We start from the raw sequence: 69,939 nt of genomic DNA on the forward strand, positions 1-69,939 counted from the left end.
CTGCAACATTTGACAAAATGGCCCACGGTTTGAGGTATCAACAGCCCTAAATTCAGATAAAGCATTTAATCAGAGCAAAACGTCAAGGGAGAATGAAGAACTAGATGATTTGTAGTGGGAATCTAGAGATGTCTGCTGTGGATTTATCCATCTTCAAGTCTAAGTTCAGCAAACAAGGTTCAGACTCCAAGGAACCAGTTTATGTGACCTTCAGAAGCGCAGTCTGATGTGATTAATCATAATAATCCTTGCGTTTGATACAGCGCCTTATCATGTTGTTAAGACATCTCAAAGCACTTCACAGAATACACTGTAAAGTGAATTGACTGTATATTTTGTAGGTAAAACGCGGCAGCCAATTGCGCACAGCAGTGTCCCACAAATAGTCGTGGACACCGTGACCAAATTGTTTTTTATATAGGAATTATTACCCCCGGAAAGCGATCTGCCAATCGACAAACGTGTTCCGTAGGTAAACAGAGGTGTGTGGAGTAAGGAAACTTGCCTAAGGTTTTCACCTTGCCTGGAAATCGAACCTGGGTCCTCTTGCTTGCGAAGCAAGTGCTCTAACCACTATGCAACAGGACATCACTATCCGGTGTAAGAACACGTGGGAGGAATAATGGGAGAAAATCATGTATTCTACACCAGTAGCTTCTTTAAAAATAACAATCCTTGCCCTTGATTATATCAAGTTTATAAGCAGCACCTTTTACAGTGCCACATGACACTTCACAGTGCTTCACAGGGTTTAATGCAGTATCTGTGTATTTCGCAATGCGGTCTAGGAATGCACTTGGGACCGTGTGTGTGTGTGTGTGTGTGTGTGTGTGTAACTTTGCAATGAAACTTTCCCAAGATTTATATCCTGCAAAAATTACTACATGTAATTGTTTGTGAGCCAACATTGACTGCAGTTTATATAGAGCGACTGAGCACTGATGTGACAGTAGCTCGTGACTCTGGACACGCTCAAGTGATTCATGGTTCTAAGGCAAACGTGTGCAGCACACTTTAAATTACTGGATCTCATTGTTTAAGGGCATCCATTGGTTTCAAGTTCAAGTTGTTCTGAAAGTTCGTTACAATTAAATTAAAAACTGAGTGGACAGCTTTCCAGTCTGCCTTCAAGTGAAATGTTCTGGTGTTGTACCGTCGCTTCTGAATCGGGCAAGATGTATAGGAAATGAGGGAACAGGAGGAGGCCATTCAGCCCCTCGAGCCTGTTCCACCATTCTATTAAATCAAGGCTGATCTGTACCTGAACTCCAATTATTACCCGCCCTTGATACCCTGAGCTAACAAACATCTATCCACCTCAGTCTTAAAAATTTGAATGGATTCAGCCATAATCCATAGCCTTTTGGGAGAGTATGCACTGCAATGCATACTAAAATAGTGTTAGATAATCTGCCAGTGAATATCTTGTTTCAATGATGCATGAATATTGCCTTCTGATCATATTTTAAAAATGTTGAAACGAAATGACAGTAGTTTAAGGAACAGATTATTGATAAGAGGCAGTGACTGCTGGCTACTGAGATACAGGAATCTCAGCTCTGCTGCTCAGCCGCACTGCCTTCAGGATTCTGAATTACTGTACATTGAAGACTGCGGTTCGATCTGCCTTTCGATACTGCGCTGGTCACAGTGCTGCGTTGGTAAAGTGAAGGGCTACATGATTTTAACAATCATTTTAGTCTCTGAAATATGTCATTAAGACAACCTTGCAACTTTTGCATTTCATGAAACGTTTCTAAAATGCTGTCCAAATGATTGCGAATTTTATGTTTTGGGGTGTCTGACACATACGGAAACCTATCACCGTTGCTTAAGAGTATCCAAACCCAACTGAGAATTCCATTCATCCCACCTACACATGGAAATCACAGCGAAAGATTGTAGGAATGGAATGTGCGTTCTCTCCGTGGGGGGACGCCCCGTGTTTACCTAATTCCGGAAAGAGCCAAGGCTTGGGGGAGCCCAGAGTGTGCGTTGGTGTAACTGCTGGAGTCCAACCAACTCAAACCCGCACATTTTGCCATCGATATTGCTATCTGGCAAACTTTCTCACTGCTTGTCCATCTCGGATCACCCCAGAAATTATTGCGACAATTTCTTCACTTCCAAATGCAGAAGTCCAACCTGAGAGGCATTGCCAGGTATTATTTTTATATCAAATGAGGATATTGAAATCCTAATGGTTTCAGCATTCCTAATAAAATGGTATTTTAACCTACATACTGTATGAAACAAGGCTATTTACTCCCTTTGGTGTGCTGCTGGTTAAGACAGCTGACATCTGTCTAACGTGGATGGCGTTTCACCATGTACTTTACTCCTTCCCGCATTCCCATGCCTCATTTATACTATTCCGCTGCCCACGTCAATCGGAGCAATTGTGGTTTTGTCCCAGGTCTAACATCATCCATCTCATATAAGAGAAACTCCACTGTAGTCTGCGAGCAGTCTGCAATTGTTTATACTGCCAGCGGAACGCAAAACCACCCTGGGACACAAATACTTTGGAGTTGAAATAAACTGTGCTTCATCACCACTCGTTTTCAACCTAATCTATGATTTTAATCTAACACTGAAAGGCCTGCCTGCTGCCCGGAAGGTCACCACAATACATGACGTTAAACTTCAAACGTTAGATCAACTCTAAAATCTGGCCTGGTAACTACGCACAGCGTAGATTGTTTCCTGCTTTGTGATCTTTATAGTAGCTGCAGTATTGCGAGTGTATTCAATGCTCTGACTTTAAGCGCTCTGAGACGCCGTCCGGCGTGTAGGGAGCGATATAAATCCAAGTTGTTGTTGTTGTTGTTGTTGACTGCACCAACCTCAGCTCCAATGGCAGATCAGTGAATCACACTGCCCCGCCCTTTCACCATACCCCTTTATACCTCTACCTCCAAAGTATCTATCTGTCTGCTGTGCGCAATTGGCTGCCGCATTTCGCCCACAAAATACAGTCACTACACTTTATAGTATATTCTGTGAAGCGTTGAAATGTCTCAATGACCTGATAAGGCGCTATATCAAATGCAAGGATTATTATTATTAGAATTCTTCATTCAACTCTCAGAGAAAGGAATAAAGCGCTATTAAACCTGTAAGACTGAGCTGCTTTTAGCCTTAGGATCCTACCGCAGTAGCCAGAATTTAGTAATTTCTATTACCACATTTATTTCACTTTCTGCCTGTAATCCAATTTACTATTCGCATAAACTGCCAGTTTTTCTGGGGTGCAGCGAGCACAACAAATAGTTATGTTAATTTCCTCTAAATGTTTGATGAGCCTTTTCTAAGTATTGTTTCCTTATGTTTATTCCTCTGAATAAATTTTCAAAATTGTTTTAATAAAATGTATCGTGTCTTCAAGGTGCCAACTGCTCCCATCAAACAGTGCATGGAAACATTAACCTGAGAGCGTGAATAATCCACTTGCATATGGAGACCTCTGAGCAGCACTAGAGCAGTCCTGAAGGATATCACAAATAAAATAGCGATCACTGGAGTCAGCGGGGTGGCAAATGAGCCTGGCCTTTTGAAAATGTTGGCTGCTGAGAAAACACCTCACTAACAATTACCTTTACTTGTGCATAGGGTTCAATCAGGGCAACCTGGATGGGAATGGCGCTTCATTGGTTTTGCACGTGCATTTGACCAATATTCAGATATGAACCCAAGTCGATGGGTTTTCAGGTTCGGCATGGCAGTTGGTGTATGATGGTCGCACTATCCTGTGGGCCTTCGAGGCAGACAGTGACATGGTTTCAGCAGTTTCCTAGACCTGCGAGGGTCAGGGGGTGGTAAAAGTTCAGTGACTGCAGTTATAAACATTCCCCCTCCCTCCCAATTATTCCAAGAGAGGGCTACTGCAATCCTACATAACTTTAAAGTTAGAGCTGAGCAGCAGTGAGTTGATCCCTGGCGATTTCAGTCAGCTAGTTAAATATTAGTAACATTCAAAAGGTCTCCGCCCTAGCCTGAATTGGTGGCTTTCCAAGCTTAACTGCGGCTCTAATCATTCAGTCCTCGGGTTGTGAATGATTTTATGTCACTGGGTCTCCACCTGCCCCAGAAGGCGCATTGGTCTGCCGTGTTGTTTCATGAGGAATGGTCGTTAGCGCCTGTAGTGCTTCGAACAGTTTAATCAGGCAACTTTATTCCTGCGGATTCAGACCAGCGCTGCTGAAGACGATTCTCAGTAATTAAGCCCATTAATGCATTTAATGATTCCATGTCTGTAAACCTGCATTGAAAGTCATAGTAAAAGGTAGATTTATGTCAATTGGAGGAGGAGGTGAGTTACAGCTCTAAAGCTGCTGGACAGGTGGTCATTATGGCTGTTTGTCCTTATTTAAAGTCATGTAGTGTAGCAGTTAGCAGACTCGCCTCACAAGTGAAGGGACCTAGGTGCTCATGCTGGGTAAATCTTAGGCAAGTTTCCTTTCTCTACATGCTTCTATTTACCTAAGAGTAAGTAGGAACCCGTTTTTAGTTAATTGGCGGATCGCGTTTCCAGGGGTAATAATTCCTTCAAAAAACAAGTCATAATTTCTAAACACAAATGCAAAGTAATTTTGCTTGAGGACGCAGGGTGATTGGTTAGGGTTGACACGAAAGGTTATGAGACGTGGAAAGCAGTAAAGCAACTAGCTAGCACCTGGAAGAGGAAAGGATTAATTTTATCAATCGGTCAATAAATTCATCAGGATTGACACATTTTGCATAATATAATGCATCAGTATTAATGCAGACCAGGGATAAAACCAATTCATTACCAAGGGTATTGTGGGAGCAAGCAAATTCCTAACCGGGACTCAAGTGAAACGTGAATAAAATAACAAAAGGGGAAGCCGAGAGAAGTTTAAGAGTTGTGTATTTGAGCCATTAGTACTGTAGGAAGCTTTGCTGAAAGTGTGATTAATCTTTATTACTAAGCTATAGGTGACAAGGTAAATATTTTATTGCAAGTGGCCTTCCATCTTCGCTGCACTTGGAAGTTAGGGGTAAACTGCAGTTATGGAGTGGTTACTCAATCCAAACAGTCGTGGATTGAATGACCACATTTTTTTTTATATCTTGGAATGTGGATCAAAACGTCCTTTTACCTCACAGCTAAAGACCAAAGGTTCTATTTAATCTCTCAAATGGATAAACCCAGCACCTTCATTTATTACCTGTAACTCTGGGAGTGCAGAAGGGCAATTTGGAAAGACAGTCGCTATAAATAAATAGGAGCTTATCAGCACTTTGCTTATTGGCAGAATATTCTTAACTATCTCGTAACTGCGATGGCAGTTCGTATTTAATCACTGAACAGCGCGGTCAGCGTTTTCCAACAATAGCATACCCGATTTGATTAAAACCTACACCCAAACCTTTCAGAGCGCCCAACAGCAGCACACAACCTCCAGATCTATCAGCTGGCTGCTCGCTTCCCCCTCCCTCACCCCAGACCTATGATGCCTACCAACTAAGAACACAGAACACTACAACACAGAAACAGGCTATTCAGCCCAAATTGCCCAGTTTTTGACACATTTGCCCACACTCCTAACCCAACTGGCCTCCTATGATCTCCAGCATTCTGATTGCCACACTTTGTGAGGACAGTCACAAAGCGTCCTCGCAAATCACAAATTTAAAGTTATATCGATAGAGTCCTTTCATTTCGAGAGGGTATTCCAAGGCACAAATCACGGAATCGCTGCTCTACTCTGGTCACTGAAACAAACATGGAGAAACTTATACTAAATTTTGAATATTTATGGATTGCATTCGAAGCATTTCAGTTATTTTAAACTGGTTTGCTGACATTTTTAAGAGTTAAAGCCCCAGTCTTACAGTATGATCAGTAGGTTTTTTNAGGCATCTAACATATGCGGAAATCCATCAACTTACTTAAGAGTATCCAAACCACATATGCATGCCACCTACACATGGAAATTTCCTTGCATCTGGAATGGAAATTTCAACGTGTGGGTGGCATACGTATATGGTTAAGTAGATCAAGACTAACATTGTGGTGAAAATCTGGAGCGGATTGAAAGAATTCTGTAGGTGGCACTTGGTTGTGCCCAATAAAATGTGAAACTAGAGAAAAAAAGACTTGTGTGTGTCCCGTTCAACGGGCCTGAAGTTGACAACAGAACTTTGAGGTACTCATTACCTAACCTATAGTTCCACATTACAATACACCCATATATAAAGACTACTAGTTTCAGAAAGAACATTGAGACATATAGTTACATGCAAACGGTTAAATATCTGAAACTGCAAATGGGAAGGTTGTTTACATTGAACAAAAGCCTTCACTAGTTGAGCTTTGAATTTATACGCCTTCTCACAACTTGCATTTATATAGTGCCCCTCACGCAGGGTAGTGTCCCCAGAGCGCTTATAGGTGGGCTGTGGAAGGGGGTGGTGGGGGGGAAGGAAATCAGACTTCTACATGTCTTCCAGTCACTCATTTTCATTTGAAACAAAAAAACATTAAAGTCATGTATTTTTTTTATTGAGCCGTTTGCCTAAATTCTATTCAACTCAGCTGTTTGCTGTTATACTAATGAGTTTGTGTTTGTTTTTGTTGACGAGTGCAAATATATCATTGGTCTAAGAATCTAGGATCAATAAGAGAGTGTATTGCACTGCTCAGCCTACCTGAGAATGTTCGGACGAGATTTGTGAGCCTACCTGTTTCTGGGAGAGCTGCACTGACACTGACTCCACACTAATTCTAATCTTTGCCTCCAAACGAATTGAAGACAGACGATCAACTGCGATGTCACCATGTCCCTAGTCTACATCTGATGTTGACTGGCCTGCAAATTCTCATCAGTACTGCCGGGTTCAATTAGGTCTGTGGGATTAGGTCTGCATACAGGACTTGAGATTTTACACTCTTCTGCACTTCTCAAATACGGTTTAAGATGTATTTTGCTGCCATAGCGATGACGGGGACTCCGCTGGGTACCCCAGGGAATGGGCCAGCTGAACCCGCTATGTCAATATGGCAGAAAGGCAAAGGTTTCTCTGAATCAATTCCGTGCTGAAAAAGAATCAGAAAAAGGTGTTAATCAGACATTCACTTCATACCAATCACCTCCTCTTAAAGCCATTATCAGTAAACACAGATAAAGTGGACAACATAAGCAAGGGCATTTTATTTCTATGTCAGCCACAACGTTAATAACAATCCTTGCACTTGATACAGCGCCTTATCAAGTCCTCTAGATGTCTCACAGTACTTCACAGAATAGACTAAAGTGAATTGACTGTATATTTTGTGGGCAAAACGCAGCAGCCAATGAAGGGGATTCAGGGATCAAGTTCCACAGAGTGGGGGCACTCTTATTATTATTAATAATGACATTTTACAATTTTGCACACTGTAAAATTGGCTCCGCCACTGTTAAGTGTCTGAGACGCTACCCTGCGTAGAGGGTGCTATATAAGTGCAAGTTGTTGTTATTGTTTTGTTGCTGTAAGTTACAGGATTCCACGTTCCTTCAAGAAAAAACAACTGAAGCGCTCTTTCAATAAAAATAAAAAATAAACCCCACCTTGTCCAGGCCTGAAGCCATGATGAGGAATGCAGAGGCTGATTGATGGCCTCGTGATACAGAAATGGATGGCTGGTTGTTGGCCTGCAGGATATCTTCATACTCAGACTTCCCTTTGTGCAACTCGTAATCCTCACGTCGAATGGTAGAGATTTCAATAAAATCACCCATTTTATCGCCAGCTAAGTGGAAAACCAATACAATGCTTTAGCTAAAATATAATCCCTGCCATTGATTTATCGCCCTTTATGTCAGGAGGGCATCTCAAAGCACTTCATAGCACATACTGTAGTTTAGTGACTGTATTTTGTAGGTGCACGTGGCAGCCAATTTGCACACAGATAGAAAATGCTCAATTTTACACGGGGGTTTGTTGGACAGGACAACAGAAGAGATCCCATTCTTTTCGAAAATTGCCTTGTAATCTTTAGCGTTCACCCGAACAGACAGACAGGACCTCGGTTTAACATCTCATCCAAAGGACAGCATCCCCAGCAATGCATTGGGAGTGCTAGCCTAGACTATAAACTCAAAGTCCCGACATGGGAATTGAATGCAAAAGATTCTGACTCGGATGTGGACGGTAGAATTAGCAAATATAACAAGAAGCTGGATAGAATTCTTATAACCATCATGGCCTCCACCCCAGCATAATCACCAGTCACCCAACATACTGAACAGTCAAAGAGAGGGTGAGATATTGCCCTTACCTGCTTGAAGTTCTTGTGTAAGCTTGGCCTGGTGGGCAGGACCATTCCCCATAACAATCTGTGTTAAATGTAAGCATAAAAAAAAATGGTTTAACAAAAGAGAATTGGAAATTTCAATTCATGGCAGTTACCTATTTTCCCTTCTATTCAGCCACTTTTCAGGTTAACTCTCAATTGAAGTTCCTCCTTATAGCATTTACTTAGCTCTCCGAAGACTAGTTCCGCAGGTTAATACCTACCACCCTGCACAGGGAATGTCTGAGTAAACTCTATCTACAATTAGCAAACTCAATTAAAATCTATCCATTTTTCCAGAATGTTTCTGTTGGTGTTAAATCACATGATAAAAGACTCCTCTCCTGCTGATCCTGTTTTGGGTTTGTATGTCATTATTCGTGTCATTTTCTATGGGGAACATACATGAGGGCTGAGTTTATGAGAGATGCTCAATAACAAAATTCAGCTTAGGAGATGAATTAAAAACTTACCGAGTAGTTGGAACCAACGGTTCGGACAGCGTGGCCAGTCAGCGTGGCAATCGTGAACAGTTCGGCAGAATTCTCTTTGATGGCCTGTAATTTGGGACATCAAACTCATTATACAAACTGATATCCTGCCACAGAATAATCTCAGCACTGAATTGCATTCTAATAATAATTCTTTGCATTTGATATCTCAAAGTGCTTCACAGGACACACTGTAAAACGCAGCGACTTTGTATTTTGTGGGCAAAACGCGGCAGCGAATTGAGTTTCTTTTCTGAATTTGTGGACCAGTTACTTGGATCGTCATCTAAGGCGCAAACGGACACATGTTAACTTGGCATCGCTCACCTTTTCCTTCATATGGCACAACAAGTCAGCCATTACCATTCTTCCCTCAGCATCAGTGTTTCCAATCCGGATTCTCCTGTTAGCACGACTGGTAATCAGCTCATCTGCCACGTAGCAATCTACACAAAACAAGGTACAGAAGATGGCAAACTAGTTCAGTTTAGCAGTGGTAAAAATAAGCGAACAGCCTTTCTGTCCCCACTCTGTGGAACTCGAACTCGATTTGCCTCGCCTCTTCAAGGTCCGTCTCAAGAGATCTCTTTGACCGTGCCTTCGGTCATCTTCCCACCCCTCTTGAATCCAACCCCCATCTCAGCCGCAAACCAGCACCTTGGGATGTCCTCCCGACATGAAAGGTGCTGTATAAATACAATTTGTTGTTGTTAAATTAATAGCAAGGATGGTATCGATATCCCCAACCAGTATCAACCCCAAACAGAGCAGAGCATAAACTTGAATGATGCTTGTAAATCTGCAAGGTACATCACCTGAGCCAACACTGTTCCTGACCATAGTCATCACACCAACCACCTTGATTCCTTTCGGTTTCAGCATGGAAAGCACCTGAACCAGGAGAAAGATAAGCAAACTTACACCGTTGAAACTTTGATACTAATAACTTTTGCATTCGATATCCTGTAATGCCTTATCACATTGGCAAATGTTTCAAAGCACTTCACAGGAATATTGCGACTGACTATATTCTTGGTGGCAGCCAATTTGCCCGCCACGATGTATATAGCTGGCCATGAAATGAATGACCAATTTCTTGCGGGGGGGGGGTTGGGGATTGTTGACCTCCCTTCTCTCTATGAATTTGTGTCTTTGGATCTTTAACGTCCAACCTGAACAAGCGTACGGGACCTCAGTTTTAATGTCTCATCCAAATAACAGCACCTCTGACGATGCTGCACTTCCCCCAGCATTGTGTCAGCCTAGACAAGCAGCTCAAAGTCAAGAAACTGAGCCAAGCCGACACACAATTCACTTCGGACCGAGCTGAAGCATTTGCCCTTCACTGACGGCAGTGCTCCACCTAGTGGTCTCGCGACATCTGATAACGATTAACCCTGGCATTTGATACAGCGCCTTATGAAGTCGAGACGTCTCAAAGCGCTTCCCAGAATATACCGTAAAGTGAATTGACTGTATATTCTGTGGGTGAAACGGTACAAATCGTACCTGGAAGAATCCTGCAACTGCCGCAGCTCCACACTTATCTCTGTGCATTCCCGCCATGCTACCCCCGGTTTTAATGTCCGCACCACCGGTGTCGTACGTTATCCCCTAAGAAAAACAGAGTAATGTTGAGCTCACTGCAAAGAGGCACATATGTGTTAGCTGAAACAAACCTTACATCGATTGTCCTTACCTTGCCAACAAGGAACAGTGTTTTGTTAATATCGCCCTCGCCAGTGTACTGCAGTTCAATGACTCGGGCCTGGTGACGTTCCACATCTAAAGGGATCAAAAGGATGGAAAATTGAAATTTCATTCAAACGTTTGGTGGGAAACTGTGGTTTCTCTCTCCCGGGGCATTGTCCAACAAATCTCCCAAATAAAATTGGTCACTCACTCCACGGCTGTTTGTGGGACATTGCTAAGTGCAACGGGCTGCTGCGTTTCGTCCACAAAATACACAGTCACAATTTTACAGTATGACCTGTGAATAGGAATTACTTTCAGATGATAAAGCTGCATGAAATGCAATAATTATTATTATTATGAGTTTAAATGATAACGCAAGGAAAAGATTTGCGTTAAAACAGGACTCAAGCTATGGTCAAGGTCCATGTGAAGTGGATCTGGATAAAAAAATAAACAAAATACGCACTTTTCAGATAGTGGTTAACATGATGACAGGAACTAGTCAAACTCGGTTAGGTCTCTGCATTGGTTCAAACAAACATTAGTAAAAGCTAAAGGCTCTCACAGCCACTTCAAGTTAATTACTGAGCAGAGGTGGTGTGTGAGATTCTAAATGATCAGAAGTAGAGGTTAACAACGTTCCATTTGCTGTTGAATAAAAATCAGGTCTTTTAGGATGAGTCACATACTCAAGTCCACTTCACACTTTACAAATAGGACGGCTGAAGTTGTGAATTCCTATTATGCACAGATACAGCGTGTGGAGAATAACCCATTCTGAACTGGGATCCTTCCAAGTGTCACATGAGCACTCGCCCACTCACCACAACGTGGTTAGATGAAGGGTGGTTAGCAATTCAACTTCCCTTTGGAAGCTTCCCTAATTGGAGGTCCATATTAACATAGAATCCAGATGTGCAGCATCTGATTTATCATGTGGATTCCACTGCAGTGGCAATGGGTTAAGTGGTGTTACAGCTCACTGTCATTTGAATTGTTTGACAGTTAGTAATAATAATCCTTGCATTTGATACAGCGCCTTATCACGTCTTCCAGATGTCTCAAAGCGCTTCATAGGATATACTACAAAGTGTAGTGACTATTTTGTGGGCAAAAGTCAATTGCGTGGATTGAGTGACCAATTTTTTATTATTTTTTTCTTCTTATAAATGTGGGTTTACCTTTAGCACAGCGATTGACTGCTGCCAAGCATGGGTATTCCTGCTCCAGAATCTTTAGGTCACTCGTCACTGAAACCTGAAACAGAAGACATCGCCGCTATTGAACAGTATGTACGAGGTGCGATTATAAACATTACCATTAGATTCACTTGGATAATAATAGTAATAGTCCTTGCATTTGATACAGCGCCTTATCGCCTCTTCAAGACATCTCAAAGTGCTTCACAGAATATACTGTAAAGTGAATCGACTACTTTGTGTGAGCAAAACGCGGCAGCTAATTGTGCACAGCACTGTCGCACAAACAGTTGTGGATTGAGTGACCAAATTAATATTATTTTATTTTGAAGGGATGATTACCCCAGGAAAAGCAATCCGCCAATCAACTAACAACGGGGTTCTTACTTACTGCTAGGTAAACAGAGGCACGCGTGTGGAGTAAGGAAACTTGCCTAATGTTTCGTCCTGACCCGGGAATCGAACCCAGGTCCTCTTGTTGCGAGGCGAGTGCTCTAACCACTACGCTACAAAACTCCACGATTCCATATTGAAGAAAACTAGAGCTAGTTTTTTTTTTAAAAAAAGTACTGGCAGACAAGAATAAGCAATGATGTACTTACAGAGACAACTGAATTCGCAAAAACACTTTGCACATAGTCGGCCACCTTTGGAGGTGCCATTCGCTCTGGATCAGATCCACCAATATCTCGGCAAACAGCCCTAACAAGACAACACATGACTTCACACCCCAAGGAAATGCATTCAGCAGAAGCTTTGACAGTATCGGAGCATGCAGTGAGCAAATCAATTGAATGCATTAAAAGCTGAATTAAATTATCAAGCTTTAAAGATCAACTGTCCTTTGCATTAATCCCTATCCTTTCCAAACTTGGCCTATTCCGTTGATGAGATTAGTTACTTCTATTTAACGTGACACTTCACTTGACCTACAGTAAGCGAGGTGCAACTTTTGGCTGCTGAGGGCCGAATGCCCTATTTAAGAAATGTCCACGGGCTGCATAAGCAATATGTTTACGTTTCCCTTCCAGAAACATAACATGCCTTTTACGAGTTATGGAGGGAGCGGGTGGGCCAGATGAAATGGAGTTGGGGGGGCAGATGAAATCAGCCCGTGGCCAGTCAGTTGGACTACCCTGACCTAGAGAAACAGTAATCTACAGTTTCTCTCTCCTGGTAGACAACAACAATTAGCCTGACAGGAACCCTACAGCTCTTACCTGCCACTCTCCAATGCCATTGCCAGCTGTACCAACTTCTTTCCTTCTGCCTCGGATGATGCCCATACTCCCAGTTGGTCTACTTTAGTGGACTTCTCTGGGAATGCCTCACGAACCTCCAAAGGCTACGGAAGAAAATCACCTCAGAATTAGTTAAACAAACAAGCAAGATTTCTCTCTAATAAATCTTTGTGGCCTTCAGTTTTGTCAGCTCAGTTGGGTAGATGAAATGCTCCATTTCACGATAGCATTTTACCTCAACTGTTATTGTTTCAGCAAGTGCAGCACTCCAACACTCCAGGGCTCCACTAGCACTGTCTTGGACAGTCAGCCTAGACTGTGGGTCAAGATGGGGCTTGAATCTAAAATTTTCTGACTCAGGGGCAAGAGTACCACCAACTGAGCCAAGCTGATACCTTCAGGATCAGTTGAAGCTTTTGGAGAGAGGAGCGGGAGGCCAGCGAGGGGAGTGCCAGATGATGCATCCTTCATGATATAAATGCACAGATAAGGCTTTGAGCGGCAGTGGGGATGAACTGGGGGCAGAAGGTGATGATCTGGGTGACAGACTGTTTGCAGTTTTGCATAGTTCGATTGTCATGTCGGTCAGTGCAGAACCAGTCCTGGATATGACAGCAGTGGTAGCAACAACAGTGAAATGTAAGCCCACGTTTATTGTCATTGCTGACAAGAAGCACCATTTAAATGAGAGAATAGAAAACGTACCGTATACGTTGCATGTAGAGCTCCAAGCAAGGTTACCAAAGCAGCTTCCTTAAAAGCTGGATCAGGACAACAGACCAGAAGGGGCTTCACCATACCGGCCTTCAGAGCACTAGGGAACACAAACACACAAAGAGAAGTAAGGCTTGGATACGGTTTAACAAACGCTGAGATCAAAATTTGACCAAATTCCACATACCGTTTGATGCCACTGACAGCTGCATCACCGTATCTCCGCACATCATCGTAGTCTCTGTTCAAAGGGCCCGTTGGAGCAAAGATCTGCAGGAAGAAAATGTTAGGTAAATAACTAACAAAAGCAGATGGTGCAACTAACAAGGGTATTTCACCCCTAGTCTATCCAGCAGTTAACAGCAGTTGTTGCGGAATACAAGCTGAGTTTAATGTCACCTACAAAAATAATAATAATCCTTGCATTTGATATAGCGCTTTCTCACTAGTAACTACAAACCTGCTGTCAGGATGAAATTCCTTTAATACAAGACAGAAACCTCACTCACCAGTCTGGCTCCTGGAAAAACAGCAGCATGGATCAAGACCACTTCCTTTTCCGCCGCTAAATCAATCTGAAAGACCAGAATTCCATCATCATCACAGCTACTACTTACACTCAGCACGTTGAGCCGAGAGCTCTCTGAATATCTCTGAAACGGATACTTAGATTAAAAGGAAAGTAGCAAAAAACAGCCCTCTAAGCATTCACAAATAATCAGCAATTGTCAGAATACCGGGCTTCTTGCCAGCAAATGCCTGAAGTGAAGTGGCCTTAAAAATAGATGTGACAAAATCCCAGCCAAACAGAAAATCTCAAGACTACCATACAGAGATTCCTGTACGTTTACCCACAAGCACAATCTAGCGTTTGGTTATGATAACAAAAATAATAATGATAATTGCATTTGCCTTTCATGACAAGAGGACATCCCAAAGTGCTTTATAGAAAGTGAAGGGATTGTGTATTTGTGGGCAAACACAGCAGCCAATTTGCACACAGCACCCAGAACCCACAACCTTCTGACTCAAGAGGCGAGAGCGCTACCATTGACCCGGACTGACACAACCTGTGTTATATTTCCACATCTTAAGGATTCCATAGAGAAGTGAATAGGACTGTACAATTCTGTCTTAAGCCAGCTCAGCATATCAACCACTTTAACCTACTTTAGCAAATGCCTTCTTTTCTCACCATGATGAGGTTTGAATCACGAGGGTACTTTGTAGGGGAAAAAAGTTGTCTCAAAATGGTTCCAGAATAATTCTTACAAAACAATGGAAATGGAAATTTGGCACTGTTACAGGTTTTAATACCAGCACTTAGAAGGCGCGGGCATGTGTGATAGCACTGGCTACAATAGAAACAAATGCTGTAGTGCTCCCACTCAACCCACTGAAACGTTGGGTTTCTGTAACTATTTTGGAGTCATGGTACAGTATTAAACCCTCATCCTTTCAAAGAACAGGAGCCATATTGCTCACGTTCTTTGAAAAGTTTCCACAACCACTTTACCTCACTACCTTCCTCTCTGCCTTCAACTAAAATCTCAGACTCCCTGGCTTTGGTGAACATCTTTAACATCTTGAGTGCCATCGGCGGGTGGGCCTTCAGCCTCTCTGCTCCCCCCTCTGGAATGCCATCCCACAGTCTCTTCACCTCGCCCCCTCCCTTGCCTCCTTCAAGGCACGGCTCAAGACCATTCTCTTTGACCGCGCCTTCGGTCACTCTCCTACCCCACCCTCCCTGCTCTCCACCTCTCCTGATCCCAACCCCCAGCTCGGGTCCAAATCCCTGGATGTCCAACGCCCTGGAATATTCTCCCGACGTGAAAGGCATTATAAAAATTTGTAATTTGTTTGTTGTTTAAATGTAAAATTTTAGACAAATATGATAGAAACGAGTTCTGCAAGTTAGAAAAAGCACAAAATAAATAATTTGTCCATATTACTTACAGATTTATACTGACTGAGAGGAGCTTTCAAACTTTCCAAATCTCTAGGCAGCTTTTCAACAGAGTCGGTTACTAAGACAACGCCATCAAAACTCCTGAAAGAAGACAAAGCATGGTTTAAAATTGTACTTACCTTGTCTCAGAGGGGAAGACAGGGAGAGCAAGAGGGCCTATATGATTTGCTCAGTATTTATTGGATATCAAATAGGATATGCGTCAGGTCAGTTCAAGACAACTTATGATGGTTTAACTTGTTCATTGTCTTGGGGTGTTTCAAACAGAATTCAGAGTGTAAAATAAAATCTACCCATACTACTCCCATATATGTTCCAGTTACATTATTAAACTTCAACAATATAGTACTTGGGACAAAGTTTCATCAGGATATCTTACAGACATACAGGCTGTTCTTCCAACTAAACTGGCAAGTTTCCCCTCCAAATTTCATTGATTCTCACAAAGGCTTGCTTATCTATGTCTTTGGATAAAAGTAGAACTCCTTTTTTGGGTGGGGTCAGCCGGGTGTCTGAAACCCAACACCATTGCTTAAGGGTATTCAAACCAAATTTGCTTGCATCCCACTTACAGATGCAAATCCCAGAGATAGATTGTTGGAATGGAATGCGCTCTCTCTTCCTGCTTACCTAATTCCGGAAAGTATTAGGCGCAGGTTGACAAGAGCCAAGGCTTGAGGTGCCCAGAGTGTGCGTTGGGGTACTGTTGGAATCTAACCAGTTAAAACCGCAGAGCTTGCCGTCTGCCATTAAGAACGTCATACTCACAGTTTGCTTTGTAATTGTGTTGTGAATACAACTTCCGGGATTCTGAAAGGAAACATTTTTTAAAAAGTTTTAAAATGGTGAACACACAGAGCATCGGCTTTCAAGATTCCCACTCTCTTTGCTTAAGATTGTGAGATGGGCATTTGTCACCGCCCGTATTATATACCTAATGGAATCCTTTACCTAAAGCAAACAATATGGAAAGATCAATGCAGCCAATCCACTTGATAATATATTCTGTGAAGCACTTTGAAACATCCAATGACGTGATAATAATAATACTTAGTTTGTGTGCGAGCAGAATTAAAAATGATAATAATAATCCTTGCATTTGATATAGCGTCTTATCACGTTGTCGAGACGTCTCAAAGCACTTCACAGAATACACTGCAAAGCGAGTTGACTGTATACTTTGTGGGCAAAAGGATAAAGAGCTATATCAAATGCAAGGATTATTATTATTATTAATTATAGCAAAAGCAAACAATTTCTCCTTGTTTTGTAATTATTTGAGGGCTTGTGATTCTTATTCTTATTCCTAGTCTAAAGTTTATTCCTACTACAATAGCAGAAACAGTCACAAAAATTTTATTGTTGGGCCAAACCCGTAGAGGAACTCTGTGACCAGCAATTAGTAAAGGATCTAATATTGTACAATGACTATACATCAAGACCAAGTTTCGCTATTAGTAGCTGCACGATAGCTGCTACTCAGCTGTTATTGAAGATAGAACAGAAAGTGCCAGATTTGCAATTCGAGTTAATTACTTTATGATCCCACTTCTCAAAGGACATCTGATAAGAAAATTGAATTTTGTTAAAAAAAAATCAGATAAAATAAGCGCATGACTGAACTCTGAGCCCCGGGAGATTCGATCGTCTATGTATTATTATGAAATCGCCACAAAAATGTAAACGTAATACAGTGCACATTTGGCCACCCATGGATCTAGCATTGCAAAGTGAGCAAACTAAACTAAACCACACCGCAGTCCGATCTCATCAGTGCAGGATCGCCTGGTTGACAAATGAAGTGAGATTTAATAACTAACTTGTGGCTGCCCTGTGTAAGGAGGGTAAGAGGAGGGGTCCTGCAGCTCAGTGGTTAGAGCGCAGTGCAGTTTAGTTTCGCTAACTTTGCAATTCTAGATCCACGTGCGCTGCTCACACACATATATATACTAATAATAATAATAATCCTCGCATTTGATATAGCGCTTTTCACGTCGGGAGGACGTCCCAAAGCGCTTCACAGAACACACTGTAAAGTGAATTGACTGTATATTTGTGGGCGAACGCGGCAGCCAATTGCGCACAGCAATGTCCCACAAACAGTCGTGGATTGAAAATGACCAATTTATTATTGTTTTTGGTTTATACATATTATATATATTATATATTACGTTTGACCTCTGACTCGCGCGAAGTGTGCGCTAACCGCGGGCTCTGTCGCAAGAGTCGCTCGACTGGAAGCGAAGCCGGGCTTCTAACCCCACGTGTCGTCGCGTGCACGAACACGTGGAGAGCCCTGCGGTTTCCACCCGACCGGGAGGAACCGGCTCCTTCCTCCAATTCACCGCCGCGGTGCAGCCCGCGCAGCGCCTCGGGACGCCTCGACAACAACAACAACAACAAGATTCCATTTATAAAGCGCCTTTCACGTCAGGAGGACGTCCCAAGGCGCTGACTGGCGTGACGGGCCGCAGCGTCAGACCCAATCATCATCATCATCATTATTATTATTATTATTTTTATTATCACAGGAGGGATCAGTGGTTAGAGCACTCGCTTTGCAAGTGAGAGACCTGAGTTCAATTCCAGGCAGAGGGCGAAACCTCGGGCAAGTTTCCTTACTCCACACAGAGCCTAATAATAATCCCTCCAAAACCAAAAACAATAATAAATTGGTCATTTTCAATCTACGACTGTTTGTGGGACATTGCTGTGCGCAATTGGCTGCCGCGTTCGCCCACAAATATACAGTCAATTCACTTTACAGTGTGTTCTGTGAAGCGCTTTGGGACGTCCTCCCGACGTGAAAAGCGCTATATCAAATGCAAGGATTATTATTATTATTATTATTATTATTATTATTATTTATTATTATCAGACCTGCTTCTGGTCAAAAAAAAGCAGCATTTAGACTAAATAAAAATCCCACTGCAATAATAATAATAACTGTCAAGTACCTTAATCATCATCATCATCATCGTAATAGTAATAATAATAATAATAATAATCACTGCATCTAACACCAGCGGCCTGTCACGTCGTCGAAGGCGCCTCCAGGCGCTTCGCGGGAACATACGGGACAGTGTAGTGACTGTGCATTTCTTTTCGCGGTCGCCACGAAAACGAGTTTGCCTCATAGTCAGCGACGGTGAACCCCCCCCCACACCGACACCTCGGCTCCGGGGCTCTCCGGTCCGTCACGATCCCCCCCACACCCCCCGAGGACCTGACCCTCACCCTCACCCACCTGTGAACACCGGGCGGCACCATCGCGCCTCCTCACCTCCGACCGCCCTCACGCCGCGCGCCGTCACCAACTGTCACCGCTCGAGCGAACCCACCTGAACTGCCCGTAGGTCCCGCCCACACCGACCACCCGCCCCCCCACTACGCCGCTCAGGATTGGCAGTTCGCACCGTCAGTCCCGGTCCAGCGCTGCTCACGATTGGCTGTTCGCAGCGCAGAGCCCGCCCCTCCCCCCTCCTGATTGGCTCGAGTGAGCGGCCTCCGCTGCGATTGGCCGGCCGCCGGTGCCGGAAGCTTGCTGCGATTGGATGGGGCTGGCTGTCAATCGCGGGTTGGAGGCGGGAGGGAGGGAGGGAGGGGGGGAGGAGCGCGCGAGCGAGCGGCCGTTGCCGGGCAGTGGCGGTTGGAAAGCGGCGGTTGACCGGGGCCTCGAGGTGACCGACCGTTAACCGTTTCAAAATGGTGGGGGACGGGGACAGCGTTGGGTCGTCGAAGGCCCCCTCCCCCCTGCCCACCCCCCCTCCCCCTCCCCCCCCTCAGCAAGGTCACCGGGGCCGGGCCATGGGAACAGGAGGAGGCCATTCAGCCCCTCCAGCCCGTTCCGCCCCTTTTAGGGCTGAACCTGTAAGTCGACCCCAACTAAGCCCCGGTTCCCCCCCCCCCCCCTTTGCCCCCCACCCCCACCCCCCCCAATCCGTGTACCCGGCAGTGAGCGCGTGTAATTATTATTATTATTTATTATTATTATTATTTATTATTATTATTGTGAGCGCCGGCCGCGCGCTCTCGCAAGAGGGCGCGTGTCAGACGCCGCCGCTGCGAAGCTCTCCCGGACGCTCCCCCTCACCCCCTCCCCCCCCTCAAGCCCACCCCCCCCACCCCCCCCCCCGGGGTGAAGGGCGCTTCATAAACGCAAGTTGTCGTCGTCGTCGTAGAGCAAGCGCGAGGGTCACTTGCCGCTGCACTACAAGTCCAAGTTGTCTTGCCGTGACTTTTTTTTCTCTCTCTCTCCCCCTTCGCCGTTCAGCGGCGGCGTTCGCTCACATGCAGGTCCGGGTGGGCGCAGCGCCGCTTCTCCTCCGCCTGCTCCGCGCTGGGCGGTCGGGGGGCGCTGGGCCGAAGCCCGCGGGCCATTTCCAAGCGCGGCCCCTGTCGCCGTCCGGGGAGAGAGGGATGAGGCTCGTCCAGTTCCGCACCGCGAGGGAGCAGGACGGGGTGAGAGTGGGAGTGGAGGAGAAGGACGGAGGGAACGTCGTCGACCTAAATTGGTTGGACAGCTCGCTGCCCAGGACCATGAGGGAGTTTCTGGAGAAGGGAGAGGCTGCCATGGCATCAGCCAGAAGGTGAAATTCGTCACTGAGAAGTGCTGTGGATGTCCATTCGTTGTTTTCGGGATTGGTGGGTGTGTGTGAAAGTAACAGCAACACAGGGCTTGAGCTCTCGCTGCACTGTCTTGCTTCGTTGCCCTGATCATTGTGTCTTGCACTAACAGCCGCTTCTTTTATGGGCTGATTGTAATGGCAGTATGAGTGGCAATGGTGCAGTGTACAAGATATGAGCAATTATTCCAGCATGTTTTAAACGGACGCTGTGATATGCTTACCTTCTCCCAAAACTGAAGAGCTTGTCCAATCAGACCAGTAGAACCGGAGGACACGGCCTACGATTGAAGTGGGGTGAATTCAGGACAAACTTGCGAAAACACTACTTCAGTGAGCGAGAAGTAAACGTATGGGACAGACTCCCTCGGCAAATGTTCGGAGTAAAAATTGCCAATTCTTTCAAGAACAAAATAGATAGATTTCTGTTCGGAAATAATATTTTGGGATACAGTATATAGTTTTGGACATGACATGTGAGGATGGTGGAAGGCAAACTGGATGGACCTTGGTTTTCTTTCGCCTGGTAATTCTTACGTACTGAATCATTGCTCAGTATTTTGTGAACTTGCAGTGGCTCAAAGCCATTTGAGCCACGTGGAGTCCTGTAGCTCAGTGGTTAGAGCACTCGCCTTGCAAGCGAGACACCTGAGTTCAATTCCAGTCAGGGCGAAACCTTGGGCAAGTTTCCTTACTCCACACAGAGCCTAATAATAATCCTCCAAAACCAACAACAATAATAAATTGGTCATTTTCAATCCGCTACTGTTTGTGGGACATTGCTGTACGCAATTGGCTGCCGCGTTTCGCCCATAAATATGCATACAGTCAATTCACTTTACAGCATATTCTGTGAAGCGCTTTGAGACGTCGAGAAGACATGAAAAGCGCTATATCAAATGCAAGGATTATTATTATTATTTCTTCCCAGGAATCTTGGACTCTGCCAAGAACCAGTGTCTGTTTTTTTCTCTCAACAGAGCAGTGAATTGTAGAACGGTCACTCTGAGCCGGTCAGAGGTAACGTTCTTGTCACCGGTAACGAACCCGGACAAGGTGGTCTGTGTGGGCATGAACTACCTGGATCACTGCCAGGAGCAGAATGTGCCTCTGCCGAAGGAACCAGTTATTTTCAGTAAATTTGGCAGCTCCATTGTGGGGCCCTACAGTGACATCATCCATCCAGCGGAGAGCAACGTAATTATTTTGTGACCTTAATGTGTATTGCAGTCAAAGGAACCCGATATAACAAGTGTATCTTTCTATAAAGAGAGACTCATGTGGAGTGTAAACGCCGGCAAGGACCAATTGGGCCGAATGCTCTCTTTCCATGCTGTACAGTATATGTATTATAGATAGACAAACACTCGCAAGCGAGAAGACCTGGGTTTGACTCCTGCAGCAGGTCTGGGCTAAACATTAGGCAAGTTTTGTTACCTCACACATACGCCTCTATTTACTAAGCAGTAAGCAGGAACCCGGATGTCACTTAATTGGCAGATTGCTTTCCGGGGGTAATCCCTTCAAAAAAAATTAAAATCAAGGCTGTATGTGGGACATTGCTGTGCACAATTAGCTGCCATGTTTCGTGCACAAAATACATAGTCACTCCACTTTATAGTATATTCTGTGAAGTACTTTGAGACGTCTCAACAACCTGATAAAGCTCTATATCAAATGCAGGGTTTATTATTATAATAAATTAATCATTCAGTTCATGGCTGTTTGTAGGACATTGCTGTGTACAAATTAGCCACTGTATTTGTTTAAAAAAAATGCACAGCAACTACACTATAGTTAAAAACTCTGAAATATTGAGATTGTATTATCAAATGCAAGGATTGTATTCTATGTGTGGAAAAAATCTGTAACTTATGTCTGACTCTGCTCCGACAGGAAGTGGACTGGGAGGTGGAGTTGGCGTTTGTGATTGGCAAGAAGGGGAAACACATTAAGGTCTGAACTTATTACCAGATGGAATATTCATTCCCTTTTATGTGGGTAATGCTGGAGATTTACGTTGAGAGAATGAGGAGACCAGATGTGTGGGACACAATTCTTATGTTCAGCATTTACCTCCTCTGCAAGATTTGGCACAGCATTTTTTGTGGGATCTTTAACGCTCAAACTGGCTGCCTACATAACTCACTGGAACATTGCTGTATTCTATACCTTGTTTAACGACAAGTCTCATAAACTCCATTTACGCTTGATTGATATGGAGATGTACAAATCCCAGAACAACAACAATTTGCAATTATACAGCACCCCTCACTCAGGGCAGCGGCCCAGAGCGCTAGACAGTAGCGGAGCTCGACCCAGAGGCGTGGGAGATGACTGTAGGCACGGTCGAAGAGGAAGGTCTTCAGTCGTGACCTGAAGATGGGAAAGGAGGGGAGCAAGGCAGAGGGATAGAGAAAGAATTCCAGAGTCACGGGGCGAAGTGGCTGAAAGCATAGCCTACGGTGGTGGAACGGAGGGCACGAGGGACAAGCAGGAGGCCGGAGCCAGTCAAGAGGAGGCAGCGGGTAGTGGAGTAAATAGTTTGGATTAAAGGCCCTGCTAGAGTATGGGCACTGAGTGAGGCACTGGAGAATGAGAAACAGCCAGCAAGTGTCAGCAGGGAGTGTGGGGGGGATTCTAAAATAAAAAACAGAAACAAAGATCTATTTCTACAATTATTCTTATTTGGTAAATATCCTTGGATTCTTGGGTGTGAGATCTTCATGTAGTATTTTCCCTTTGCTGGTCAGTGGAGGTGGGTGGGGGAATCTGGTGTTGCAGTGTCAGTGGTAAGCGATCAGCAGTAAACATCCTTTTCTAATTCAGAGAGAAGAGGCCATGGATCACGTGGCTGGCTACACAGTTGCTCATGACGTCAGTGCCCGAGACTGGCAGCTGAAGAGGAACGGCAAGCAGTGGCTACTGGGCAAAACCTTCGACACGTTCTGTCCACTGGGACCTGCCCTGGTCACAAAAGATGCCATCTCAGGTACTGAGATCACAGTGTGCAGTCAGGAGAGGCACATTCCTCTTGGAGGGAAACATATAAAGTATAAAGATGCTGTATCAATGTAAATCTGTTGTATTATATTCCTGCTAGAAGCAATTAGCCTCAGGGAATTACACCATTCTAGGAATAATATTAATTCCATATTCCTGATAAATTTAATTTAGTGCTGCATTCTACCTTCCAAGTTTCGCCCACAAAATATTACAGTCAATTCACTTTACAGTATATTCTGTGAAGCGCTTTGAGACGTCTCAATGACGTGATAAGGCGTGATATCAAATGCAAGGATTATTATTATTACTACAGTTTTCAAAGGACTTGACCAGTGTTTATCTGATTTCCAGGCAGGTCAGAAGTATTGTCAAGCTATTTGCTATGACTGACAAGCCCATTCCTGATCTGACCAAATACTCAAAATACCTCATTATTTTAATACTTACGATATGAAATATTTGGAGGTAGGTTTCAACTGCACAAAACAGGCCCCCAAATTAAACCTGCAGTTTAGGAATTTGCTGTCTTTAAAAAATTAAGATTCCACAGAATTGTGAAAAAAATCTCAAATTCCTGTTCCTATGCCATAGTTCTCATATCTATGCTCTTCACTACCATCACACAGACTTTACTACAATCAGCAAGCATAACCGGTTAATTATTATTTATTGCTTTGCAATCAGTAAGATAATGTGTATAATTAAACCTTCAGGCTTAGGCTTGGCGTCAACCTGCCCTCTGCAAGTCTGACTCTGGGTTTTGATAACTTCACTCCTTTGTTCTCATGATTCGTGTCATTAAATCTCTGTGTAAAGTACACAGATGCATTCTCTGTAACAGGTCCCTGTTACTCAGTGTCTAAGTCAATGTTTTCTTGGATGCCTTGAGGGGCCAATTCATCATAATAATAATCCTTGCATTTGATGCAGCGCCTTATCACGTTGTTGAGATGCCTCAAAGGGGTTCACAGAATATACTAAAAAGTGAATTGACTGGTGAAACGCAGCAGTGAATTGCGCACAGCAGCGTCCCACAAACAGTCGTGGATTGAGTGAACGAATTATTATTATCATTTCAAGGGATTAGTCTTCGGGTTTGTCTTAAGGACTGAAGGACCAGAGGTAAACAAACTCCGTCTGTGTTTCAGACCCTCACAATCTGGGTATCCGCTGTCGGGTCAATGGGAAAGTCATGCAGGACAGCAACACCAACCAGCTGATCTTTAATACCGAGGCTCTGGTCGTCTGGATCTCACAGTGAGTCTTAATACTTCGATTGACTTGATCTTGTGCTACTTTGGGCCCAAACCCTAGGCAGGTTGGGTGCAATTGCAGAGAATGGAGATTGGCTTTAATCTAACCGGACAGATGTTATATATTGTCGCTGCTCCTCCTTTGCTGTGGGGAGGAATCGTTGTCTGTCTGGCATCTAAATGTCCTTTCCTTTCCCCGCCACCCACTTCACTCCCCCATGAGAATTCTAGGTCTTAACCCGTGTTACAACGTGACTTGGCAATAACTGTGAGAACGTAAATATACAATCCCCCAAATCCACTCATCTGAAGCCAGGCTGCAATTACACTGGTGTGTTTCTGTTATTGCCGTCTCTGAATAATCCTCCGGTCGTGGATTGAGTGACCAAATTAGTATTTTTTTGAACAGATTATTTCCCCCAGAAAAGTGATCCGCCTATCAACTGACAATCAGGTTCCTACTTACTGCTAGGTAAACAGAGGTGTGTGGGGTAAAGAAGCTTGTCTAAGGTCTGCCCAGCCCGGGAATCGAACCCAGGTCCTCGCTTGCGAGGCGAGTGCTCTAACTAATATGCTACAGGACTCCATGATCCACGAGGAACCATCTATTCCTGTCAGTGAAACCACAATATAAACAGTTTGTGCTCACTCTGAGGTTCACACGATCACCCACAGTTTATTTTGTTTTCTGTCACTAATGACAGCGTTTTATTCCAATCCCACCAGGTTTGTGACCCTGTATCCCGGAGATGTGGTTTTAACTGGAACTCCATCTGGAGTCGGAGTATTTAGGAAACCGCCTGTGTTTTTGCGGGTAAGTGGTCTAAACCTTTGCCCTCAAATGCTCTCAATTCAACTTATTTTATCAATGTTTGTTCCAAAAAACTCACTACCTCTGAAAATGCTGTTTAATTCAGCGCTCAGAGACGCTGCCTCGTGTGAAGTTGTTGTTGTTGATTTCTGCAGCGCGGCGACACAGTGGAATGTGAGATCGATGAGATTGGGACCCTGCGGAACACTGTCGTTTAGGCTGAGCTGTGATTCTGAACCTTTCACACAAGGTAGATTTTTTTTGATAATCAGAATTAATAATTTGGTCACTCAATCCACGACTGTTTGTGGGGACGCTGCTGTGCGTGTGTGAAGGCTGCTGTGTTTCGTCCACAGAGTACAGTCACTTCACTTTATAATACATTCTGTGAAGTGCTTCGAGATGTCTCAATGAAGTGCTATATCAAAAGCAAGGATTACTTTTATATTAGTTTGCCTTTCTTGTGAAAATACTTTGAGACAACACCTACCTCTCCGACCTGCTCACTCCTCAACCCACTACCCACTCCCTCCACTCAACCAGCTCCAGCCTCCTGCTTGTCCCTTGTGCCCTCCGTTCCACCATCAGTGGCTGCACTTTCAGCCACTATGGGCCGAAACTCTGTAACATGCCTCTATCCCTCTGCGTTGCCCCCTTCCCCATCTTCAGGTCGTGCCTGAAGACCTTCCTCTTTGACTGTGCCTATGGTCACCTCTTCCTGGCTCTGTGTCGTGCTCCACCACTGACCAAGCGTTCTGGGACACTACCCTGTGTGAGGGGTGCTGTGTAAATGCAAGTTGTTGTTGTTGCAATCTTCCAGTTCAGGCAGCAACAGAGGCCAACTTGTCAGCATTGAGCTGCACGGACCTTGATCAGTCTGAAGATCCAACTTTGATTAATAATTAAAACCTTTAATGGTCAGAACAAACTAAAGCATTCAGGCGTATACTGGAACTGTGCAGTGATTTATCACCATAAACTCTGTTTGTGGAGAAATAAATGTCTCTCTGTCATTGTGCCAGAGCTCACTGCAGATCGTTCCTCATCGATCGAGGTAATCCATCCTTCTCTTAAAATACGGTTGATATTAATACCACGACAGACTTTTGCTGTCAATGGTGATGTTGCCCGGCTGTTTATTACCCTTTCCAATAAAAGGTGACAATGTAATTTTAGTCATTAAAAGTAAACTGAGGCAAGCGAGGCATCATCTCCGGCAGACTGTGTCCTGAGATCCTGAGGTCTCCTTACATAAGCTGCTCGCAAACTACCTGTAGGCGAATGTATCTAACACCACAGATCTGTAAACCGGCACAAACTGGGACTCTGTAGCTATACTGTAAATATCGCCATGAAGGAATGAGATATGAGTTGATGTGGTCACTGATTTTGCTTTATTCAAGTGCTGAGACATTTCAAAAGATACAAAAAGCAAAGTTTAAACTTAAACATTAATGTGCAATATCAGAGTAAATTGGCTGCTGATGTTTCCGCCCAACACTCCCTTCTTTTTGTCCAAGTCACATAATCTAATGCAAAAAAGCCTCCTCACCACAACAGGGCTGGTTTGTGTTCCTGCCAGCCAGCCAAGCTGCGGTAGGTGCAAAACAGTCACTTGAACACAACAGGAGAAAGGGGATTGTGGCTCACGTCCTGCCCCAACATGAGAATACAATACACATAGAGTTTGGGACACGACTGCAGGATGGTGGAAGACAAACTGGATGGACCTTGGTCTTTTGCCAGCAAATTCTTATGTTCTTATGACAAAGTCCATTCATGAGAGATCGAGGGTTCAAAGCCTCCTGACTGCGTGACGAGACCAAGAACCCAAAAACATACCTGCTCTGAACCGATTCAAACACGAGAGAGAAAGAAGGCAGCGCATTTTGTTTGGGATTAACAAGAAAACTGTTGAATGTAGTCTTGGAGTGTCTGTCTGTTCTCTGGCTGTAGGAAGATGTCACTGAACGCCAGCACTGGCCCAGTCACACCCGGCTCCTCTCGAAGTACCTGCAATGGAAAGAAAAGTGCTTCATTGGCATCTCCGGCAGGTTATAATTATCTGTAGGAGAATCTCCAGAGCAGATTAGAGCAACGAGAAAACATAAAAAAAACAATAGAAAATACTAAAGCCCATAGGGAGATGGCAGTGACTATTGATTTGACATCATTGATCCCTCGGTTGTGATGAGTTAGCTGATTTTTTCAATAAGCCTCAGTGCCTTGGCCAAGGATAAAACACAGCCACACCTATCATTAATATCAGAAATCCTTCACTGTCACTCCATTTGCAGCTAAACTGAAACAACAAGCTGTTCTTAGCTAATCCATAACAAATCTGTGAGACTAAACCCTCAGAATCCTGATGTCAGGACATTTTGAGGCTGGCATCTACTCCACTCGACTCCATAGAAGGTTTCTGTTTACTCCAGCTCTTGGATTAAGTCTAAAGTCTTCTCTTCATCAAGTCTAAAGAGGGTTTCTGCTGCACTCAGCCTAGAAGCTGTGATTAACACTAAAAGTTTGTTCTTAAATTCAAATGTAAATTCATTCACAAAATATAGTCACTCTACAGTATATTCTGTGAAGTACTTTGAGATGTCTCAACGACCTGATAATGCGCTGAATCAAAAGGATTATTGTTTTGTACAAAAGATATACAAAAGTTCTTTCTATTATGTGCAAGAGATCCATGGAATGTAATTTATAATATGAAAGAAATTTTAACTGAGCATTAAATATATTTTTCAGCTTCTTGGCGATACGTTTTTAAAAAGTTAATTCTCCCAGCAACACAAAGCCCTGAATCACATCAACGAATGGATAAGGGTTAAAAATATAATAAAGGATAAAGTTTATGAAATATTCATCACTTTTAATCTGCGAGTTCTGAATTTATTCAGCTGCTTTTAAATATATGTTTCAACTTCCACTTTTCTCAAAGGTAAAAACACATGATCTTTTATCAAATGTAAAACAGATGATGTGCTGACGGGGAACCTGAGATTAAACAGCACAACAATGTACATCAATAAAACAATCAATAAAAAAAAATTTAGTTGGTGAGGGATTTGTTTTTTCTGCATTGAAAGTACAACGTACAACGTGTATCAAATTTAACATCTGTAAAGAAACAACGCCATCTACAGTGGAACATTCGCCAATTCATACTTCATTTATTAATCTAGTTAGTTAAAAAATAATCAACAATTTGTATTTACACAGCGCCCGTCACACAGGGCAGCGTCTCAGGGCACCTGTCAGTGGCGGAGCACAGAGCTGAACCGGGGGAGGGGGGAGGTTGACTGTAGGCGTAGTCAAAGAGAAAGGTCTTCAGGCAAGAATAATTCAATGGTAATAGACTTTCAGCCTCTGAAATCAGAACGATCACATCCTCGATAATAACCCTGAGATTATTCCATCTTCCTTTTTCCCACAAAGAACAGTTTGTTACTTTCTACACAAGGACAGAACACTCACCCCCACCTCCTTGAAGGTTCGGACAGCGCTGTGAGCCAGGTCAAGCGTGGCACTTTCTGTACGACAAAGCAGAAAGTGGGTGATTTCACTGATCAACATACTCAACGCTTTTAAACAACAACAACCTGGAAGTGGTAGAAATCTGCAGCTTTCCAGAGTAACACTGGATGTCTGGAATAAAGGAATTATATCCCACTGTGATCTCTTGAGTATTTCACAGCTCAGAGCAGTGTCACTGAGGGCTCAATGCTCTGCCAACTATAGCCTTTACTAGTAGAGTAAAATGTTGTCTGTGGAACAGTTTCACTAACTCACTCACCATATGCACCCCGTTCCTCTGCCTGTGTCTCCAAATACTGTTGCAGTTCCAGCACAAACTCCGACTCTGGAAGAGAAACCGCAAACCAAGCCACGTGAAGTTCATTCAACCTGTGAACTTTCTCCATCTAACAGACAACTGCACAAATGGATTCACGATTCATTTCAAATCAGAACTGGAGAAGGTTAAGGGGAGTCAGTATGGACATGGGTTCAGGACCCCCTTCAGTGGGGTGATCATGTTCAAAACCATAGCGGCTGCTTCCCCCCCTTCCCCTCAAGGCTTTGGAGGGTTAATCAGTACCTAACACACATACACTGAAAGGATCCCAGCTCGACATGTTTGTGAGGTGTGGATGAAGAGGGACGTTCAACCCATTTAACATCACCTTTCCAGAACTCTCACCTCACCATCTTCCCATTAAAGCTGTGAATCCTGGCTTTTCCATCTCTTATAAAGACTTACTTACAGATTTTTGGCCTAAACTTGCCTGTCATGATGGACTCCCCATCCCTGGAGCATTACAATGGGTAATCCGAGAATAGACTCAGGGAACTAACTCCCAATCAGTGTAGGAGAGCTTTCCTTGCTTTAATCTAATTTATAGGCACCCGCTGTCTATCTCCTGTTGTGTACTTGAGACTGTAACTGGTATTGAGGCAGAGCTCAGACAGCACAGGGATGGTAGGTACCTACCTGGTTTGGGGCTGTCCAGCCGCTGTAGGAAGCACATTGCTCTCCCGTAAGCTTTAATCACTGGCTCCAGCAATGCGCACAGGAAGAGGAAACACTCGTGGCTCTCGCTGGACTGGCCGAGCTGTGATCAAAAGGACAAGTCAAGCACCATCCTGACAGTCTGGGTGTGAAGAGTAATAACAGATAGGACCCAGGTGGTAGTGATGAACCCATTATCCCGGGATACGTTATAACTTGCATTTATATAGCGCTCTTCTCATGAACGCAAGTTGTTGTCTAAGCAGATTAGGACATGTTTGAGATGACTCAAAGATGTGATAAGGCACTATATCAAATGCAAGGATTATTATTAGCTTCTTGTTGCTCTGAAAATGTGCGCTCAACCAACCTCTTCCACCAGGGGAAGCCCAAACTATTCCTGAGTATTATACTGGGGCGCTTCAACCTCAGTTGCTCTTAATAGTGAACAGGGGCGGGGGGGAGGGAGAGAGTGAGCAGTGAATAAACACAATAAAACAATGAGAGAGAACAAACAGCGAAGATGCAGACAGAGAGTTGCTGAAAGATTTATAACCGCTGTGAATTTACAGAGAAAAGCAGCAATGTAATCTAATGTAAAATGCATTGTAAGCAGCCGATAAATGAGATTGGATTCAGGGAGAGATGTAGACAGTGACCTAAGAGTGATGATAGTCTCATCATTTGCAAGTTAAGCACAACGTGGCAACACTGCAAACAGAGAGCTGGGATATGTAAGGAGAGTACGGTCCGTGGAGGTTTCCCTGGAGTTCTTCTGGTAAATACCTTCGAGACTACACTCGGTGTGTTCAGCTTTAGCTGTAGTATCATGAAAGCATTAACAAGCCTTGGCAATGGTACAGAAAGGAGCGGTGAGACTGATTCTTGGGAGCGTTTGGGAGATTGGTGATAGTCACGTGCCTTAGCATAGAGGTTAGCGCACTCGCCTCACAGGCGAGGGTTCGATTCCCGGGTGGTGGCGAAAGTTTAGGCAAGTTTCCACGCACATGCAGTCAGTTAAATTGTTAGATCATTTTTGGGGGTAATAACCCCTTCAAAAATAAATTTAAATAATGATTTGGTCACTCAATCCACGACTGTGTGTAGGACAATGCTGTGCACAATTGGCTGCCGCGTTTTGCCCATAAAATAGTCAATTCATTTTACAGTATAATCTGTGAAGCGCTCTGAGATGTCTCAAAGGCGTGATAAGGCGCTGTATCAAATAATATCAAGGATTATTATTATTATTATTATATCTTTCTGTCTGCACCTTGAAGTACCGTTGAGAGAACTCGGCCTCACAGTCGCTGTCACTGTCATCAGAATCTTCTGTGACCTTCCAGCTCAGCTCCTTTGAAAAGCGTCTGTTCCACATGTCACAGGCCGGCCGTTTGTTTTCATTCTGTCACAAGAGACACGGAGAAGAGGCTGAAAGCCGCTGTGTGAGGAGGAATTGAGGGAGGAACATAGATTTTTTCCCCCTCCCTTTGCCTCCTTCAAGGCCCTCTCCACCATCGATAGTTGGGCCTTCAGCCTTTCTGCCCGTCCTCTGGAACTCCATCCCACAGCCCCTTCACCTCACCTCCCTCACCTTCTTCAAGATCTATCTCAAGACCCTCCTCAACCGTACCTTCGGTTACCCCCCCACCCTCCCTGCCCTCCACCCCTCCTGATCCCAATCCCCAGCTCGGATCCAAATCCCCAACTGTCCAGCGCCTTGGGACATCCTCCCAACGTGAAAGGCACCGTGTTAATGTCATTTGTCGTTGTTGTCTCTGACCTATTTACTCACCTCCTCCATGACGAGGATCTCACAGTATGCAAGCTTGTCCACAGCCTCCTGGGCAAACTGGTACGTGGACCTGCAAGGCTGAGGAGATAAAAAACAGCGTCCGTGTCACTCAACACAGCCCAACAACCGCAGCAATAACATGGGGGCAATTACCGGTGTCACAAATTAGCCAGTGCACTGCCCAGTGAGAGAACCCAAGCCAAATTCCACAGACCAAATAATCCAACTGTGTTATTATAATAAAAATCGTTGCATTTGATATAGCTCCTTATCATTGAGATGTCTCTTAAGTACTTCACAGGATATATTGCAAAGTGTAGTGATTGTGTATCTTGTGGGCAAAACGTGGCAGTCAGTTGCGCACAGTGGTGTCCCACAAACAGTTGTGGAGTGAATATTGGTAAGAGCAGTGACTTTGATCTTCAGGTCACATACACACAGAGCCTGTCCTTACCGGGAGCAGCAGTATCTCACTGGGCAGTAAGTGACACAGCTGAATGCTCTTAAAGGTGATCTCCTCCTGACTAATCGCCACCTCTATGTTGGACTCCCAGTCAGTCACACAGTTAGCCACTTGTCTGAGAAGGGAGTTCAGAGCACAGGCTGAAACAACATGAGAAGCCAATGTTAATGAGCAAGCGCCATGGAGATCACAGCAAGTTTAATACACCTTGGATTACAGTAAGAATAACAAATTACATTTACACAGCGCCTTTCACGTCAGGAAGACGTCCCAAGGTGCTGGACAGTGAAGGGTTTGCACCCGTGCTGGGGGTTGGAGTCAAGAGGAGTGGAGGAGGGAAGATGACTGAAGGCACGGTCAAAGAGGAAGGTGTTAAGACAGGCCTTGAAGGAAGCGAGAAGTAACTGGTTACTTATATGAGGAGCAGCAGCAACCACTCACCAGCAACAGCCTCGTATATAAAGACGGGCAGGATTCCCCGGCTGTACACACTGAGCTCCCGCACAGCCCTGCGCGTGGGCTTCGGTGTCACTAGCAGGTCGTTCAGTGGGAAGTTCCTGAGAGTCACGCAGTCTCTCAGCAGATAGAGAGCGTGCAGCACCACATCCCGCAGCTGCCCTGAAAACCCCACATCAAAGTGTCTGGCCAGCACCTCCTCCGTCAGCCACTGGAAATCCCTGGCCAGAACACTGAGCAGAGTGCCCTGCGGGGAAACACGGCCAAATTAACACAGGTTTACACAACACACTGAAACTCATCTAAATAAATATATATATTTGTATATAAACTCTTCCCAGAAGATTCAGTTCTGACAGCCTCTCTAATCCAATAAGGCGACTATCATTATAACATCATTCTTACCCCTCCGCACCCCTATTGTATAATTTTTACCCCCCCGGCCCCCCCCCCATATGAGGCTGGTGTCACCATCTCCCTCAGGTAAGCCTGAGCTCATTTCCTCTCTCTACCAATGTAGTGGTGGTGTGATCACCACAGTGAACTCAGCAACTACCGCTAACCACTAGCTGTGGAGTCCTGTAGTGTAATGGTTAGAGTGCTCACCTTGCACGAGGACCTGGGTTCGGGTCCTCTCGTGCAGAGTTGGGGCAAGACCTTAGGCAAGTTTCATTACCCCACGTATGCGTTTACCGAGCAGTAAGTAGGAACCTGGCTGTTAGTTGATCGGCGGATCGCTTTGCCGGGGTTGGCTGGATCACGCTGTGGTGCGCAGCGGGAGTAAGTTCCTACCTGTCGGTGTTTTTGTAGGAGGAGACTTGCCATGATGGTTGTGGACATGATGGCTGAACAGGAAGTAGCGGCTGTGGGTGACAAGACATGGCAAACTGGTTTCAGCAAATTAGTCAGAGAAACACGATGTAAACGGAGCTTTATGTTTTAAGTCGCTGTGTGGGGACAATTACAAAAGTGGCTTCTACTGCACTAGTTCACCTATGCTCACCTCCGCGCTTTCCCTGGCTCGGTCTCAGGCTCCACCACTGTTTAAGTGCTCTGAGATGCTGCCCTGCGTGAAGGGCGCTGTGTAAATACAAGACCCAGGAATCAAACCCGGGTCCTGTCACTTACAAGGCGAGCGCACTAACCACTGCACCACAGGCCAGTTGCCTCTCTCTAGATCGCAGCTTGAGAGGTACCCGACATACACGATGCTGCACTGAACCAGATGGACAAACTACTCTGTGCTGGTTGTATTGGGTCAGACACGTGCTGCAAGATCTCATAACCTGCTCAGTACAGCCTCTCTGTGAGGTGTGCGAGAGTGACGTCCTGATGTGAAAGGCGCTATACAAATGTAATTTGTTGTTGTTTTGTGATTGCTGCTCACTGTAAAGCAGGTGTCTCCCCAGGCCCGTCACCAGCTGCTGCTGACGCCTGTCGAGCTGAGGCAGTCCTTCCCCGGTCAGAATCCAGTCCTGAGATCTCTCGTAGTACACAGCGTCCGAGCTAAAAGACAGACAGACGGTCAGACAGCCACACAGTCAGTCAGACACACACACAGGGCTCTGCTTATTAAAGAGCAGAGGTTGAGTTAGGCAGAGAAAGAGCAACCTTTACAATTGGCCTAAACAGCTGAATTCTAAACACAAGAATCTAACCGACGTTACAGCCACACATTGCAATTTACATTTATACACCTTTCACGATGGGAGGACATCTCAAAGCACTTTTGAGATCCCCGGGAATCGAACCCAGGAGACATCTGACTCCCTCAGTCACACCCACAGCAACCATTCCGCCATCTCTCACCTGGAGCCAAACATGCACGGCAATAACAACTCTCGCAGCGGCAGTGTAGAACTGCGCAAGCGGATCCCTTCGTTCTCAATGTAATCCTGGACCAGAGAGAGAGAATAACACTAATGAGAGCTCTAGACCTTTGCTGCCCCTCTGCCCCCACACACAAACACACAGACACCAAACAAGCCTTTTTGTAGCTCGGCTGAGCATCAATCACATGCTCGTTTGTTGTAGATTTAATTGTGATACACACTACACCTCACTGCAGAACCTTGGTGTTTTGTTCAACTCTCAACTTTAAACCCTACACCCATGCCTTAACCTGTTCAGCTGCCCTCCCCTTCCTAACCCACCCCCCACCCTTGGCCTCCAGCCGTCTCGACTCCAACCCCCAGCTCGGGTGCAAACCCTCAACTGCCCAGCACCTTGGGACGTTCTCCTGACATGAAAGGCACCGTGTAAATGCCATTTGTTGTTGTTGTTATGTACAGGGTTACTCTGAGCCTCGCTGTAATGACAGCCAAACTCAACTCAACACCAATAAGGAGAAACATCTGAGGAAAAGCCAGTTAAACCTATTTTCATTAAAGCCACAGCCTCGCCCACAACATACAACAACCGTGCTGAGCTACAGACAGGCACAGTGCGGTGCAAACCTTCAGTGAAAAGGGCTGTCCAAAGTCCACCCGCACACAGCCGTATCTCCTCCGCACAAATCCTAACATCCAACACAAAGCTGCCCAGAGGCTGATGCTGTCAGGATCCTGCAACAACAAGGCATTTAGTAACACTGTGGAGTCCCGCAGTGTAGTGGTTAGAGCACTCGCCTCACAAGTGAGAGGACCCGGGTTCGATTCCTGGGCAGAGCAAAACCTTAGGCAGGTTTCATTGCTCCACGCGCCCGTTTACCTCGCAGTAAGTTTTTCAATTGGTGGATCACTTTACAAGGGTAATAATCCCTCCCCAAAAATGTGGTCGCTCAATCCACGACTGTTTGTGGGACACCCGTGCGCAACTGGCTTTGCCCACAAAATACAGTATATTTACAGCATACTGTACAGTATATTCCATGAAGAGCTTTGGGACATCTTGACGACAATGATAAGGCGGTATATCAAATGCAAGGATTATTATCATCATTGTTAATTCTGTTCGCACACAAACAAAATTTCTCACCGTCTGCTCCAAACATCCTCCCTCGATGATACGATCGTATGAGATGCCCACAGGCACCAGAGCGGCATCTGGTATAACCTTGGACTGAAAGGCTTTAAATACACAGGTGAGCCAGACCATGCCTGTGAGAGAGGGACGCACAGACCTGGGCACAGCCTCTTCCAGGTAGAGCTGCAGGTTCTCCTGTCCTCTCAGCAGCTCCTCAATGTACTGGGATAGAGACAGAAAGGCAACACAGAGAGCAGAGAGGTCAGTGACAGAACCGTTTGCTGGATAGCGTTCTGCACCAGGGTGCTTTTGTGGGTTTGATGCGCACAAATATACAGATACACACACGCGCCCGCACAGAGTTTTTCACAGAATTGTTCATGGAATAAGGGAGGAGGTGAGGGAGAGATGGTCTGAGGCAGTCAGAGAGGTGGGTTTTTAGAAGTGATTTGAAAATGAAGAGGGAGGGTGCAAAGCGGAGGGAGCAAAGTGTGCCCGGCAGCGATATCAATGGGCCAGCTTTGTGGCTTTAGTTGGTTAAACTTCAGCAGTTACCCCAACAAACAGTCTGGGCTCCCCCAAGCCTTGGCTCTTGCCAACTTGCACCCAATACTTTCCGGAATTAGGAACGCTGGATGCGTCCCTCAAGGGAGAGAGTACGTATTCCATTCCAACAATCTGTCTCTGGTATTTCCATGTGTAGGTGGGATGGCTGGAAATCTCAGCTCGGCTTGGAGACCGTTAAGCATGGTGATGGGCGTCTGCGTGTTTCAGACACCCGGGTGGGCAGAAAAAAAAGCAGATCTCGCTTGGCTCAGTGGTGTATGACATCAGCCACAGCGAGAGCCAGGAGGCAGAGGAGCCAGCAAGCTCAGGCCAAGGCTAGCACCATACACACGCACACACACACTTGCTGCTGGACTCAAGCTGACACTGCTGGCTATGATGGTTTTCTGATTCACACACACACACACACAAAAACTAACCGAGGTTAGGACAGCCTGGTTAAGGTCCTCTGTGTAGCTGCTCTTGGCTCCCTTTGCCATCTGTGGAATGAAGATTCCTCCCAGCCTTCGAAGCAAAGATCTGGCGTAGAAACAAAAAAAGAGGGAGAGAGAGACCAACGCACAGTGTCAGACACAGCGATAGATGGCTGTGGCATCACTAACTATGTTGCATACCAAAGTGCTGCCAAATGTGAGCTACAAGTTCCAACAAAGAGCAGCCAAAGATCACATCACACTGAACAGTTACTGATATCAGATCCAGGCACTGGCCACAGGAGAGATCTACCCCAACTCAATAGACCTAAGAGGGGAGCAGGTCTGGAAGAAGAGGGGTGGGGGTGGGGACTGATGTCATTTGAGAGAGAGAGAGAATGAGGTGAGTTTCTGTACCCACTTTTAATAATCTGTTCTCTGTGTCCATTTCCTCACCTTCCTGCTAACAGTCCTGGTGCACAATCCTTTCGCCCACAAAATATTCAATCAATTCACTTTACAGTATATTCACTATACAGTACATGGGTTTCACCCTCAAAATAGTCAATTCACTTTACAGTATATTCTGTGAAGCGCTTTGAGACGTTTCGACGACCTGAAAGGTACTGTATCAAATGCAACGATTATTATCATCATTTAATTCTGCTATATAAATGCAAGTTATTGTTTCCTTACAAATTACATACCCCATTGCTGGCTGAGCGGTGACAGGGACAGGGAAGAGGCATCGTGTCATCTCACTTACAGAAATTCCTGAAACTGGGCTCCCCAGTGTCTGTGACTAGTCGGTGTCCCGAGCACTAGGTCACATCTGTTAAAAGCAAGCTTCCTGTGAAGGTTTCCTGCTGAATGTTTCTCGAGCTGCAGAGATGTCAGGAGCTCGGTGATTACAGAAACATATCTGGGACCCACGTCAAACAACCCACCAGTTTATCTGGACAGGCCGCTGAGCAAGATCTTCAGCACTTCTTATTCACTCCACACTGCTCCCAGGGCAGACCAGTCACTGGGGGCAGGGAGTCATCCCACTCAGCTACCGTTAACCCTGCAAGCCAAAGCCCCAATGGGTAGGGTGGTCCTAGCTGGACAAGCTGGAAATCTTGCCAGACAATGATAACAACGGCAAGCTATGTGGTCTTAGCTGGTTAGACTCCAGCAGTTACCCCAACACACACTCTGGCTTCCCACAAGCCTTGGCTCTCGCCAACCTGCGCCTAATACTTTCCAGAATTAGGTAAACAGATTGCGACCCTCCAGGGAGAGACTGCGCATTCCATTCCAACAATCTATCGCTGGACCCCCACACAATACGCCGTCCCGATGCATGTCCAGCTGGGACTACCCTACACAAATCAGTTAAGAAATGCCACAAATTAGACCCAACAGTTGAATCTCTTAAAGAGCCTTACGTCAAAACATCTCTCGGCACGACACACGCGGGTATCCCTTTCTGTGTAGTGACTGTTAATGCCGCAAAAAACAGCAGTTAATGTGTTTGCTGAGAGCCACTGCTTTACCTGAGCAGTGGGAGCCGGATGTCTTCCCCGCCAGTGAGGTACGGACCCTCACACTGTGACAGAACAAGATGAAGATAACCAGGAGGCGGTCCAGCCGGGATTTGTGAACTGGAACAAATATGAACGGGCCGCCATACTGCCAACAACAACCACACGTTACATTTACACGGCGCCTTTCACATCGTGAGGACGTCCCAAGGCGCTGGACAGTCAAGAATTTCAACCCAAGCTGGGGGTTGAGATCAGAAGGGGGGAAGGGGGGAAGGATAGGGAGGGTGGAGGGAGAGCAGGGAGGGTGGGAGTAGGAGGGTGACCAAAAGCGCGGTCAAAGAGGGGGGGGGGTCTTGAGTCTGAGTTTGCTGGTTTCAATTTAGTACATGATTTTATTTCTCACCTCTGTAATGACCTTCCATTTTACTGTTACAGTATTAATGGCACCCATTGAATTAAACACCCATCAAATATTTCTCAGGACTCAGTCACCGGTATCAAACACACAAGCAAACTAGAGCACTTTGTCTCTCCCAGGTGTGGTGACGTCTATAGCACCAGTTCCCCCACACAAAGACGCTCTGCCTTACCTGTGCTCTCGCTTTCCGCAACATCTCCAGCTGCCCTCTGTGCACTTGCAGATTCACAAAGATCCAGTTAAACACCTTCAGCAGCACCCAGCCAGTCAGCCTAGAGCGACAACGACACACTAATATAATAATCCTTGCATTTGATACAGCTCCTTATCACGTTGTTGAGACGGCTCAAAGAGCTTCACAGAATATATTGTAAAGTGTAGTGACTGTGTGTTTTGCGGGCGAAACGTGGCAGCCAATTGCCCACAGCAGTGTCCCACAAACACAAAAGGGGTGGGGGAGGAGAGGTATTATTAGCAGTGGTGAAGGGTTTGAACCCGAGCTGGAATTCGCCCACAAAATATACAGTCAATCACCTTACAGTATATTCTGTGAAGCGCTTTGGGACACCTTGAAGACATGATAGGAATACAAGCTGCTGAAACCAGTCAGATGCTCATCTGCCCTTCCCCACATGGCCAACCACCCACCCAATCCACCAAGATCCTTCAGTGTAAAACCCAGCCCTTACCGGAGTAGGAGAGGTGAGATCACAGCTCTGATCTGGTCCATAATTCTCTGCACCTTCTTTTTCACCTCCTGAATCGACTTGTGGTCGGGTGAAGGTCGGTTCGACAAACTCCCCTGAATGGCTTTTTGCACTCTGGGTAAACAGAATCAGTTACAGTGGATTGAAAAGGTTATTAATAATAATTATATTAATAATATTAATAATCCTTCTATTTGATATAGCGCCTTATCGCGATGCTGAGACGTCTCAAAGCGTTTCACAGGATACACCGTAAAGTGGTGTGACTGTGTGTTTTGGGGTGAAACCCGGCAGCCAATTGCGCACGGCAGTGGCCCACATCAGTGGTGGATTGAGTGACCCAATTATATTTATTGACAAGGAAGAGACCACAATGTGACACTTCTCACCTGGTGCTGTTGATGATTTTCTCCTCCAGATCACAGATATCGCCCGGGTAAACCGTGCGCCCACGGATAAACAGAAAGTAAGAGAGACGTCGAGCCAACCATCCTCTGTACCTGCAGAGGCAGATATTGTCATAGCACATACATCGCTACTCATTCAACCCAAGCCCTGACATCTCTAGTTCAAGGTCTGTTACAACAACAAATTACATTTATACTGTGCCTTTCACGTCGGGAGGACGTCCCAAGGCGCTGAACTTGCTCCCGAACTGCAGGTTGGGATCAGGATGGGTGGAGGGCAGGGAGGATAGGGGTAAGAGGGTGACCGAAGGCGTGGTCGAAGAGGAGGGTCTTGAAGGGGGCAAGGGAGGGGAGCGAGGTGGAGGAACTGTGGATCAGGAAAACAGAATAAAACCTCTCTAAATCAGTGAAAAATAATTCCACCTCCTGTAATCGTCAAGCAGCATCTTTCAACGTACCGCGTGTGGGTCTCAGTGACGAGGATCGCGTTTCGAAATCCCAGTAAAGTTAAGTAGTTGTGGAAGAGCAAACCCTGAAACACAAAGAACGCACCACAGGGGGAAGGACAATGCAAGGAAACCGAGAACCAACAGCATAGCATCTAACGTGGGCACACAACACAGCGACAGAACGGCTGCTGTTTGTGGGACTCTGCTGCGCGCAATTGGCCCCCTCTACCTGTCTCTTTGACCGAGCCTTCAGCTCCCCTCTCGACTCTCTTCCCCCTCCTCGCTCCCTCCCTTCCCTCCCCTCACCCTGACCATTTCCCCCCTCCTCGCCCCCTCCCCTCCCCTGACCATTTCCCCGCTGCTCGGGTCATGACCCAACTGTGCAGCGCCTTGGGACGTCCTCCTGACGTGAAAGGCGCTTTATAAATGGAATCTTGTTGTTGTTGTCTCAGTGGTTCTGCTGTTTTGGTACAGAACGCAGTCGGGAGGACGTCTCAAAGCGCCCCGCGCGGCTGCCCCGGACGGACACAGACGCTTACCCAGCTCTGGGGCGTGCAGATGTAGCAGCAACGTCCAACAAACGGCCGCGTGTTCCCCAGGAACAGGCTCGCCTCTCGAGGCGGCGCCGTTAACGTCACAGAGGATGACGCCCCGGCGCGACGAGCCTGGTAACAAAAGAAAGAAAGAAATAAACAAACCCCGGCCCCGGTCACTGCGACTCAGTCGCATCAGAGCGACACGTGGGAGCGAGCGAGACTGCCTTCTACTTCGCTCTACCTCAAGAGCATAACAGCGCGGACTCACCCCCCGGCGGCCCATTGAAACTTTACCAACGTATATACATACACATATATATATATATATATGTGTATATACTGACGGCCGCCTTCAAGACGTCCCGAAGCGCTTCACGGGATATTTACGGCAAAGCGAATCGACCGTCCACACGCCACACCCCCCCCTCCGCCCTGACCGCCCGCCCCCCCGCCCCCGCCCCACCTTCGGAGGTCCGGCCCCATCCACCCTCTGGAACCCCACCCAGAGACCCCCCTCCCACCCCCCCCCCCACTGGCTTCATTCCAGCCCAGTCTCAACACCTACCCTTCGGACCGCGCCTCCTTCGGTCACATTCCTACCCCCACCCCCACCATCGCCCCCATCCCCACCCCCATTGCCCCATCCCCTCCCCCACCACCCCCCCCCTTCTCCCCCACTTGCCCTCCGACCCTCTTGGGATGAGAATTCACCGCATTTTCCCCCCACAAAAAAAAACACACAAAACAAACGACTGACGGTACGAGTGGTGTCGGTGTCGGTGTCGGCGCGGGGCCCGGGCCCGGGTCGGGCCGAGGTCAGGTCATCGGGTCCACCCCCTCGGTCCAGCCCGGCGGCCATGGCGGCCACAGGCCTCGCGCGGCGGCCGCGGAGTATGGCGGGCGCCAACCGCCATCTCCCTCTCCCGACGAAATGGGATTCAGGTTAAACCAAAGGCCCAAATCTTCTTCGCCGTCCCCGACGAGGCGCCCCCTCCCCCCTCCCGCGCGCCCTGAGCTGAGCGGCGGCTGCGCCCATTGGCTGCGCCCAACCGTCCCATTGGCGCCGCCCGTCTCCCAGGCTCGCTCCTCTCATTGGCTGCTGCCGTCCCCAGCTCGCTCCTCCCATTGGTCGCTGCCAACCCCCAACCCTCCCCGCCCATTGGCTGCTGTCATCCACAGTCCTTCCCTCCCCATTGGCTACTGCCATCCACAACCCTCCCCTCCCATTGGCTGCTGCCAACCGCCGGCTCCCATTGGCTGCTCTGGAGCATCCAGAGGTCCACAAGATGGTCAGAAGATGGAGCCATCAATGCGACAGTGCAGTTCCTGGGCCGGTGGGGGGTGAGGAGGGGGTCCGGGAGGTGAGGAGGGGGTCCGGGGGTGAGGAGGGGGTCCGGGGGTGAGGAGGGGGTCCGGGGGTGAGGAGGGGGTCCGGGGGGTGAGGAGGGGGTCCGGGGGGTGAGGAGGGGGTCCGGGAGGTGAGGAGGGGGTCCGGGGGGTGAGGAGGGGGTCCGGGGGTGAGGAGGGGGCGGTTTGGTGGTGTTTTCTTGGCTCAGGATGTAAGTGTGTGCTGTGGGGGTTAGTGATGAAGAACGAGGCGCGACATCACCGGCACCGCTGTCCTTTTGGTGCATTAAACACTATAAATCTGACCCCGTCTGATAACTGCAATTAATGCTTTTATTTTAAAAACGTAAATTTCAATGGCTGCAAAAATAAAGGGTGTTTTAGTGCATTTTCACGTTACCATAACATCACAGTGTTTATTTTTTTTTAACAGTGACATCCCGAATACAGAGAACCAAATTCAACGCTTAAGAGTTCAGCCGAGGAGAACATGCAAAGGAAAACGACAGGAAAACAAAGTCAGGAAAAGGAAATCGTTGCCACGTCGCCCTCAATCAAACTGGACTGAAAACCAAAGGATGGCTTAATAATAATAATCCTTGCATTTGATATAGCGCCTTACAACGTCTTTGAGATGTCTCAAAGCTCTTCACAGAATATACTGTTAAGTGAATTGACTGTATATTTTGTGGGTGAAACGCAGCAGCCAATTGTGCACAGCAGCGTTCCCCACAAACAGTCGTGGATTTTTTTTGAAGGGATTGTTACCCCTGGAAAGCGATCCGCCAATCGATGGGCAGCAATGACCTGAATTCCTTCTCCAGCTGCTGTTGGCTTGAACGTTGTGGCTGTGTCGCAGACGAGGCGAGGCCTCTTAGGGTTCCATCTGCTTCATAAACATCAATTGGGTTATATCGCTGCTGGGCTTAAACAAAACAAGCTCCAATTTAAACTGTTCTGCTCCAACCGCAGTGCAAACAGCGCTCAGCACGTACTGAAAGGTCTGCCACATGTGTCCAGTGATTTCAGGATTGGGCGCTTAGTAGCCCAAGCCCTTCCTGTGTGTGTTGTCCCACCGCAGTAAGTCATAGCTTAGCCAAAACACTTTCTGTGCTGTGTGATGGAAACCGCCATTTGCCTTGGAAATAAAGCTCAGAACTCTTTGCGCCTACAATTTCCATGAAGCATATTCAATGTTCATAAATGTTAATCAACCCCCAACTATACATCTCTTACTCATTCTCCCTATTGCTGTGTTTTTTTTTGGTTAGTTGGATGTGACACATGCAGAAACCCATCACTGTTGCTTAAGAGTATCCAAACCCAACTGACAATTCCATGCATCCCACCTACAGATAGAAATCCCAGAGATAGATTGTTGGAATGGGATGCGCTCTCTCTCTCCCCCTCTCTCTCTCTCTCCCCCTGGCGGGATGTATCCTGCGTACTTAATTCCGCAAAGTATTAGGCAGCAGGTTGGCAAGAGCCAAGCCTTTGGGGGAGCCCACAGAGTGCGCGTTGGGATAACTGCTGGAGTCTAACCAGCTCAAAGCACATAGCTTGCCATTGATTTTGCTGTCTCTCAAACTTCCCCCCTACTTGTCCAGCTAAGACCACACTACCTGTTAGGCCTTTGACGTGCAGGGTTAACAGCAGCTGAGTAGGATGACTCCCACTGTGTGTGGAGCGTTCAGATACAGTGCACAGTCACAGGAGAGAATGAGTGAGTGAGAGTCTAAACACACGCACGCACACAAGGAAGTAAAATTTTCAGATCGCACGCTTTCAAATAATCTCTAAATCTTTTTTAAAAGGAACATAAATCAGACGAACATAGAAGGGGGAGATAGATTCTCCAAATAGATAAAGTCGTTACCAAGAATACAACCAGGAGACAGTCACCAACAATAGAGACAACCTGAATGGGCAATAGCAGACAGAGGACAGTGCAAATAGTTCTCTGGTGAGACAACTTAAACTCGGTTCAGAAATAATGGAAACACAAGCTAAATTGGTTGCACATTAAAGTATTTGATGGTCACAGCACAGTGAAAGCTTCTAAACACTCCTCATCTGTATAGCCTTGAACTGAGAGGCTGACAGAGTAACCTGGAGAGGGTACCGGGAGGTGACGAGAGATTTTGCTGTGCCGTGCTTGCACTGACTAATAAGAGGACTGAATGGCCACAACAACATTGAGACGTTTGCAAGCCTCTGCTAACTGAGGGAAAGAAAGCTGAAGTTGTTTCTACTGCATCGATGCCGTGTAGGGTTTGCACCAACAATAATAATAACGCTCGCATTTGATACAGCGCCTTATTACGTCTTCGCGATGTCTCAAAATGCTTTACAGAATATACTGTAAAGTGCACTGACTATATATTTTGTGGCCGAAATGCGGCAGCCAATTGCGCACATCAGCGTCCCACGAACATTCGTGGATTGAATGACCAAATTATTATGATTATTATTATTTATTTGAAGGCATTATTACCCCCGGAAAGCGATCCACTATTTCCTGCTAGGTAAACAGAGGCGTGTGCACGGAGTAAACTTGCCCAAGGTTTCGCCCTGACCGGGAATTGAACCCGGGACCTCTCGCTTGCGAGACGAGTGCTCTGACCACTACGCTACAGGACTCCACATAAAACAATGGGATTCACGTCCAGTCAGTTCGGGCTCCCTGTGCAGTGCAGTAAGAAAACAGTCTAGGTGTCAGCGATGTCTGTGTGCTCTCTCTCTCTCTCTATATATATATATATATTGCTCAGCTTTCAGATAAGCTGCAGCTCACCAACCGACTCCGGTTCCAGCTCACACACGCCCAGAAAGTTCATGTCTTTGGTGTGGCCGGAGGATGTCCTGTTTGGTGTTGTCTGGTTGTCCTCGTCCCTTCCTGTCATCCCTCCTCCATTCTGCCGCTCCATCAAATGCAAATCTAGCCTCTTGAGCAGTTGTTTTGGGTTCTTTTTGGCAAACACTGACACCTCTGGGAGGGGAAGCAGAGAATACGATTGAAGCAGACATATACGAAAGAGAACATTATCAGTATGTTCTGTTCTGATCGTAAACCACACGCTTGCAAGTCGCGCCCACAAAGTGACGGTCAATCCACTTTACAGTATACCCTGTGAAGCGCTTTGAGACGCCTCGAAGACTCCATCCCAGACCCTTTGTCTTGCAAAGGTGTTGTGTAAATGTCGTGTGTTGTTGTGTTACAAGGATCTTAACGAGAGGTCCAACAAGGAAGCAATGAAATGCTTGACTAACCTTCCCTCACGACACACACAGTTTCCACAGAACCACCTCCCCTCGTCCTTACCTTTCAGGACGAAGCCAGAATCGCAGATTGTCTTGCGTTGCGTTTTCCAGATCTGGTAAAGATGAAGGAAGGCGGCCACATAGAAATCGTTCAGCACTGCCACCACCTGCTGCCGTCGGTTACACTCTCTGCACCAGCACAAACCACACCGACTTAGCAACACAGGAACAGGAGAAGGCTATTCAGTCCCTCCAGCCTGTTCTATTAGATCATGGCTGATCTGTAACTCAACTCCAAATCGTTTATCTGAGAAATGTTGACTTAATGTGAAGCATTGCCTCTCACCTCAACTGTCGCTCTATCCCCACCCACACCCCACCCTCCTGTGTCACTGACACTGGAGCCTGTTTTCCCAGGACCATTACTCTCCTGGGGGAGGGAGACAGAGGGAAAGGGCAGTGAGCGGGGTCTCCTTGGAGCTAAACTGGGATCAGAATGTCGGGAGTCAAGTCACTTTACAATAGATCCTGTGAAGCGCTTTGAGACGTCTCGAAGACTTGATGAGACGCTGTATCAAATGCAAGGATTATTATTATTATTATAACTCCGCGTTTGACCAGTGCTCGTGAGGAGCAGCCAACAGAAACAGACCAAGAAGGAAACAAGTAAAAAAACAAAGAGATTAAAAGGGAAAACGGGGATAAAAAATAATGTTTAGCAGATGGTTCAATTAAAATAAAGACGTAGGAAAATTACATAACGGCTGAAGCCAGGAATAGTTTCCGTATAGAATTCCGTGGATTCTGAACTATGTTCTGTATGGAATGATACCCAACGTGTGTGACCTTGACACTTACTTTGTGAGGCATTCCTCCCTCAGAGCCTGGATAGCCAGCCTGGTTATATTGATGGACATCACGCAGAAAGGGAAATTCTGCAGTGAAAGATAAGAGACAGTCAGCCAACAGTGGGAAGAAATGTGGCCACTCAATCCACGACTGTTTGTGAGGGACGCTGCTGTGCGCAATTGGCTGCCGCGTTCGCCCACAAAATATACAGTCACTCCACTTTATAATATATTCTGGGAAGCGCTTTAGAACGTCTCGATGACATGATAAGGCGCTATGTCAAATGCAAGGATTATTATTGTTAGTATTATGGAGAGAGTGACCAATTTTATTTGAGGGTTTGTCAGCCAGTACACCCGGAGAGAGAAACTCCCTTCTCTTTTCAAATAGCGCCGCTGAAGATATTTAACATCCACCTGAACAGAGCCCAGGTTTAACATCTCATCCAAAGGACGGCATCTCTGGCAATACACCCCCACCACCCTACCCCAGCGTCAGCTTAGACTGTGTGATTCCAAGTCCTGACGTGGGGGCTCGAACCCACAACCTTCCGATTCAGAGGCGAGAGAGAGAGAAATTCTCGGAAAGCAGATGGGTTTAGCTGGGGGTGTTCTCAGTCGCAAAACCTAAAGCCCTCACGAGCTCGACCACAGATACACCAAAGCACGCGGCAACAGGGACGTGTGTGCACTAACTTGCGTCTCGTGTTGCGAGAGTTTATAAATATCCCGAGCCAAAGGCAGAGTCTGCAAATCCATCACCATGTACAGAGGATGCATCAGGCCCAGGAATCCTGTCCCACGCAGATCAGTGCTGGGATCCAGGCCTGGAAACAGCACAAAAACAACAGGCTTCAGTCATCAACTGTGGTGACACGAGGAGCGAGAGAGAGAGAGACGTGGGGGGGAACTAGCTTCATTCCTTTTTAATCTGTTCACCAGGAGCCAAGTTTTACAATCAAAATAAACGGAATTGGAATCGATGGACACACTCCAATATCTCTGTGCAGCACAGCCCAGCCCGGCACAGCCTGACACTGCACCTCAGGAACATGGGAACAGGAGGAGGTCATTCAGCCCCTCGAGCCTGTTCTGCCATTCTATTTGATCATGGCCAATCTGTACGTCAACTCCAAGAGCACAGAGCAAACGGCTCCCAAGTTTACCTTGAAATCCCAGTTGTTCCCAGTGAGATCCGTATCGTGCACAGTCCAGCTTTGCCCCCATCAGCTTCTTGTATATTGTCTGTAGCACCCGCATGTGAACTTTCTGTGCATTATCCAGGCAGCCTGCACCCAGAAAACACAGCCATTTACACCTCCTTATGTGTGGACTCCTGTAGCTTAGTGGTTAGAGCACTCGCCTTGTAAGTGAGGGACCCAGGTTTGATTCCTGGGCAGGGTAGGACAGGACGAAACTTTAGGCAAGTTTCCTTACTGCACACACACGCCTCTGTTTACCAGCAGTCAGTAGGAACCCACCCGGCTGTTAGTTGATTGGTGGATCTCTTTCCGTAATAATTCCTCCAAAAGAAAAAATAACAATTCAGGTGCTCAGGCCTGGGTGACGACCAAAAGCCTCTCTGCCTTTCCCTGAGTGTAGAGAACCAACCCCCACTCTCCCCACCCAGTGTTGAGCTTCAGTAAGGGAGCTCTCGAGGGCCCGGTACTCACACTGTGCGATTGCGAACACCAGGTATCGCTCCTCCTGCAGCTCCTTGTGTAATCGGGGCGGCCCGAAGAGAAAGTGAGTGATGGCAGAGAGGCCGGTCCTTCTCACTGTTGGCTGGATCCTCTTCTGAAAATACACACAAAATAGCAGACTCCGTCACACCCAGAGCAGGTCTCAACTCCGCAAACCCAGACCCCGTCACCTTCTGCTTCTCTGCTCACTTGACGTGTCCTTTGGTTACACTTTGTAAGAGTCAGTGAGCGTGTTAACAACAACAATAATAATCCTTGCATCTTGATATAATGCCTTATCATGTCTGCGGCAGCCAACTGCTCACAGCAGTGTCCCACAAAGATTCGTGGATTGAGTGACCAATTTTTAAAAAAAACTTCACTACCCTGGAAAGCGATCAGCCAATCGACTAACCACCTGGGTTCCTATTACTGCTGGGTAAACAGAGGTATGTGGGTTAAGGAAATCAAACCCGGGTCCTCTCGCTTGCGAGGAGAGGACTCTGTTCCACTATCAATTGGTTGGTGGCAGGTCTTCTAATCCCATTTCCTCATAACCTCTTTTAGTTTATTTCCCCTTAAAACACCCCAATCGTCTCTGCTACTACTTACTCTGTACTCAGAAAGATCTGCGGTCTGAAAATGCTGAAGAGCCTCGTTGAAGGAGATGAGGGGTGTACATCCCGTTGTGTCGTCCAGACCTAAACACACAACAGTACAGTTGGGATGGTTGGACGGCTCGAGTTTGTGGAGCTCTTTTCAGTGATCCTCCAAGAAGATATTTCAGTGCCAAAATCATATAATCCTTTGTAACTGCACAAAGCAACTCTTACCTTCTCGGTCGTCCAACTGAAACCCTGAAAGGAAAGAACAACCAGACAGTGACATTACAAGCTGTGCGCACAAGCTGCTCCCTTTCAATTCTGTAGCAACATTCATTACTGGCCTCCCATTTCAGTTCAGTGTCATATTCCTTCCTCTTGTAGACAAGTGGCTGAAAATTGAGAGCGGCGGAGGGGAGGGAAGGGGTGACCATAGACACGGTCAACGAGGAAGGTCTTCAGGCGCGACCTGAAGAGGGGGAAGGAGGGGGTAAGGTGGAAGGTTTGGGGGGGGGAGAGTTCCAAAGCTTCAGGGTGTAGTGACTGAAGGCGCAGGTACGTTTGTCCTTTGTCTAGATTTCACAACACGTCTTCACCCCAGTCAGTGGTGTGAGCCTGTCCCTCGCACCAGTAAGTCAACTAACCTGAAGATCCATCTCTCACCTGTTTGTGCTGCCTCCAAAGCATCCCACTCAGCCTCTGCTTGTAACACCTCCAAACTCACCTCTGCTGAGCAAGAGAAGCAAACAAAAACAAATGGGTCGTCAGCAGGTTTCACAAATTGGAGGGAATGAGTGCTTTACATCACACGTAGTCACCGCTTTCATAAGTATATTAGGCCCCCATTTTGTGCCAAGCCACATGCCACAAACAACCATATAGAGACTGACCAATTTTGGTTGGGGGATTGTTGGTCAGGATACTGGGAGAGAGAGAGAGAGAGAGAGAGAGAGAGGAGAAACACCCTTCTCTTTTCCAATATTGTTACAGGATCTTTAACGCCTACAGACAACCAAGTCCCAGCTTCTGTCAAAGACGCTATGAACAGAGAGACTCACCTTTCTGTTCACACACATTGCCTCCAGCGGTGAGAGACTGTAAAAGACCATTTCTCTTCAATGCAGATATCTAGAGAGAAACCAAAGTGGATTTTAAGATTAAAAACTGTGAGAAAGGGAAATGCACAAACAACAATAATAATCCTTGCATTTGATACAGGGCCTTATCACATCTTTGAGCCGTCTCAAAGTGTTTCACAGAATCTACTGTAAAATGAATAGACTGTATGTTTTGAGGACGAAATGCAGCAGCCAATTGAGTACAAGAGTATCCCACAAACAGTCATGGATTGAGTGACCGAATTGTATATTTATTTATTTTTGAAGAGATTATTACCTACGGAAAGCAATTCACCAATTGACTAACAACCTGGTTCCTACTCACTGCTCGGTAAAAACAGTTGGAATAGTGATATGTGCCTAAGGTTTCGCCCTGCCTAGGAATCGTACCCAGGTCCTCTCACTTGTGAAGTGAGTGCTCTAAAGGTTCCTGCAGATTCCACCAGAATATCTCGCTTCTTATTACTTACCGGTCCAGATTTCAGCAGTGCTGTTCCATTGCACGTGTCTTCTGCCCCATGGGAGTACAAACACAAACCCAGCACACCCTGAAACACAGCGCAACAAACAGGTCTTCACCATACACACAACAGCAACAAACTGCATTTGCACAGCGCCTTTCAGGTCAGGAGGACGTCCCAAGGTGCTGGACTGTCAAGGGTTTGCACCCGAATCATCAATGTGTTTCCAGCACTTGCTCTGCTAAAGGGAAGTGTTGCTGTGATTTCAACCACCACCCCACCAACCACCCCCCCAATCACCAGAGAATTAATGTTAAGCACTTTCTGGGTTCACTCTCCTTTGAAGGACACTAAAACCTTTGCAAGCGCCCTCGAGTTGTGTCAGAAACACACTCCAAACACTGAGTGAGAAACTCTCCACGCTGTAACGGTGTCCCCGGCCCCTCGCTCCCAACCTAGCTGTACGCACAGGAAAGTCACAGTCATTCACACCTACATTTGTGCTGTTGCTCTGTTTCAGGAGGGGATCTGGTGCACAGTTCCATTGGCCAGGGCAGTTCAGCACCTGCATGGAAAGAAAGCAGTTACTACATGAAGATTTCAGTGACTAATAGCACCAGAGGAGTTTCAGCAAACTGTGCCAGCAAACACAAAGCCCTGTGGCTGGCTCCGTCCATCAAGACGCTGGGCTCTCAGGCTTCACACCACAGGGAAGAGCAAGCTTTTTGGCCGGCCACAATATGAATATTCTCGATTGAATAATTTTTTGATTTATACCCGGATTCAATCAAAAAAATCCTTCAAAACGCAATATTGATTGAATGCGGTTTCAGCTAAGATCGTGTGAATGTTCAGTGGGGTGGTGCGGGGGGGGAAGAGGTCGGGGGGCTTCTTGAGGATATCTCAGGAGCTACTTCTGGTCTGCGAGCCATGAGTTGGCCACCACTGGTGCAGACACTCAGAACCGACTCTGACCTCATTGTAAGGCAAGCGCTCGGCTCAGTGTACACAGCACTCAGGCCAGACACTGATCTCACTGCTGATGAATGAGGTTGAATACTTTCAACTAATACTTTCTGGAATTAGGTAAGCAGGATGCATCCCACGACAGTTTGTTGGACACTGCCGTCTGCAATTGGCTGCCACGTTTCGCCCACAAAAGTCAATTTACTTTACAGTATATTCTATGATGCGCTTTGAGACGTCTCGAAGACATGATAAGGCGCTGTATCAAATGCAAGGATTATTATTATTATTCACGTACCTCCTCCTTAAATTCAGTCCTGCGGATCTGATCTCCATCCATTGCTCACACAGCTTCCTGTATGGAAATGGCCTTGGTGTTTCTCGGGGATATTGGGTAGGCTTCTGGCCGTAACAAGTCACAACTATGGGGGTCGGGAGTCTATCAAAGTCCTCAAATCCCCACTCGACAAAGTGTTAGGAGTTCAGGCTGGGAGGGAGCCAGCGCTGGGGGTATCTAACCCTTCCCGGTGAGGCTAATCACGTTAACCTGCACCCAGATCAGCTGGCACAACATCTTGGCGGTTACACAGCCCCCAGGCACACTAGGGGGGACGGGGTTCACTGCTCACATCGGCTGCTGCTCCTTGTTCAGTGGTGGAACAGCTCAGCTCAGGATGTCACGACTTGAGATAGCACTGGGTGAGCTGTGGTGATAAGCTTCCGCCAGTGCCTCACCCACACAGCCTGAAAATGAATTGAAACAGAGAACATAGTTATATTATTTGCGGGTTGCGCTTGGCAAAGGGAAAACTTATCTTATTTCTCTTACTTTATTTTCGCCCAAACACACACTCCTCCTTACAGTCTATTCTGTGAAGAGCTTTGAGACATTTCATCAACGTGATAAAACACTATATTAAATGCAAGGATTATTATTATTACTCAGGCCAGAGGGATTTCACCTCGAGTCAGAGAAGCACAAAGAGCACACCAGTCAGCCTAAACCTGCTGCACTGCATCTCATAAAAGATGCAGATCTCACACTCACAACAATCAACAGCTACAAGCTCTCATTAAACTTTTACCCCGACACAACTTATTTATAAGGATCAGGAAATAAATCCTTAATTACTGCTCTTGGATCAACCCTTTCATTAACGTTAGATGGAGCATATGTATGTACATGGCTTGATGTTGTGCAGTTGCAAACGAACAGAAATCCTGTATCTTCGTGGTTAGAGCACTTGCCTCGCAAGCAAAAGGTAGAAGGTTTGATTCCCGGGCAGAGCAAAACCTTATGTTTCCTTATTCCACATGCCCCCTTACCTGGCGGTAAGTAGGAACCTGGTTGATAGTCGACTGGCAGATCGCTTTCTGGGAGTTATAATCCCTCCAAAAAAAAATGTGGTCACTCAATCCACGACTGTTTGTGGGACACTGTTGTCCGCAATTAGCTGCTGCGTTGCACCCACTAAACGCATCACAGTATATTCTGTGAAGAGCTTTGAGGTGTCTCAACAACATGAGGCACTATATCAAATGCAAGGATTATTATTATTGTAGCAGATGTAGGAGGACATCTCAAGCCATAAAACGCTCACTGTTCTGCCAGACATCTCGGAGTTTACACAGCAGTCAGTAACAACCCCATCCCCCGCCTGCTCAAGATGCCAAGGACCTGTTCAAAAAGAGAAGGGAGTTTTGCTCTCTCTCCCGGTGTCCAGGCCGACCATACCCCCCCCACCCCCCACCGAGACAAAATCAGTTACTCACTTCACGGCTGCTTGTCGGACACTGAAATGTGCAAAATTGGTGCCTGTAAAAGATGGTCATTACACTCTACAGTGAAATCCCGTGAAGCGCTTTGAGACGTCCTCCCGATGTGACTGGCGCTGTATCTAATGCAAGGATTATCATTATTATTCTCACTGCAGCAGTTGGATTCGGAGGAACATGTGATGCGTTCTCAGCCTGTGTCTGAGCTCAGGTTTACTTCAGGTCATTGCTGCACTTGTCATCCCTTCTCCAGATACCTCGCATTATGTCATCGCCAGCCTATTAACAAGCGGCAGCAGCAGTCAGGAAACGCAGCAGACATTTACATCATCCAGTCATTTACTGTAACTCCGGTTGTCATCACAAACTATACGCAGAATATATATATACACACAATAATAATCCTTGCTTTTTTCTTTACAATATTTTAAAATTTACTTTAATAATAATCATCCTTGCATTTGCTATGGCGTCTTATCACATCTTCGAGACGTCTCAAAGCGCTTCACCAGAAAATAATGTGAAGTGAATTGGCTGTATATTTTGTGGGCGAAACGCGGCAGCCAATTGCGCACAGCAGCGTCCCCACAAACAGGGGCATCCTGCTTACCTAATTCCGGAAAGTATTAGTTGAAAGTATTCAACCACATTCATCAGCAGTGAGATCAGTGTCTGGCCTGAGTGCTGTGTACACTGAGCCGAGCGCTTGCCTTATCGTGAGGTCAGAGTCGGTTCTGAGGGTCTCCACCAGTGGTGGCCAACTTGTGGCTCGCAGACCAGAAGTGGCTCCTGAGATATCCTCCAGAAGCCCCCCGACCTCTTCCCCCCCCCCACCACCCCCCGAACATTCACACGATCCCAGCTGAGTCCGCATTCAATCAATATTGCGTTTCCAAGGATTTCCTCGATTGAACTGGGGCATAAATCAAAAAAATTCAGTCGAGATTGTGTGTTTTGTGGGCTAACCACTATGCTATGGGAGTCCACATCTGACAGCACAGGGAACATGGAAACATCATGACAGACCAGATAACATCAGGCATCCAGGAAATCAACAGGTTGCCTGGACACCTCTACTGAAAGCAACACTGAGTGTCCTGTGAACAAAGAGATGCCGAACTATTTGCCGTCACGCAATACAGTTGACAAGCAAAGGGCTGACAAGGAAGCATCGAGACTGGGGGCACAGATGCTGGAAGCATCGTCGCGAGCAGGGTTCAGGAGCACTTGCTCTTGTACCCTGGTTGCCATACAAAAAGAGGCCGTTGTCTAGATTTTGGTGGCCAAACGTTCACGCACTTTGTGTACATCTGTGCCATTCTTTCCACACTGGTGTCTGAGAGAGAGTGTGTGTGTGTGGTGGTGGTGGTGGTGGTGGTGGGGGCTCTGTTCCCCCAGGGACAGAATTCTATTCTCACAGCCTGAGGAGAAGCCAGATGAGAACCTGGAGGCTGAGGAGCCCTGCCCGGCTGCCCGGCCTCCCGGCTGCCCTCAAACTGTAAAATTTACTTCAATTGGCTGCTGTGTTTCACCCACAAAACATACAAGTCACTCCGCTTTGCAGTAAATCCTGTGAAGCGCTTTGAGACGTCTCGACACCGTGATAAGCCCGATATCAAACGCACGGATTACTACATATCATTAATAAATGCCGCGAAGGTGACAGCCCAGGAAACAAGAGAGGAGAGACACGGGCCCCGAGCCGCACGGCGACAGGCAGTCAACTTGGCTACTGTTACTGAATCAAACACTCGCCTCGCAGGCAGGAGGACCAGGGTTCGATTCCCAAGCTTCCTTATGCCACACGCCCCTCGTTTACGTCGCAGTGAGTAGGATTCCCGGTCGTTAGCTGATCCACGGATCGCCCTCCGGAGGCAATTAATCCCTTCAAAAAAAAAAAAAATGCGGTCACTCAATCCACGACTGACTGTGGGTCGTCGCTGGGGCACAATCGGCTGCCGCGGTCCCCCCCCCACCCCCATAAAATACAGTCACTACACTTTACAATGTATCCCGTGAAGCGCTTCGAGACGTCTCAAAGCCGCGATACCGAACGCGAGGATTATTGTCATTAAAAATATCCACAGACTTTACAAACTGTCCAATAATACTGAACTGTGTGGCATTAATCCTCGATATCCCCAGGACATGGCTCCCCTTGTGACAAACTCCGGCTTTTATGACACTCGCTGAGCCTTAACTGTGTGTAAACTGTAACATTAAAACATTTTAAACTGTTAATTACCCCCAAAATGATGTTCTTTACCTCTCACTCTCTCTCTCTCACTCTCTCTCTCTCTTCAGCTCCAATCTCAGCTGCTGTTTAACACAAGACCGGCAGTGCGCGTGCGCAGCTCGCACGGCTCGCCGGGAGTTGCAGTCCACGTCACGCGGAATCACACACCACCCCCCCCGGCCCCGGACAGGACTACAACTCCCAGCGCGCACCGCGGCGGCCCCGTCTCCTTACGAGACGCTGCTCCGAGACTGGGCGACGGAAGCCGACAGCGGTCGAACCTTAAGCTTAACGCCAATCGCGAAACTTAATTGGCTTCCTGTCCAGCTGCTATAGCCATGGCACCCAACCCAACCCAACCGGTGGGAACCAACAAAGGTCCCAAGACCAAATGAACTCTTTCCTCTCCTTCCTCCCCCCCCCACCCCCACCCACCCCACCCAAAATACAGATTCACGGAAATAAGGTGACAATAATAATCTTTGCGCTTGTAATCCCCGGTTGTTAGTTGATTGGCAGATCGCTTTACGGGGGTTAATAATCCCTCCAAAAAAAAAAGCGTTTGGTGACTCAATCCAGAACTGTGTGTGAGGACGTTGCTGTGTGCAATTGGCGCTACATCAAATGCTGGATATTCAAGGCTGAGGTGGACAGATGTTTGTTAGCTCAGGGTATCAAGCGATATGGGGTAAAGGCGAGTGACTGGAGTTGAGATATAGATAGGACACGATCTTACAGAATGGTGAAACAGGCTGGAGGGGCTGAATGGCCTAACCCTGTTCCTATGTTCTTGTACCTCTATTGTACTCCTGCTCCTACATATTATGTTATGTTAATCTATACAGTAGATGATTGCATTTCGTAGAATTATAGAATCTTACAACACATTCTACCCATCTGTGTCGGCTCTTTGAAAGAGCTACCGACTAGTCCCGATCCCCCCGACTTACCCCATCGCCCTACAAATGTTTCTTTTTTATCCAATTCCCTTTTGAAAGCTATAGTTTAATTTCTCCTCGAATAAACTGTTCAATCTCCTTTGTGATTCTAATGAAAATCAACTGCAGTTCCTTGTGGATCAAGACAAATTGAAAAGACTTGCTCCCAAGTGATTTCCTGTTGGGGTCTGAGCCAAACCTGTGAAAATGTTGGAAAGTTTCTGAATGGCAGGAAACATATTGTTTCCAGATCCAGTTGGAGATAATTCGCAGAAACACAAATGAATAAAAACAAAGTTTCATGTGGTTTTCAATGCAACCAAAACTATGCTGATTATAACCAAAGAATGGTTTCAATCTGAATCAGTACTTCAGAATCATCTGATTAGCAGCAGTGAATGAGAACAGAGCAATACAGGAAATGGTGTTCGTTTAGCGCAACAGATAACAACAACTTGCACTCACACAGCGCCCCTCACGCAGGGTTGTGTCCCAGAGCGCTTGACAGTGGCGGAGTATGACGCCGAGCCGGGGGGAGGTGACTGTCGGCGCCATCGAAGTGGAAGGTCTTCAGGCGTGACCTGAAGATAGGGAAGGGGCAAGGCGGAAGGGTAGAGGAAGAGTGTTCCAGAGTTTTGGGGCACAGTAGCTGAAAGCACAGCCACCGATGGTGGAACAGAGGGCTCGAGGGACAAGCAGAAGACTGGAGCCAGTTGAGCGGAGGCAGTGGGTAGTGTGTTGGGGAGTAAGCAGGTGGGAGAAGTAGGGGGGTAGGTATCAGAGCATGAAAGGATTTGAAAACAAATGTGAGGATCTTGAAATTAATCCGTTCGCCAATAGGGAGCCAGTGGAGCCTGGCGAGGACTGGTGTGATGGGCGTACGGAGTTTAGTACGGGACAGTGTGAAGATATTGTTGCCTCACTGTAGAACAAATGTGCTCTCTAAAAAATAAATCCTGTATCTCCTCTTGCTCCAGTCTATGAGAAAAAGATCAGAGATTACATCGCAGGAGAAATTACAGCCATTTTCAGCTAATCCAGCAATACGGAAATTTCCATGTGTAAGTGGCAGACATCTGTGGAACTCTCAGCTTGGTTTGGAAACTTGTCAACATGGGTTTCCACATGTGTCAGACATCCGACTGACCAAAAATTCAGCCTATCAAGTCTAATAATAATTCTTGCATTTGACAGAGCACCTTATCACGTCAGCCAATTGTGTACAGTGGTGTCCCGCAAACAGTCGTGAATTGAGTGACCACATTTTTTTATTAAAAAAGGGATTACTACCCCCAGAAAAGCAATTCGCCAATCGACTTAACAACCAGGTTCCTACTTCCTGCTAGGTAAACAGAGGCGTGAGGAGTAAGGAAACTTGCCCAACGTTTCGCCTGACCCGGGAATCAAATCCAGGTCCTCTCATTTGCAATGCGAGAGCTCTAACCACTAATCTACAGCACTCCACTTTGAGATGCTTCGCACAGCATTTTAGTGTTGACCGATGTTTTTGTAGTCTTATTCATCATCATAGAAGCGTATCCTTTAAGGAACTGGGTTAGCCAGTGTGACCACAGACATTCCAGATTCATCCTGACTCAGCTGATTCCATCTCACAAAATTCACTGAGCAAATTGTACTCAAAGTGAGTGGAAATCAAACTGCGAAGCCTAGCATTCAGATGAATTTTTCACGAATTTAAAATTTGAGGCAATGTCTTAAGGCTAAGATGCTCTTAATGATCTTAGGGCTAAGACCACGAAACTCAGCTTCAGATCTCTAGTTGGGCATCAAAATTTCACCCCAAAATACACAGTGACTCCACTTTACAATATATAATGTGCCTAATACTTTCCAGAATTGAGTCAGCAGGATGTGTCCCTCTTGGGAGGGAGAGAGAGAGCGCATTCCATTCCAACAATCTATCTCTGGGATTTCCATGTGTAGGTGGGAGGCTTGGAATTCTCAGTTGGGTTTGGAGACTCTTAAGCATCATGTTGGTTTTCCACATGCGTCAGATACCCGGCTGACCACAAAAAAAATATACATTCTGTGAAGCGCTTTGAGATGTCTCAGCAATGTGACAATGCGCTATATCCAATGTAACGATTATTATTGTTACTATAATGCGCATTGACACCTTTACGGTTTTAGCCGTGTCTCTGCTAACATTGCCAGATATTGGGTCATACGTTATTAAGGCAAAATACTTGGCAGCTAAAGCGCTGTCTTGTAAACAAGCTTAACTTCTTCAAGATGTCTCAGCCGCCAAACTGTAAATATAAAGCAGTCTGTCTTGGGGAGAGGTCAGCTGGAAGGATAGTTGATGCACACACAGACACCCATCTCCATGCTTAAGAATCTTCCAACCAGACCACTGAGTGCTCTGTATGAAACTACTCGAGAACACACTTTACCTTCACTCCCTTTAAATATATAATAATCTTTGCATTTGACATAATGCGTTATCATGCCTTCGAGACATCTCAAAGCCCTTCACAGACTATGTTGTAAAGCGGATTGACTGTGTATTTTGTAAGTGAAACCCAGCAGCCGATTGCACACAGCAGTGTCCCACAAATAGTCATGGATTGAGTGACCAAATTATTTGTATTTACTTATTTACTTTTTGGGGGGGATATTTATTCAATTCAATAATATTTATTACTATTACCTCTGGAAAGCGATCTGTCAATCGACTAACAAGCGGTTCCTAGTTACTGCTGGTAAACAGAAGCATGTGTGTGGAGTAAGGAAACTTGCATAAGATTTCGCTCTGTCGGGGTATCGAAGCGGAGTCCTCTCACTTGCAAGGCGAATGCTCTAACCATTACGCTATAGGTCTCCACATAATGTATGGTCCTGGTTTAGATGTTCCTCTGGGTTATATTTCAATGTACAATGTACAAGTGCTGCCAGTGTTGTGTGTGTTTTGAAAGCTGTGCGAAGGGCCGACAGGAGTGATTGATTTCAGAATACCGTGGACTACTCAATACCAGGCTGTATCTTTATCTGGACGGGAATTACTCTAAGCATGTAATACAGATGGCGTTGCTTAAAGAAACTTCCTACAAGAACTCCCCAAAGCTCCATCAGCCCTGATCCTCACCGATATCATGAGTTTTGTGGCTTAACTTATCCATCTACCTCCTATTATGTTGAAATTGACAGGGTGCCTGTTATATTGTAGCCTTGTAGCAACTTCATGGCTGTTTGTGGGACATTACTGAGGACCAATTAGCTGCCAATTTAAATTCCCGGTCGCTCCACTTTACAGTAAATCCTATGAAGCACTTTGGGATGTTTTGAGGGGATGAAAGGGTTTATATCAAATGCAAGAATTAATATTATTATTATTGTTAGTGGGCTTCAGCCAGAGTCTCTCACAAAGATTCTCCAGTCTTTCGGGACCTTGATATATCTGTTGCCAGCTTACCCAGCTTTGATGTTGGAAGCGTCACTGTTGGGTCTGTAAACTAAGCACCTTCAAACCTCATTAGAGCTGTTCTGGAGGTGTTTACGTCTAAGTGATGAGTTGGCTCCAAGGTGAGGCGCCTGGCAACAGAATATGTATGTGTGTATTTCCGGGGGTAATAAGCCCTCAAAAAAAATGTGGTCACTCAATCCACGACTGTTTGTGGGACACTGCTTCGCCCACAAAACATACAGTCAATTCATTTTACAGTATATTCTGTGAAGCGCTTTGAGACGTCTCAACCACATTTTAAGGCGCTAGATCAAATGCAAGGATTATTATTATTAAGTGACGACCGGTTCTAGATTTGTACTAGATTTGTTGACTGTCAAACTGGCATTGGGTGCTGGAGCTGTTCTGGATAGTCTGGCTGGTTAGGGCCTAAAGGCATGAATGGAGAATTCTCAAAGTATTATTCAAACCATCCACCTCTCACTCTCTGCTAACAAAAAGCCCTCATGCTGTGCAACACACTTCCAGGAAGTTATGAGATGTCGATGCGTTAATTAAATAAACTCTTGAATTCCTGGGGTTGTTAGCTAACGTGGAGATAACAGGAAGCATCTGGAGGCCATTACAATAAGTCATTCGGGGTTAAATATGAACAAAAACATTCACACTAACTCTGGGGTTAATCCTCTGTATAACAGCAGGCAGTAGTCGCTCAGGAAATGATCATTTGTCAGTCTGTAATATCACAGTGCCGACCGGGGTAAAGATAGCTGATACCTCTGCCCTTCAGACATCAAGGACTTGTGGAGTCCTGTAGCCTATTGGTTAGGGCAATCGCCTCGCAAGGCAAGTTTCCTTACCCCACATGCCTCTATTTACCTAGTAAGGAACCCGCTTGTTAGTTGGTTAGTGGATTGCTTTCCTGCGTAACAAACCCATTAAAAAACTGTGGTCACTCATTCCACAACTCTTTATGCGACACTGCTTGTGCGCAATTGGCTGATTCATTTTACTCACAAAACACAGTGACTACACTTTACAATATATTCTGTGAAGCGCTTTGAAATGTCTCAATGAATAGCGCCGCAGGTTCTTTAACGTCCACCTAAACAGGCACAGGCGGGGAGGTCGGTTTGACGGCTCATCTGAAGGACTGCACTTCCGACAATGAAATCCCCCCCACCGCCCCCCACAGCTCTGTATTGGAGCGTCAGCTTACCCAGCTTTGATGTTGGAAGCTTCACTGTTGGGTCTGTTGGGATTGTGTGATTCCAGGTCCTGAACTGGTTTCCATGTTCACCAACAAAACATTGTCACTCAACATTAAATCCCTGTGAAGCATTTCCAACATGAAAGGCGCTTATTATCATCAGCCTGTTCCTGATCTCCCTCCCGCTCAGCGAGTTTCTCTTTTACGGGGGGGTAACTTGGCAACACTTGTGTCACACGATGTGTTATAAAACAATCCAGCCTTGAGTGAGCATCAAAAGTACGAGTTTGAAAGCTGGATTTATAATGTTGGCTCGTCACCAGAAAACAGAAATTTATAGGCAGCCGATGAAAGTAAAGACACATCCAGAAATTGTTCTTGGCTCACCCCCTCCCCGTGATCAAACTGCCTACAGGACTGCGCAATGAAACTCTAACCCAACACCCTTCCTTCCAAGCAACCTTGTCCCAACCACCTTTCCATCCCTGGGTTTTCCCTTGCCAGTGTTATAATAAACCTTGAATTTGATATAACATCTTATCACATTGTTGAGACATCACAAAATGCTTCACAGAATATACTATAGAGTGGGTTGACTGTATTTTGTGCGCAAAACGTTGCAGCCAGTTGCGCACAGCAGTGTCCCAATCGTGGATTGAGATATCGCATCTTTTTTTTTGGAAGGGATTATTATCCCCAGAAACGATCCGCCAATCGACTAACAACCAGGTTCCTAGTTACTGCTAGGTAAACAGAGGCCTGTGTGTGGAATAAGGAAACTTATCTAAGCTTTCACCCCGCCTGGGAATCAAATCCGAGTCCTCTCGCTGAGCTAAGTGCGCCAACCACTACACTACAAGATGTTTTCACAGTAAGCGTCAGGCAATACTGTTGAAACACACAGTGACACCTGCCTTCCTGCAATATGAGAGCAATCCATTACCTATAGTTATCCTAGAACAAAAAACCTTCACACTTGTCATTACCAAACCACAGGCCAAAGGGGTGATTGAAACTGACTTGAAGCAGTGATGGCCCTCTCACTCCAAGTGTTTCCTTGGAGTCTTTCATTGTAGCGGGTTAAGTAGAGAGCGACCTAGACTTCAATGGGAATCGAAGACGTAAATTGGATGAAAAAGCCAGTTCCTCTAAAGCCATAATTTGATGGAAACCATGTGTTTATTCTACACGTTACAAGTGAGGTTAGAACTCAGCTTTGTTTCCAGTCAAGCTACTCTTGTGACAGAACCCGTGATTAGCACACACTTTACATGAGTCAGAGGTCAGCGTGCCCACAGAGGTGAAGCTCTCTCTCTGTCTCTCTTTCTCTCTGTGCGCTTTATTTTGCTTAGATAAAGGCGCAAATAAGAATACAAACTTATAATAATAATAATCCGTGCATTTGATATAGCGCCTTAGCCCGTCATGGAGATGCCTCAAAGCGCTTCACAGAATATATTGTAAAGTGAATTGACTGTATATTTTGTGGGCAAAACACGGCAGCCAATTGCCCACAGCAGCGTCCCCACAAACAGTTGTGGATTGAGTGACCAATTTTTTTGAAGGGATTATTACTCCATAAAACGATCCACCAATCAACTAACAACCAGGTTCCTACTTACTGCAAGTGAAACAGAGGCGTGTGTGTAGGAAGGAGTAAGGAAACTTGCCTAAGGTTTCACCTTGATCCGCCCAGGAATGGAACCCGGGTCCTCCTGCTTGTGAGTTGAGTGCTATGATTCTAAAGCTACAAGAGTATCAAAGCTCCTCAGCACTTCATCACAAGAACATTCTTAAATCCCTCCGGATGAGGAAGAATCTGTCAAATATTCCAGATTAATCTTCTTGTGGATTCCATGTTCGTGCTAGGATCTGGAGAGAGGAATGTCTTGACTCCCAACCACCACAGAAGTGGACATTTCCCAACAAGATCATCCTGGGAGGAGGGTGTGGAGGGACGCTCAAGAGGTTGGAAGCTTAAAAAAAATCTTTCTTACCCAAAAGGACAGCCACTTTGGGGATATATATCATACGTTTCTCAAAAGGCCGCAATAAAAGCTGAAATATGTGCACAGATTGTTCCATTCCATCTTCTACAATGGAGCTGGGAATTGGCATTGTGTTGTCTTTCTCCCTTACAATTCTGTTTCCTCCTCTCCCGAAGACGTCAACTCATAACTGGGTCCACGGCTCCCAAACATCTCAGGTATCCAGGCCATTCTTAACTCCCCATCTGCCTGTTCATGTGGACGTTAAAGATCTCCCACGGCACTATTCGAAAAGAGAAGGGAGTTTTCTCTCTCCAGGTGTCCTGGCCAACAAATCTTTCAAATACAATTGGTCACTCACTCACCCCATGGCTGTAATCACGTCACTGAGACGTCTCAAAGCGCTTCACAGAATATACTGTAAAGTGAATTGACTGTGTATTTTGTGGGTGAAACACGGCAGCCAATTGCGCACAGCAGTGTCCCCACAAACAGTCGTGGATTCAGTGACCAAATAATTATTTTTTTTAATTAATGTTTTGAAGGGATTATTACCCCCTAAATCATCCAGAAGCCTGACAATGTCAGATACACACTGAGGAGTACCGAGTATTGTTTTAGCGTTTAAACAGACAGACATCCATGTAAAGTGTTTATTTTGTGTAAAAACCTGATCCTGTGGTTTGGCACAGACCCATTACCAATCTAACTCAATCATTTGTAAACCAATTCAAAGTCAACGTGACAGGCAGTGAATTCCTTCCTGATAAACATTGTAATATCAGAGATCTTGGCTGCAATTAGCTCTCGATTCTTGAGCCTCTCTCTAGAGGATCTTAAAGTGCTGTGTGTTGGGTACATACTTGGTCTGAAAGTCATAACAAGAGCAGAGAAACTTACAGAAATACATCTTCACAAAACTTCCAGGCGATTGCTCAGGTTTATAATAATCCTTGCGTTTGATATTGCACCTTCTCACGTAGTCGAGAGTCTCAAAGGATACACTGTAAAGTGAATTGACTTTCTATTTTCATGGGTGAAACTCGGCAGCCAATTGCGCACAGCAGTGTCCCACAACAGCCATGGATTGAGTGACCAAATTATTATTAATATTTTTTTGGGAGGGAAAGAAAGTAATCTACCAATCGACTAACAACCGGGTTCCTACTTACTGCTGGTAAACAGAGGGGTGCGCGTGTGTGGAATAAGAAAACTTGCCTAAGGTTTCACTCCGACCCGCCCGGGAATTAAACCTCGCTTACGAGGCGAGTGCTGTAACTACTACAGGACTCCACAAAAACTCAGGTTTGGGTTAGTTACATCTTGTGAAAAGAGAACAGTGAAAGTTTGGGGAAACTTTTTAAACTCTGGTGATGTTTTTGTGCTGTGTTGGCTGTTAGCCCACTTCGCTGTGCGAGATTTTCCTGCACAAATCAGGCTACGTAGACAGCAATGACTTGTCAAGCTGCTCCACATAGTTGTACTAGACAGTTCCGAGACAGGCCATTAGCCTCTTCAGACCTCCAGGGACCCTGAAAGTGATCCCTTTCCTCTCAGTTCAGGGTGGAATAGTGCTGCGTGTGTTCAGATTGCCTTGAATGATAGCAGAGAGGCACTGAACTCTACTCACTGTCACTGATGAACCCACCTCTCTCTACGCAGACCTCTGCGAAGTGTTCTGTAGGAAACAGCACATCCCTGTTGAAATGTTTCAAATCCCCAACTGTCCAGCGACTTGGGACGTCCTCCTGATGTGAATGTAATTTGTTGTTGTTGTTGCTTACGCTCCACTAGCTTCAATCCACATTTTGTCGGACGCTGCTGTGTGCAATTGGCTGCCGCGTTTTGCCCACAAAATGCAGTCACTACACGCTACTGTGCATTCTGTGAAGCACTTTGGGACATATCAATGACATGATAATGTGCTTTACCAAATGCAAAGATTATTATTATATATAATTCTAAAACTTATGCAAGTTTTACAGTAGGTTTTTACACCTTTTTTGTTAAACTCCTTACAGTTTTACTCTCACGTATATAATAATAATAATAATGACTAAATCAGTTATACTCACAAGGACAGTGACTGATTCACTGGCTGATTCATTCTCCATCCTGACTCATGTTCGCTGTTCAGAAGGAAAGAGAGAGAGAGAGAAACTCTGCCAATTTTTTCCTCCTTTCTACTGTAATTCAGACCCTGTGTGTGTGTGGGGGGGGGGGGGGGCGTTTATTTCCTCTCCTTATTGCTTGCCTTGCAGCTGACTGCCAACCAACCTCAGTCAGACAGCTAAGAAAAGAGAGACAGACAGAGTGAGAGCTTCGAGGAGGGAGGGAGGGAGGGAAAGAGAGAGGGAGGTTCAAACCCAGTCTGTTTTACAATCAAAGAGAAACAAGCAGTGCCTACAGAGTGTAGTGTGTCTGCAGGCTCTACACACACACACACTCTCTCTCTCTCAAAAATCCTTCTCAGTCTCACTCACCAGGGACCCTAGCGATTGGGGAATCAAAGCTGCTGATCAGAGCTGCAGGTTAATCAGAAAGGATACTCAGTACAGGACAGCACAACGTGGCAGAGGATTGTGGTGTTAGCTAACATTGGAGATTTCCATCGCCAGTCCCCTCTGTCTGGATGAACATTGCTACAGAGCGTTGATGCCCGGAATTCACCACTGTTGGGAGCTCTAAGCTGCTGGTTTCCTATTGCAAGCTGTTGCATTGCCTCTGGTATCTGTCTGCCCCTAACTGAGCTGCTCTCAGCCCCTATCTTTAAGGCTGCCTGTGTATTGCTTTGGGACATCCGTGTCTCCTGTTTCTGGTCGCTATTGTAAGCAATGGGAATGACTTCACCTCTCACTCTACTCCTCCTGCTGCTGTGGTCTCTCAGTCACAAGTCTGTACTGAAGGCACAAGCCTCTGCACCTCCTGATAGACACAGCCTCGCTGACCCCCACACCCTCCCAGCCCCAGCATCTCCAGGGGAGGATGTTGCTGAAAACCCAGGAGCCTCGATGCCACTGGATCCCAAGAAGAAGGGCTTCAAAGCCAAGGTGGAAAAGCCCAGGAAGAAAGTAAAGGCAGCTGGTGAGTTCAGCTCAATGTGCTTCTCAGTTAACATGATGTGAAGAAGGTTAAGTAGGCAGCAGGTGGACCTGCAGTGTCAGCCTGGCTCAGCGGTAGCGCTCTCTCTACCTCTCTCGCCTCCGAGTCAGAAAGTTTGGGTTCAAGCCCCCACGGCGGGACTTGGAATCACAGTCTTAGCTGATGCTCCAAAGCAGCGCTGGGGGTGGGGGGGTGTTGCATTGTCGGAGACGCCGTCCTTTCGGATGAAACTGCGCCCTGTTCAGGTGGATGTTAATGATGATAATAATCCTTGCATTTGATATAGCGCCTTATCATGTTGAGAAGTCTCAAAGTGCTTCACAGAATATAATGTACAGTGAATATTTTGGACTTTATATCCCGCGGTGCTATTCGGAAAGAGAAGGGAGTTTTTCTCTCCCGATGTCCTGGCCAACAAGATAGAAATACTGTAAATGAAAGGCTGTCACTGGCATAAATTGTCCAACATGCATCTTAAAATCAAACCGAGAAAGATGGGAAGAAATATCAACTGATTGCTCTCCTCACATATGGTTTAACAGAGAGAGAGGAACATCGATCTGACACCTCTCATTATGTGGGGGTTAACAAGACAATAAGCACAAATGTAGAGTGTGTTTCATGTCGGGAGGACGTCCCAAGGAACTATAGGGCTAAGTACAACCTGACTCAGTCACCTAATAGTGGAAAAGACAGTGTTGGATTGTCTTCAAATCCCTTCACTCTCTGACACCTTCCGACCTCTCCAACCTGTTTACTCCCCAACCCACTACGCGCACATTGCCTCCGCTCGACTGGCTCCGGCCTCCTGCTTGTCCCTTGTGCCCTCCGCTCCACCATCGGTGGCTGCTCTTTTAGCCACTATGCCCCGAAACTCCGGAACTCTCTCCCTCAAACCCTCCTTCCCCATTTTCAGGTCACGTCTAAAGACCTTCCTCGTTGACCGTGCCTACGGTCACCTTCCCCCCATTCTCCCGGCTCGTCACCATGCTCCGTCACTGTCAAGCGCTCTGGGATGCTACCCTGTGTGAGGGGGCGCTGTGTAAATGCAAGTTGTTGTTGTCTTTAAATTCTAATATCAAAGTGTGAAGACCCCACAGTGTCTCTGAAGATTGACTGTGTTATTAAGTGCTTGTGCCTCTCTATCTTTTGACAGAAAGAGACAAGAACCCAACAGAGGAAAATCCCCCAGATCCCAAACTCGGGGCGATGCCCATAAAACGGAGAGACACAGATAACAAGGCCCTGAAGCCCAGACCATCGAAAGCTCCTAAGAACACGGAGAAGGGGAAGAAACCCAAAGAGAAAGCGGCCAAGCCCAAGAAAGAGAAGAATAAGAAGGAAAAAACACCCAAACCGAAGAAAGAGAAGAAAGTCAAAGAGAAACGTCCGAAAGCCGAGAAAGAGAAGAAAAAAAAGGACAGAAGTCCGAAAGCTGAGAAAGAGAAAAAAGGCAAGAAACCGGGTAAGAAACCTGGGAAACCCGAGACAACAACTCCCGGGGAGAAGGAAGAACACCCAGGTAAAGAGCAAGAATTGAATGTTTGTGTGAGACAGTCTGGTTCCCTTGTTTGCTCTCCCATAGGAACAGGAGGAGGCCATTCAGCCCCTCGATCCTGTTCTGCCATTCTATCAGATCGTCGCTGATGTGCACCTCAATTCCAAAGACCCATCTTTAATAATTAATATATCTCATAAAAGGAAGCTTTTCCAGAAAAAGTGACTATTCCAAACTATTTCATTTTGGAGCGAACACAAGGAAATCAATGTAAAGCGCTGCTTTTATGATCTGGCGGCTGACAATGTGTCATCAATGCCATGTTAATGCACTGCATGTGGAATGGGTTTGGCAAAGAAAACTAAGGATGCGTAAGCCAATGCCAAGTGTCACATGTGCAGTTGCGTACTTACTGCCTTCAGACATATCTGGTCCTTTAGTTCATGTGGTCATAACAAGCTGCGTCTCTTTCTAAATGCCTGTTTCTCGTGTTGATCGCAGATGCTTCTCAGACCAACTCGTAGCCAAGCAATCCTGACAGGACCATAAATCCTAACACAGCCCTGACAGAAGTAATAATAATCCTAGCCTTTGAGCCGTCTCAAAGCGCTGCACAGAGTATACTGTAAAATGTAGGAATCATATATTTTGTGACACAACTTTTTTTTTAGGGGATTATTACCCCCAGAAAGCGATCCGTCAATTGACTAACAACCGGGTTCCTACTTACTGCTAGGTAAACAGAGGCTTGTGGACTAAGGAAACCTGCCCGGGAATCGAACCCGGATTCGAAGAAGTGGCAGGACCCTCTGGGGGAAGGGGGAATGTTCGCAGAGTATTTGGTGCACAAAATCCACCACATACCTTCGGTCACTAAACCACCACACAAAGCGAAACATCGGTGCGTTACGTAAATTCAGCCCTGGCGTCTGTCAAAAAAATGAGCCCGAAGCTTGCACAGCCTCTCGGTACAGTGGAGGGCATTTAGGAAAAGGCCGTTTGAAGTAGGAAAGGATTAATGCAGCTGGAGTGCAGTCCATTTGTAATCTGAGACGTGAATTGGCAAGCGTTCAGATTTCTGGAGACTTCTTCCTTCAAACACTCCGTTTGCCACAAACCTTCACACACACAGACTGCAATCCCTTAGCAGGGGGCGTCCCTGTTAACTCTCAGCTGTCCTTTACAACATGCGCTTCACTAATAATAATACCTCATCTGCCCAGCGTAAAGCAAAAGAGACATTGCCATTCGCAGTGAGTGGGATGGAGGTCTGTGGATTTCCTTGCTTGCTATTTCATCACTCAATCCACGACTGTTTGTGGGGACACTGCTGTGCACAATTGGCTGCCGGGTTTCACCCACAAAATACACAGTCAATCCACTTTACAAAATATTCTGTGAAGCCCTTTGAGACGTCTCAACAATGTAATAAGACGCTGTAACAAATACAAGGACTATTATTATTATTATTCTACCGGCGTTTAGTGAGAGGACGACCACCCTTAAGTTTTCCCTGCGATACTGGGGGTATTGTTCCATTTCACAATCTTTCTGTTGTTTCCAACATGAGGCTAATCCTACAAACTGACCTTTCCTTGCATATCTCATGTGTTCCCTGTGTGAGGCCCCACGCTTATACCAGAGGTCAGGCTCCATCTTTCCTCCTGCAAAGGCAGACGGCATTCCGCTCGCCGCATTGTAATGTCACACTCACATTCATGAAACCCAGCCTTTGCTGTTCTTGGTAACAGCCTGCATACCTAGGGGACTGCCAGACTAGGTTGTGTAACGTCAGGGCAGTAATGGGAACCAGAGATTCTCCTCTCCACTCTTTATTACAGAATATGCTAAAAACATACAAAACATTATTATAATCCTTGCTTTTGATACTGCGCCTTATCACCTCTTCGAGGGGTCTCAAAGTGCTTTGCGGAATTATACTGTAAAATGTAGTGACTGTACATTTTATGGGTGAAACATGGCAGCCAATTGCGCACAACAGTGTCCCACAAACAGAAGTGGATTGAGTGACCAAATTATTATTATTTTTTTAAAAAATGTTTAAGGGAGTTTTACCCCCAGAAAGTGATCCGCCAATCGACTAACAACCGGGTTTGTACTAACTGCTCGGTAAACAGAGGCGTGTGGAGGAAGGAAATGTCCAACAAAATGTGTCCGACAGCTTAGCTATGTCAAGTTAAAGGAATAAGGAAGATCATTGATCAGTTACAACTCGCGTTACACACGTCTGTTGATTTCTGACCGACAGGTATTCCCACCGAACCCAGCACAAAACTGGAAAAGCTTCTGATAGAGGAGAAAACACGTAAGTGTGAGCGTGCGAGAGAATGGAAAGTTACTGTCTTTATGAACAGTAGTGATGGCAGCTAAATGTGGGTTAAGATACTGTGAAAATATAAAACACCTAAAATACATACTCAAAGTGACAAAAAGCAGTCCATCAGTCATTGCCTTTGGCCTTGACTTTGTTTTTCCGTTTAGTATATTAATGTAACACTTACGTCCAGTCTTGTTCTCTCGGTCCCACAATCCCAGACCCTTAAGTGTTATGGAGTGCTGTGGCCTAGTGGTTAGCGCACTCACGTCGCAAGCAAGAGGACCCAGGTTCGATTCCCGGGCAGGGCCAAACTTTAGACAGGGGAGGGAGATTAAGGGAGAGAGATTCGGATTAAAACTCATATCAAGATAAACGAGCGTTTCTGACTGTCTGTCAAAATCTGTTCTCTTGGGTTTTTTTTCTCCCAGCGGAGCCAACAATTCCTCCGATCGAGCCCATTACTGAGACGCCTTTTGAATATTACTTCACAGAGAAATACAGTGAGAAATGGGAATTCCCTGAGGAGGGTAAGTGAAGTTTCCACTTCCTGCTGTTCAGACAGAAAGAACCAACAATACATTCCATTTACACAGCACCTTTTACGTCAGGAGGACGTTC

General features: G+C 46.1%; 5 protein-coding genes across 7 annotated transcripts in view; 2 read left to right on the forward strand and 3 right to left on the reverse strand.

Moving 5' to 3' along the window:
• Positions 1-6,514: 6,514 nt before the first annotated feature.
• On the reverse strand, positions 6,515-18,926 carry zgc:152830 (putative aminopeptidase W07G4.4). The gene is given in 17 exon segments (NM_001292328.1): positions 6,515-7,063; positions 7,578-7,759; positions 8,288-8,345; positions 8,776-8,859; positions 9,121-9,239; positions 9,609-9,684; positions 10,303-10,407; positions 10,493-10,578; positions 11,670-11,745; positions 12,290-12,389; positions 12,908-13,032; positions 13,634-13,742; positions 13,830-13,912; positions 14,152-14,217; positions 15,599-15,692; positions 16,380-16,421; positions 18,859-18,926. Coding segments are annotated over 17 exon segments (1,563 nt in total). The 5' UTR covers positions 18,882-18,926; the 3' UTR covers positions 6,515-6,928.
• Positions 18,927-19,275: 349 nt separating this feature from the next.
• Positions 19,276-28,804, forward strand: fahd2a (fumarylacetoacetate hydrolase domain containing 2A). Of its 2 annotated transcripts, none has more exons than XM_007907418.2 (9): positions 19,276-19,291; positions 19,885-20,200; positions 21,217-21,433; positions 22,133-22,192; positions 23,066-23,228; positions 24,391-24,499; positions 25,222-25,309; positions 25,462-25,556; positions 28,751-28,804. In XM_007907418.2, the coding sequence occupies exons 2-8, from the start codon at positions 19,902-19,904 to the stop codon at positions 25,522-25,524; spliced, it is 999 nt and encodes a 332-aa protein (XP_007905609.1). In that variant the 5' UTR covers positions 19,276-19,291; positions 19,885-19,901; the 3' UTR covers positions 25,525-25,556; positions 28,751-28,804. The 2 variants fall into 2 exon arrangements, with proteins under 2 accessions (XP_007905609.1, XP_007905608.1); XM_007907417.2 differs by lacking the exon at positions 28,751-28,804 and adding an exon at positions 28,061-28,363 and having other exon boundaries at positions 19,277-19,291.
• Positions 26,678-41,385, reverse strand: gpat2 (glycerol-3-phosphate acyltransferase 2, mitochondrial). The gene is made up of 20 exons (XM_042344426.1): positions 41,284-41,385; positions 40,530-40,655; positions 40,000-40,073; positions 39,524-39,634; positions 39,117-39,248; positions 38,019-38,126; positions 36,487-36,586; positions 35,513-35,722; positions 34,993-35,100; positions 34,346-34,431; positions 33,924-34,042; positions 33,329-33,399; positions 32,522-32,783; positions 32,072-32,220; positions 31,618-31,695; positions 31,096-31,227; positions 29,805-29,925; positions 29,109-29,174; positions 28,790-28,845; positions 26,678-27,319 (listed from the first exon to the last, which is right to left on the reverse strand). Exons 1-20 carry the CDS (start codon positions 41,383-41,385, stop codon positions 27,206-27,208), a joined length of 2,325 nt encoding a protein of 774 aa, XP_042200360.1. The 3' UTR covers positions 26,678-27,205.
• Positions 41,386-44,474: 3,089 nt separating this feature from the next.
• On the reverse strand, positions 44,475-51,555 carry elmod3 (ELMO/CED-12 domain containing 3). 2 transcript variants are annotated; one of them, XM_007907421.2, is made up of 13 exons: positions 51,110-51,555; positions 50,342-50,410; positions 49,855-49,932; positions 49,325-49,394; positions 48,930-48,992; positions 48,498-48,521; positions 48,277-48,365; positions 47,656-47,779; positions 47,149-47,271; positions 46,679-46,809; positions 45,993-46,069; positions 45,196-45,323; positions 44,475-44,862 (listed from the first exon to the last, which is right to left on the reverse strand). In XM_007907421.2, exons 1-13 carry the CDS (start codon positions 51,149-51,151, stop codon positions 44,648-44,650), a joined length of 1,233 nt encoding a protein of 410 aa, XP_007905612.1. In that variant the 5' UTR covers positions 51,152-51,555; the 3' UTR covers positions 44,475-44,647. The 2 variants fall into 2 exon arrangements, with proteins under 2 accessions (XP_007905612.1, XP_007905611.1); XM_007907420.2 differs by having other exon boundaries at positions 48,930-48,995.
• Positions 51,556-64,706: 13,151 nt separating this feature from the next.
• Positions 64,707-69,939, forward strand: part of aebp1b (AE binding protein 1b) — a 21,086-nt gene continuing 15,853 nt past the window's right edge. Inside the window, exons 1-4 of the mRNA XM_007907422.2 lie at positions 64,707-65,467; positions 66,642-67,007; positions 69,253-69,309; positions 69,750-69,848. Of these exons, the coding sequence (XP_007905613.2) occupies positions 65,218-65,467; positions 66,642-67,007; positions 69,253-69,309; positions 69,750-69,848 (772 nt within the window). The 5' untranslated portion in view covers positions 64,707-65,217. The remainder of the gene's footprint in view (positions 65,468-66,641; positions 67,008-69,252; positions 69,310-69,749; positions 69,849-69,939) is intronic.

The sequence above is a fragment of the Callorhinchus milii genome, unplaced genomic scaffold (genome assembly GCF_018977255.1).
Source record: "Callorhinchus milii isolate IMCB2004 unplaced genomic scaffold, IMCB_Cmil_1.0 Scaffold28, whole genome shotgun sequence".
Classification (NCBI taxonomy): domain Eukaryota; kingdom Metazoa; phylum Chordata; class Chondrichthyes; order Chimaeriformes; family Callorhinchidae; genus Callorhinchus; species Callorhinchus milii.

What these genes read in the sequence shown, in the direction of transcription:
- fahd2a (XM_007907418.2), top strand. Translation starts at nt 19,902, where the DNA reads ATGCAGGTCCGGGTGGGCGCAGCGCCGCTTCTCCTCCGCCTGCTCCGC. An exon ending in AGAAGGGGAAACACATTAAG is followed by an intron (nt 22,193 to 23,065) that starts GTCTGAACTTAT and finishes TTTCTAATTCAG; the next exon opens with AGAGAAGAGGCCATGGATCA. An exon ending in CACAAAAGATGCCATCTCAG is followed by an intron (nt 23,229 to 24,390) that starts GTACTGAGATCA and finishes TCTGTGTTTCAG; the next exon opens with ACCCTCACAATCTGGGTATC.
- gpat2 (XM_042344426.1), bottom strand. Translation starts at nt 41,385, where the DNA reads ATGGCCGCCGGGCTGGACCGAGGGGGTGGACCCGATGACCTGACCTCG. An exon ending in ACACCGACACCACTCGTACC is followed by an intron (nt 40,656 to 41,283) that starts GTCAGTCGTTTG and finishes TTTTGTTACCAG; the next exon opens with GCTCGTCGCGCCGGGGCGTC. An exon ending in TCTCTCAACGGTACTTCAAG is followed by an intron (nt 29,926 to 31,095) that starts GTGCAGACAGAA and finishes TTTTGATCACAG; the next exon opens with CTCGGCCAGTCCAGCGAGAG.
- elmod3 (XM_007907420.2), bottom strand. Translation starts at nt 51,151, where the DNA reads ATGGATGGAGATCAGATCCGCAGGACTGAATTTAAGGAGGAG. An exon ending in CAGATCTTTCTGAGTACAGA is followed by an intron (nt 47,780 to 48,276) that starts GTAAGTAGTAGC and finishes GTGTATTTTCAG; the next exon opens with AAGAGGATCCAGCCAACAGT. An exon ending in GGTGTTCGCAATCGCACAGT is followed by an intron (nt 47,272 to 47,655) that starts GTGAGTACCGGG and finishes TTCTGGGTGCAG; the next exon opens with GCTGCCTGGATAATGCACAG.